Below are 72,089 nucleotides of genomic sequence, written 5' to 3'. Positions count from 1 at the left end.
TTAAACAAGAAATCTTCGAATTACCAGGTTATTTACGATCAGCTAACCTTATTAACAAATTTGGAACACGTTGGTATCTTCAAGAATTGTACCACTTCATTTGATTTGACAGCGTATCACTACAGAAGTTTCCTACTTTTTTTTGAAATGTGAGTATGTGAAGAATGAAGAAAATCTACGACACGCGTATGGATAGTTACTTCGATGGATATATTAAGAAGATGTAAGAAGATTAAAGTCAAGATTGCAAGAACCATGCTCCATCCTTTAGATGTCTAGGATTCGATGCCATGATTGATGTCCAGCATTCGATGCCCGAAGAGGATAAGATTTAAGAAGAAAGAAGATGAAGATAAGAAGAATTTATATGTTAATTAGGGTTGTAGGTTATATGTGGTGAATAGTTCTGTCGTGCTGATTTCATATAGTTTGATTACAGCCAGTATATGGGGCTATAACCATATCTTGGAATTCTTTTCCAGTCTACGGACGCTTTAAGCCTAAATAACTTAAAGCTCATATTTCTCAAACTGAAATCAGTACCCTTCTTGTGCAGTCTAACTTTACTATCTTTGGTTAGCTAGATAGTATTACACCGTTTTTTCTTTTCGCGTATTAGTTACGTTTGATATTGAAGTTATTTTCTGCATTAGAGGAACATATACATATACATATATATAGAGGTCTACATTGGATTATGAAATATTTATTTATTTGATTATGATTTTATTTTATTATACGTATCTAAGTTTTGATAATCTGTGTTAGTGATAATTAAATTTAGTATTATTCCTACCTTTCACTTCCCTTCCCTGAGCACTTAACGGAACTCCAAACTAACACATGTCACTCACAATGATATTATGCAAGCACTAATGTTTATTTTTCTTTTTCTTATTTTCCATCTTCCCAGAGACGCTGTCGCCATATCTTCAGGTCACCTAGTAAACTATATGAACTGTCTCAGGAACGCACACTCAGCATTTTGCAGTTTGTGGTCAAGGATTAATTCAAAACAAACAATATGTTACACAAAGAACTCTCTTACCTTTAACGAACATTTTTTTTTTTGGACTTTCTTCGATATTTTTTTTCTTTCTTTTTGTACTACGGAAAATTAAAATTTTCGTGTATTTTAATTACGAGGAGGGGGTGTGAAGTATCTGTCTATTGGAAATGAAATGACTGTGTATTTGATATAAAGAAGCATGAACTTTTGAAAACTTATAAAAGAAAACTTTGACTACAACTGTACATTCTCAGACACATGTTGTAAATGCACATTTGTTAAATAAACTTCGACTAGCTTCCTTCTTTCCCTTCCGCATACCTTCGAGCACAGCCTGATACTTCCCGATTAAGTCATCATTCTTGAGTTGGACAAAACTAGGAGGAACAGAACAACAAGGGGTATTCAATACACGATTGGGACAGGTGTAGGATCATCGGAGAGAAGCGGATCCCACCATTGGAGGACCACCGACTCCACAAGACAAAGAGTACCATTCTGACGGTTCATCGCCGCAGACACCTTTAAGTTTGTCACCAGAGTAGTAGAATGAAGATGTAGAAGGACGTTATCGTAAAGAAGCATTATCGACGCCCCTTGCAGTTCAACAGGATTAAGATCCAGATGTTGACTGTCTCCGGCTAATCCAGACTTCTCCAGAAAAAGATATTCATCATTCCAGATGACCAGGACGACGCCAGCCCTGTTGGATCTCTCAGGCTAGTGCTCATCCTTTATCTTTTAGTCATAACCTTTTCTCTTTCTCTCACCCTTTTCCCAACTAGTCATTTTCTAAATTAAAAACATTTGAATTTTATTTAAATTCAACCACAATTTTACAGTTAAGTACCGTGTTGTGCATCAGTTCCATCCCCATTTGATTGCATTTATTTGTTTCATATTCTGAGCTATAACTGATGACACAGCACCGGCACAATATTAACAATATTTGAGCATCGAAATTAACCTTACAAGCACATTGTCACATTTCAGTTTATATTTAAAATACCAATTAACTTAGATTCACATTCAAATCAATGAAGTCATTCATGTTATAGGTTAGAGTGGGTATATATTTCCGAGTGATAATTCAACAATAGTGTTCTGAAGTATTTTATTTGTTTGCTGACGGAGTTTCAAAATTAAGCTCTTTAGATCTTTCCCTTTGAATTTGTTCAAATTCCTCAGTTACGCTACATACATCAGGGATGGCCAACGTGTTGACTGTCAAATTCTGACAGATAGTCCGCGGCAGTCACTCTACCGCCACTTATCAAACCTTGATTTCACCCTCACCCTCATGAGAGCCGCCCTTGTGTGGCTGAATACTTATGCTTGCATCGTAGTTCAAGGAACATTTTGAAGTAAAGGCATTGGATACTGTTGATAAATGATGTAAACGTCACTATCGACCGAGATCTCCGTTGTAACAGTTGTTCCATTTTAGGTGTTCCACAATAAGTTATACGATGATATGTTTAGTTTCCTTTCTTTAGGACGTATGTTAAGCGAGGGCGGATCCAGGACGGACTTCTGGTGGGGGTGGTGGGTTGTAATACTGCTACTTAGAGCTACTTTTAAGAGCTCCAAACTCTGGGATGCGTTTTATTTGTATATATAAAATAAAGAAGTTTCCTCTTCTGTGGGGGGGAGCGATCGCCCCGATTCCCCCCTTGATTCCCTCACTGACGATAAGGAAATAATTCAACAAATAGGTTGAATAATTGATGCTCTGATCCTCACGAAGGAGGCCCTCTCGAGGCCTCCTCACCCTCAATTACCCTCGCCCTCATATCATTGCGCGAGGGCGACGAAAAGTTTTGAGCACGTAGGCGAGGGCGAGCGAGGATAATGGACAATTCTTATCGCGAGGGCGAGGGTGCGCGAGGGCGAGGAAAAGCTTCGATGGCGAGGGTGAGGGTGCGCGAGGGCGAGGAAAAGCTTCGACGGCGAGGGCGAGGACAAGTTTCAGCAGCGAGGGCGAGGGTGCGCGAGGACGAGGACAAGCTTCGATGGTGAGGGTGATGGTGCGCGAGGGCGAGGACAAGCTTCGACGGCGAGGGCGAGGACAAGTTTCGACGGCGAGGGTGAGGGCGCGCGAGGGCGATGGACAATACGCTGGTGAAGTAAACGTCATTTCCGCTTCCTGTTCAGCTAGCTGGTTACAAACAAACCAGCTTTGAGCGGGTTATATGAAGAAGTTTGGATGGTACTCGCCTATGAAAATGATTTGTTTCGTTTTCGGATATAACCATAACAGTTTAAGAGGTACATGCAATGTTTTTTTTTTCCAAGAACGAAATTAGAAATATTGTACTATATAACATATTAAAGAAAAACAAAAACAAAGCCACACTGTACAAAAGCGATATAGTGGTTAATTACTTATTGGGCGAACAGATATATCTCAATGTTTTTGAAGAACACTTTCTCTCCTTGCATATTCTGCCAGAAAGAAATTAAAATACACATATTTTTACCAAAGCTCCCTTGCTCTATCTTTTTTTTTTTTTTTTTTTTGTTCGTTTGTTTGCGACATTTCTAGGCTAACTTCGCTGTTTAATATATATTAATATTCAGAACACTGAAAAATCGTTTCTTAGTAAACTGATAATTGAATCACACGTTTAAAGGCATACTATAATCTTCAAACAGTGCCTGCCCCAGCATGGAGTGCGATACTCGCCTGCCTCCGCTCTTTCCGATCCTGACCAGCGTAAGTTCGATAACAATTTTACTTTTGTGATTACATATATGTGTAAAAATTTGAAACTCTTGATACAATTGAGATTTGCAGGCAATGGATGATTTTAAAACTGGTAAATCGGCTTTACACATATATGTAAGACAACCGCATTTAAGTAATCACAACCTAACCTAACCGTACCTTACCGCATATGAATTTTTGTAAGAGTATAATACGGGCAATATAGTAAAGTTTAAACCGGACTTGTTAATTTCCCTCATCCCGTTTGACATAAAATATAACTGCTCCATCCTATCGATCTACGCTAAGTACGCATGAAAAATACGGGATCACTATTTGAAAATTTATGTGTAAAATTTATGTGCTCTACGAAAATACTTCTGTGCAAGAAAATTATTTATGTAGAGGGAGAACATAGAAACAGCGTTAAAAATGTGCCATGGTTACTAAGAAATTGAAATGCAAATCCACTTGTAATGATTACTAGCCCTGGCTAGTGTACGCTTTTCGTACCTGTCTTTCTTTCACACATACCCAACTTCACTGATCCGCCTGCTCCCTACAGATGCATCCTTACATGCGCTCGAGCTTCAAGCTGATCTTAATCATCATAAATGTAGTGTTATGTGAAGTGACCACCCAGCGTAAGTTGGTACGTGTTCTCCTTATGAATTTTAATACATGTATATACTGGCATGTTACAAATCTGTACGTCGTTTGTAATAGACGCAAAGAAAATAATTCAGATAACATTAGGACATTATATAGGATAGTGAGGGAGTTATACCTTTTAAATTATTTAATTATTTCTGGTGACGCATTTCAACTTCACCAGTGCCAAGCAAAGAATGGACACTCGCTAACAAAAGAATGTGGAATAAATTAAGAAATTATTTTCACGAAGATGCTAAATTTCTGAGATTATGCATTCGTAATTGTATGCTTTAAAATATATTGGTTATTCTAGCGCTGTACTCCTTTGTTCCGAATATCTTATCACTAATTTTATAAACAAGTTTCTTCCATATTAAACATTTTCACTGAAGCTAAACAAACAATATGACAGAAGTATATAGCATAACAATTTTCAATAATTTTAATTAAACTCAATCTAAAATTATTATTAAGAGGCGCTCATGTACATGCTTGGTATTCTCACTCACTTGTCCAGCAAGTTATTGGCAATTGAAGGAATTAAAATGTAGAGTAATTTTATTTTATATTATGATAAATATAGCCTTCGTATAAGTATAAAGTAAAAATATTCACTGCTACTCGTGAACATATAGCCTTTTTTTTTTTTTCGTAATTTTAAGTTTGTCTTTCACAAGACTTACAGCTGCCACATACAACGCCATTAAAACTGCCTTAACAACCACCTTAGCAACAGATTGTTTGTAACCAATATGGCTGCGCCCAGTAAAATTCACAGCAGACGACTTCAGCAGCGTATTCCATTCGCGAGGGCGAGGGTGAACGAGGGCTAGGGCCAACTGCTACTGCGAGGGCGAGGGTGAGTGAGGTCGAAGTAAAATGAACATCTATGCTCCAGAGACCATTCCAGCCGTTGAAGCCATCGTTTTGGAAAACCGCCGTGGGACAATAGACGAAATTGCAGCATGTGTACACATGAGTCATGGATCGGCACATCATATTGTGAATGATGTTCTCCAGTTGCATAAGGTGCCTGCAAGATTGGTGCCCCGACAACTGACGCCTGAACTAAAACAGCGACGTGTTAATACAATAAACTCGATATAAATTGCTAATATTATGTTTGTAAGGGAGATATGGCGGTACAATCATTACGTTTGAAGAAGAATTGGGGAAGATATTGCCTTGCCACAAACACCTATTATTATTATTATTATTATTATTATTATTATTATTATTATTATTATTATTATTATTATTATTATTATTATTATTATTATTATTATTATTGTTTTACTTACCACTAATGTTGCCTGCCTTTATTTGCAACGCAATGTGTTACTAAAAAGCAAATCAAATATCACTCCTCGCCATTCAAGCTCCCGAACTTGAAATACATGATTTACAGTTCTATGTGTTAGGGGAAAGCACTTTTATTATATTATTCTTTCAAATGACACGTTTCACAAGTTACTTCACTTTCAATGTGTAATTTCATATCATCACTAACAATCACCTTGTTCGGATAGGAAAATATCCCCCTCCTGCAAAAAAAGAAGCCTGACCGTAGCGAAAGGGCGTGAACCTTCTTTAGGCGATTAATCGGGTCCAATATTTCAATAAAAGAGGATAAGTCCCTGCACACAAATATTTCAGTAAAAAAGGAAAAGTTACTCAAACTTTCTGAATACCCATTTATGGGCGAAATTTTGTTCCCTTGGAACTTTATAAGAGTTTGAAGGGCCGAAATTTTCAACACTTTCATCTGATTATTCTGGTTAATGAACTCATTCAAGAAATTTCAACAATTAATGTTTGTTCCAAGTTTCGTCTCAATCCGCTGAAAATTAGGGTGGTTATGGCATTCACAAATAGCGTTATATATATACAGATAGATAGATAAATAGACACACAGAGGGAGGGAGAAAAAGTGTTTTGCTCCCTTCTCTCTTCTCGCACCTGTGCTGCGTCAGAGCTAAACCGGGCCTCTTTGCAAAGCGTATTGTATTGACCAGCGTAACCTAAACACAAGCCTCCCACTTGCTAACGCAGAAACGTGGTTCAAAGGTGTAAGGCATGTAGAGATTGTGTTTTTAATAACCATTAATTGGGTTCGAACCCCTCCACTTCCATGTTTTATTTTACTTTTTGCAGCTACGTCGGAACGTTCAATTTTTATTCTTTACTAATTGCAAATGGCGTTTACATTCAAAATAAGAGGAATTTTGGTGGCATTTGTTCGGATATTTTTCTCTTTCGAAATGAAGACAAGAATAAAAGCAATACGCAAAGACAAAAAGTATTATCTGTACTAAACATTACCAATAATAATTGCTACGAAAGACTAAATACGACCTCTTTTACCATCTCTCATGTGCTGTATATATCATTAACAAAAGTTTTTTAAAAATGGCCTTGCCGGGGACTCGAACTGGCATCCTTTGCATTTGTAAGCCAGCACCTTTACCATTATACCGAAATCACGGTGTGGTGAACGTTTAGTTGTCGACGTATTTGTTGTATTTGTGTTTTATGTTCCCACTTCGACCATTTTTACTCTTTTTTTTACGTTTAGCAGCTGTTTCTTGCTTTCTTTTTCGGTAGTCGTCCTTTATTTACACTATGCACTATTCGTATTCACAGCTTGTGCCCCTCTGCAATGTCTTATTCAGATTACATTTTTCTTCTTGTCCCTCAGTAAACATTTGATTGATTTAATTCTCATACTCTCCACGGATGAAGCGCAGGAATGCCAGACTCGAGAAATAGGTGTACATTTACTTTCCTGTCAGATAATACAACGTGGTGGTGGAGGAGCACGTTCACACAGCCCCCAATTTTGTTTTCTTAATTTTTCATAATCTATTATGGTTAAACTAAATCTCATTGTGGTACAAACCGCTACTAACCAAGTACTTTTATACGACATACAAAAGTCATGTATACTCGGTGTATTAAGTCGTGATTTGGAGGCCTGCTTGATCTGGGTCCCATTTTGTTTCGTTAATTTTTCATAATCCAGAATGGTACAAACGAAACAAACTACGGTACAATCCGGCACAAACGAAAATCTTTCAAATGAGTCAATTAAATCGATCGTAGGACACTGTGGAGGGCTGCGTGAACTTGGCCCCCCGCTTAGTTTTCTTAATTTCTCATACTGCAGTACAGTACAAACAAATATATTTGCGGTAGAAACCGGTACAAACGAAGTACTTTTTATTGACATGCAGAAATCATTTGTACCGAGAGGTGAGAGGGGGGGGCAGGTTCACAAGAGTGTAAAGTGTCATCCAGCTTCACCTTTGACAACGAATTAAATGTCATAAGGATACGGTTAGAAGTGACAACCAGTGATGCCAACCCGTGGGGAAAATCCCATACTATGGGATTTTTTGACAATATTTTTTTGGAATAGGATAAAGGAAGCTTTTTTTATTTATTTATTTTTTTATTTATTTATTTATTTATTTTTGGTAAAACTTGGCAGGATTTGTAGGATGTTGCATATATCTTTTCACTGACGCCAACAAAATTTCCTCTGGGCGAGTAGACAAATGAACCCATAATAAACGTGAAAGTAATGCTAATTGTCTAAATGTTGTTAGTATAAAATGCACGTTAGTGTTAAAATGATTTATGCAGTCACTTGTGAACCTCAACTAACATATATTTAAAAAAAAAAAAAAAGAGATAAAAGAAAAATGAGTAAATGAATGAACAGAACTGCAAACGGTAAGACGAGAAACATCAACTTTCGAAACGTTCCATACGAAATGACTGAAGAATGAAGTTTATCTCGCTTTATAACTTTCAATGGAAGATCATGGCATAAAAGCATGATGAAAAATACCAAACTTACAATAAAATATACCTACTTATTTTCAACAATATTTTCAATTGTCTCTTTCAATTAAGGAAAAGATTTGTTCATAAGCTCTTTGGTAAACGTATACGATCGGAACTTTTTGCGTTATTCACTCGTATATTGAAAAAAAAAAATGACACTAATTTCACTGTCCATATTTTCTAAGCTTTTAAAATTTTAGTATAGCGTGAGAAATTCAAGAGCAAAATGGGAATTTCTGCTTGTCGAGATGGGATTTTATAACGTTTCAAGTTGGACTGGTGACAACTAAACGGCGTGACAAACATCTTGGCATTTGAAGGCGGCGTTCCAAATTTCCTTTAAATGCTGCTAGCGAATGAGAGGCCAGCGGTATTGCCACGTTTATTTTTTACACATTCACGTCTATCCCCTGTCACCTGTTCGCGCTATAGTTCGTCTGCTTAGCTATAGCCACACCCCGTAGCACTCGGCAACGTCGTGTCAGAGCTTGCGTTATATTTGTTTAGCTGAAATGCCAAGATGTTTGTCACAGGCTTTAGAAGCACAGGAAAATGTTATAAAACTGGACGATGCTGAAAACGAGGGGAGGTGTGTATTGTAGTAACTGCATGGGTAAAAGTGAGAGGTAATGGGGGGGAACGTCGTTCCCCTACTTACAGAAAATATCTGTGGCGTCCGCCAGTTACTAAAAAAATGCAGTGGGTAAAGATAGGCACAGGGGACGGCGTGACCGCGTGACGTCACGTGTCCCCCTAGCTTTTCAGATTCACTCTTACACCTGAGAACTATTAATAGGAGTATTACATTAGAAGAAAAGTGAACAGTATATATCTTTAATTTCAATAAACAGCTACCAGATTAGAATTACATGAAAGGACAAAAACAGCGGAATTTTACAGTGTATTTAAACTTTATATCCCTAAAGACAGATGCCCGGAAGTGTTCCATCAGTTTCTTTAGAAGGATCAAAATTGTGATTGAGTGATTGTAATTAAGTGTAGAATAAGTCTGTTACATGAGAGAATTAAGATGGCCATGGGGACAAGTGTTCCAGTTGGTGCGAATTTTAGAAATAATTAGTAGAGCGCTTATTTGTTGGTGTGATGTGAGCTGTCCCTTGTTCGATCACAGAGTGGACAATATCGTAGCTTTCCTGTTTCCTTCATCATTCTCATTCTATCAATTCTGTTCATATTCATTCATTTTCATTAATCGTCCGGGGAGTAACCGTTGGACGTAAAACCAATGGCGGATCTAACCCCGGGTGGGGGAGGCCTACTCTCCCAGTTTTTTGAGTGAAAAATAATTTATGCTACCGTATTATTTATATATTTTTGAAAAAAAAAAAAGTATAGTAAACGCGTGATATACCTATCATCATCTGGGCTCTGACTGCCACGCACCCCAGTTTTTACCTCCTAGATCCGCCATTGCCTAAAACTAAAAGCTTGTTTACTAATCTCTTTTTTTTTTTTCTTAGTTGGTGCTGATTCGCGGTTTTTCATATTGTATGAAATACAGTTGTAATAGATCAAATTACTTTAATGAGGTTTACCACCAAATCAGATTTCACGGTCAAGTTCCTATCTTGTTATGGACACCAAAAAGACAGAGAAAATAGAAGAAAATTAAAATGAATAATTTTAATAAAAGCATACAAACTTTTATATAACTAAAAATTGCGCCGCGGAAGGTCACGGCAAACAAGTGATTGAGTTATGTGAAAATATTGAATACATAGCGACTACCAATTTAAAGCCATTCCTATTACTCGAAGTATGTAATTAGACAAATAGAAGGCGTCGTTGAAGGTCACAACGACAAGGCCATACTTGCTGTTTAGTTCACTTACTGTAGACTATTTATTTAGTCAAGGATTGAGATAATAGCGGAAGTTACAGTAAACAAACACCTTCTGGAGTAACTACTAAAGATCTGCTTCTCTTCATTAGCATTGACTAGTGTTACCCATGAGGCAAGAAATTTGCCGTCTCGTCTCGAAAGCAAGACGTGAGTCGAGACGAAAAGTACGTTTTCAAATTCGAAGTGAGATGAGAAACTACATGAGCCTCGTGGGTAATGCTAGTTCACCCAGGTTTCAGATATCAAACAATGTTTTAGTGTTTCATTATTTATTCTATAAAAACTGTAACTTAATAAAAATTATTGTATGAACGCAATGAAGACAATTTATCGACATTTTAAGAAAAGTAAATCGTTGCACAATATACTCCAGCAGTGGTGTATTTACGATTTTGTTTCGGGGGGGGGGGCTTTGCCTGGAAATGTGAAAATTCTGCAAGATATTTCATTTACTTTACTATACTAAGTAAGATTTCGGGGGGGGGCTTAAGCCCGGAAGCCACCCCCCTAAATACGCCACTGTAATTCCAGTAATAAATATGGTTTAGTGGTATTATATCACACTCTTTATAGATCTCTCGTAACCTAAGAGGATTCTTATAATTTCTAGATTAAATTAAGATATATCAATCGGGGCATATGTTTTTCTACATAAATTTACAAATTGACACTGTAGAACAATCGAGACAAAACGGGAAAAATTTTCCGAGAATCTGGACGAACGAGAAATAAATCTTCGATAATCAAGACGAGATTACACTTCTACAAAATTTGCGAGACGAGACACGCTCACTTTATTTCTCGTCTCGTGTCTTGGGCGAAACTAGCATTGACTCACTTCTCTGAAACAATATTAATAAATCACAGGCGAAATTTTGCTATTATTGGCAGGTCACTTGCCACGAATTGAGTAGGCTTCCGTAAACTATGATCTTCGAAACAACCTCTTCGTCCCGAAGTATTCACTACCTCGTTTAAAGTCGTCCACCAATTACAGCGTCTTTCTCCCTCCCTCTTTTTTCTTCCACCATGCATTTTAACACATCACTCCCATTTTTCCTTCTGAGCTAATGTTCCAATTAGTTTTTCTTCTTTTCAAGTAGTTACCAGCCAAAACTTCTTATTTTTACTCTATCTGCCATCGTGTCCGTCCGTTCATCCGGGAGACAATAAATCTAGAACTACCTGATGGATCATTATCAGTTTTGGCCATGATATAGAGAATCCAAAGTTAAGAATCGGGTCCCTTGATGGTTTTGCTCCATGCACCGGAAGTGGTAGAAATCAACCACTTCCGGTTTTAACGTTAATCACTATAGAGCATAAACGGTAATAGCAAGAAGCGATCTCCTACAATGAATTAACTGTCCCCAGGTATACATTTAATCTCCATCTTTAACTCTTTATTAAAACCAGAGGTGATAGAAATCCACTAGAGCTTCTGGTTTCGATATTGGTCTATATAGAGCAAGAACGATAACAGATACCGAATTGATTTAGTGTTCCTATAATCGGTTCTATAGTCTCTCTTAATCCTCTATTCAAATCGTAAGTGGCAGAAACAAACCATTTGTGTTTTTTACGTTGATCACCATAAACTAAAAACAGTAATACATGGCGAGAAGCTGTTTGCTGCGATCAATGAAATGTCCTAAGAATCTCTATAATTAAATTAGAAATGATCAGCCAGAGTATTCCATTGTCCCTTTAAATATACTAGACTCTATTGTTTTTATTTCAATGCTCTTTTTTTATATTCTTTCTTTACACCATACGAGTTCAATCGAACTCATCCGATCTGGATCAAACTTGGCATGTTGGTGGACCTTTCATGAATTTGGTACGCATATGTAATGTTATGATGCGCAGGCATTTTGTTCTTGAGTTCTGTGCCATCAAGTTGGGGTTTATACTTAGTCAAATTTTGAATAAATAAATAAATAAATATCTAATTATTTCCATAACCAAAATATATGGGACAAACCCGTTATTAAACGTCAATTTGAAGAATAATAGGGTATATTTGATTTAATAAAAATGAGAGGCAATTTTTTTCCGCAATAGAGAAATATACTAGTACTTTATTTAGCCTCTTTTATTTGATCAGGATGCCTTACATTGCATTAATTGGCGTATGCAGGTGAATATTTGGGTAATGGAGAGATAGTTATTCAGTTTATGGTGATTATTGTATCCCATGAGACGAGACAAGACAAAATTTCCATGTGACGAGATGTAGTGGCTCTTTCAATGTAAACATACATTTTTCATGTAGAGGCAAACGTTTTCGAGACAAAACAGCATCGAATCTCGTCTTGAATATATCCTTAGGGTGGTGATTGGCATTGCAATGTCCAAAATATATCTCTTCCTTTCAGCTACGTAATTTTCATTTTTTTAAAATATTTTTCAGCAAAATAAGAAAGGGAAACTATCCACCTTACTTCCCCCCTGCTCTCCTGTATTAGTTAGCCTTTATAGCCATGCTAGGTAAATGGGTTAAAACCTGATTCAGGCAGAATACTTACTCAGGACAACAACATTTACACAATGACTGAGTTAGTATATGCTTCAGTATTCGGAGAAGTAAGAATGAAACACTTGAAGAGTATATACAGGGTGGCCCAAAAGTAGGTATACATCCCTGCATTGATCAAGTATAGCATTCTAGTTTATGGGTTTATTTGCTTCGGTTCTTCCGAGCTTAAGACATAAGTAAAAACGCATTAAAAACAAACAATAAAAAAAACAATCTGCCTGATGGATAACAATAACAAATGATATTTAATATAAAATGCAATGAACTGATCAATACGGTATACCTACTTTTGGGCCACCCTGTACTTCACTGTATTTTTCATCTCAATAGTCGGTGTGGCTGTTCTGCGGTATCAATTTCTAGGTTTACCGAAAGATTTTTTTCCTCTCGATTTTCTAGGCATGAGGATATATCAGTGTCATCTTATACAACTCATTGTTGTCCTATCGTTTGGTATATACAGATATAACCTATACATATTCTGTATATCATCTTTGGATTTTTTGTAAGCAAATACAAGCAATATTGTCAACTTCCTTATGGAAATCGTTCATATCTATGTGATGAATATAAGTATTTTTAAAATAGAAAAAGTGCTCCATATGACATAAGTTAATAAATTTAATTTACATCGAACAATGGCAAGATTTTTTTTTTTTTATTTTCTTATGTAATCTGTACACTTGATTTACTCTTGTAATTCTGTTTAATAATTGGCTATTGTTTCCAACTGTAAGTACGTAAGTGCCATATAACACATGTCTACTTAAATGCAATCTTATCATCACGTGTAAAAAGCGTGCTAGAACTTTTTATAACTACCACCAGAAAAAGTTTTCTTTTATTTTTAATTTCTTGATTACAATCAATAATTCTATATCTAGGTTATTACAATTCGTGTACTGTTTCATAAGGTATTTAATTAGCTTCATGTGCTACTTTTAACCTGTGCCACCAAAATATGTGTTACTTTGCTGCCTTCCCATTATTTTTGCAAAATTAAAGTGATGTATGAATGAATTATTTATAGTAGTAACCTGGTTTGTAGTAGGTGCACACCTCTTGTCCCGTGATACACTCTTCTAATAGTGTAGATGAAGAAGATGGAGATCTTGTAACGATATGCGCTAATAGCAGTGGTTTTCTGTTCTGCTTCGTAATAATTTTAATAATTTCGGTACAGTATGATTCTTCTTTTCCTCAGATCGAAATTCAGAACTTGAGTGACTAGACCCCTTTCAAGATCAAAGAATTGGAAATAAAACAAGTCATCTTTGGGGATTGAAAATTAACAGGAATCACAAATGTATTAGTATGCATGAGGAATTTCAAAGGCAAACAAAATATCACAGCGTTCACAAGAATTTGTATATAACATTATTACTGCATGAAAATTAACTGTATTTTAATACTATAAAAACGTTTGCTTCATCACGCCATCACCAATAATCAGAACCACTGGCGCAAATCCCGGGGGGAGGGGACATGTCCCCTCCAATCTTGGAACTGGGGGAACTGCTCCCCCCCCCCAATAATCCGATTTGAAATGTGTTTTTTGGAGATAAATGTGATGACTTGTGTCCGATTGTCACAAAGGAAAGTGAGATGAAATTGATGTTCCGACAAGAATAAGCCTCAAATCTGTTCGCCTCCTAATGTTGAAGACAACTCTGCTCCCAGGATCTTCCACAGCATTGTTTTTCAACTTCATAAATATTTCGAACATTGCTTTAAAAAAAAAAATGGCAACAATCTTAACCCCCCCAATGTTGAAGAAAGATTTGTGCCGTCCATCAGAACACAGATGAAACTAGACATTATTATAACACATCATTTAACTGGAAATCAATCCTCGGACAGTTACATAAATATAAAGGCAAATACACATATTCACTTGTATAAACGTAGACGGGATAACATAATAATTTATAAACATAACATTATTTCATACTTTCAGTTACTCATATATTCACTCTTCTATCATCCCTCGTAGTTCAGTTAAATTTTCGTAGAGTTGTCAATAACTATTAATATAGAACAAATAGACCATCATGCATTTAGATATCAAGTACACAAGTGATGTGTCAAATTGCCAGTATGCATGGTAAATATGTATTGAGATCTATGAAATCTTTGAAAATGAAATCTTTGAGTTTTACGTCCCACGGTTATGCCGATTAGGCTAAAGGAGACGGTGATAATGAGAGATGAATGAAATGGTGGAATGAAGAAAGTGGGAGGAAACGGGAGAACCCCGAGAAAACCCACGAGCACGGTGTTTGTCCACCACAAAGTTCACTTGGCGGGGGCTGGGATCGAACCCGGGACCCCAAGCACCAGAGGTGAACGCTCTACCACTGAGCCACCGCGCCCCCGGTATTGAGATCACGTTGCATAAATATCACCGTTAATGACAATATTTGTTATCAATATTCTATTTACAATTTGCAAGACACCAAGTCCTCATAACATTTAGGCTAGAAACGACGGGAATTGTTAGCAGCTTATATTACTCATTGTATTTATCTTAAAGTCTGAAACTTTTTTAAACAGACGACTTCTGGTGTTTACATATATACACACACACACACAACATTTTCAATCATTTGCTAGACTATAGTATGGTTACAAGTACATTATTATTAATGGGCATCTGTTTTCATTACAATAAGTAATTATGTATCTAGCAAATTTTTGTTGAAAAACTTTCCCTAAAGAAAAAGGAAAGCCGTGGATAATAACAACAAAATAGGACAAGTTACATCACTTGAAATCATTAAAAGTCGCCATATTGTAAGTAAACACACACACACACACACACACACATATATATATATATATATATATATATATATATATATATATATATATATATATATATATATATGGACAACATTGTACATAATCATGTAAGAGCGTAGGAAAGTAACAGAAACAAGACTAAACAATAACAACAACACAGAATAATACGAGGAGCATCTAAAAAGTAAGTTGTAGTCAGGGCGGAACGTGCTTGCACAGTAGAGGACGAGAAACACGTACCCATAACTTGTTCGTAACTTATTTGTATGGAGTCAGTAGTGAAAGAACTGTAGTACAGTGAACATGGCTGCATGCATACAGGCTCGCGCCGGGTGTGAGATACGTGCGGTAATCAGTTTTTTCACGCAAAGATGTTGTCGGAGTAGAGATCTACTGGCAGTTGTCTGAAATGTATGGACCGTATGTCATAGTCATAAGTGTAAGAAGAAAGTTCAATAGGACGTACTACTGTCCACGACGATCACTGTAGTTGCCGATCACAGCTGGTTCGGATATCTTTGATCATCTCCCAACCTCGTACCCAGCGACTTCTCTTGTTCCTACACCTGAAGCGATTTCTGACAGGACGACGTTACAACAGTGCAGCTGAGTTAATTCCAGCTCTTAGCAGCAGAATTCCTTGACACAAACGTACAAAATTGATGCCACGTTAGGACAAATGCCTCAACAAGGATGGTGCATATGCTCTAAAGTAGATTATGTATTACTAACTTCACAGTAACAAAAATTATTTTCTTCTGATGTTCATCTTTCATTTTACAGTGCATCTGAACTTACTTTCAGGGTGGCTCAGTGGTAGAGCGTTCACCTCTGGTGCATGGGGTTCTTGGTTCGATCCCAGCTCGTGCAAAGTGAACTTTGTGGTGGACAAACACGTGTACGTGGGTTTTCTCGGGGTTCTCCCGTTTCCTCCCACTTTCTTCTTTTCACCATTTCCTTCATTTCTCATTTCACCGTCTCCTTCAGCTTAGCCGGCATAATCGTGGGACGTAGAACTTCAAAATTTCATTTCATTTTTTGAACTTACTTTCTGAATGTGCCTCGTATATTTAGACAGACATCGGATTAAATTAATACATTTGTGATCCGTAAAATAAAAAAAGAGATTTGTAGCAGCACAATTTTGGGCTGTTATACAGGCTTAATGCGTTTATCCATCTCGAATTCCTTTTTATCCCATATCCCAGAATACAGATTTTTCTTTCAATTTTCTAAACGGGCCCTTTATTATTATTATTATTATTATTATTATTATTATTATTATTATTATTATTATTATTATTATTATTATTATTATTATTATTATTATTATTATTATTATTACCACTCCACCCCCACGTATAAAGTAAATATTTGCAAATTCGCTGCTTATATCTTTCAGCGTGGATGAAAGTGAGACGCAAATATTAACATGTGACAATCCGAATAGGTGAACCACAGAGCAGAAATAGCAATTTCCACTACACAAAATGTACTGCAGGCATTTTGTGAGGTCATACGTCACATGAATTGGGTGGAGAGCTCTTGTAATTAAACTTTATATTAATTTATTCCTTGATGAATTTTGCAAGGTAAATTTCAGAAAAGCAAACATTTGATAAATGTTTTACTAATTAGCTTTATCGAATAAAAACAAGCATGGAGCGGAAGGAAAGAAAATAACTTGCATTTCCCATCAGCCATTAGTACGAAAAGCATAGGTAGGGAAAGTTTCATATTGTAACGTAAAATTGCTCCAAATGATCTATCGACTATGGTCTATTTTTATTAATGCAAACTAAAGCGAACTTCTACGTTGAACATTTCCACTTGACCCCGAGAAGTCCAGAGGATGATCGCTGCAGATACAAAAAATTTCCATTTGATTTTATTCTGTTGTAAGTCAATTCATTATGGTTGTTTTAATCCGTCTCTGTAAGATTCTCTTTACATCATTGTCTCAGCTTTTTTTGGACCACTCAATGTTCTCTTGCACCGAACTTCGCAATTAGGACTCAACGTACCCTGCGAGCTCCTTCGTGGCTAAGCTGTTAGAGTGTGCGCCTTGGGCGTGGGAGACCCGGGTTCAGATTCCCGGCGGGAGCTCATGTAGTTCGTATTCCACGTTAATCAGTAGGTCCCGTCTCATATAGCTTCGCTGCTGAAAGGGAAGTTAAAATCAACTCAACTCCACGTACCCTAGGTGTGTTTTCCCTGTGAGTTCATGTTGAGTTGATTTTGAGTTTAACGTCCCTTTCAGCAGCGAGGATATATGAGACGGGACCTCCTGATTGACGTGGAATCTGAACTACATGAGCTCCTACCGGGAATCGAACTCGGGTCTCCCACACCAAGGTTCGTATGTTAACCACTTAGCCACGAAGGAGCCCCCTTGTGAGTTCATGTCCCCCATATTAGGTATCTTGATTACATTGTCTCCATGATAATCGATAGCCTGCCTACTTGTGTGTCTACTTTCTAGAAAAGTATCCGTTAAATTGAGCGTGTAAGATTTTTCAAATAGACCTTTCTACTTGGGGGTTGGTATTCTTTTTTTTCAAACTTTCCCTAACAGGCCTATCACTTGAATTTGAAATTTATGGCCACTAAATTTATGGGTGCAAGCGGGAGTTAAATTGACACTCAAATTAAAAGTTTGCATACCAGTTTTGAAAGGATGATGGGTCACTTGAGTCACGATTTTCGTCTGGGTCATCTGAGTATGGGCCTCGCTTTCAGACCCGGTCTGACCCTTTGATACGGACAGATGTGGAGATTTGTGTTAAATTACCACCACCATTTTTAATGTATATCTTTTTAAAAAGTTTTACTGGAGGTATATATATATATATATATATACAGTGGCGTATTTACGATTTTGTTTCGGGAGGGGCTTTGCTAACTTTTGGGGGGGGCTTTGCCTGAAAATGTGAAAATTCTGCAAGATATTTCATATACTTGACTATAGTAAGTAAGATTTCGGGTGGGGCTTAAGCCCGGAAGCCCCCCCCCCCTAAATACGCCACTGTATATATATATATATATATATATATATATATATATATATATATATATATATATATATATATATATATATATATATATATATATATAACAGAAATTCACTCGTAGTGTTAATACTTGATCATGGTAATGAGCTGTAATTCTTTAGATTTTAGGATTCTGGTATATACACACACGATTATGACCTTTGACGAAGGGATAGACGAAGGTTTTACTACCAAGGAAAAATATTATTTTTCATAATAATAATGATTACTTATTTATAACAATTGAAACATTCCTGTACTGAAAGATACCAGAAAATTGTATAATCATTATAACTTTAATTGGAAGATTTGGAATGGGGTAATAAACCATTTCAAACAAAACGTGCCGAGAAGAACAAGGTTTAACTTATGATAGTGAGCTGAAGAGAACTTTCATCTGAAAGAATAGTGACGTAACAAAGCTGTTATCTTCCTTATCAAATATTATCTCTAGGAAAAAAAGAATAAATGTTTTTTTGGTAGCGTAGAGTAAATAGCATGTAGTAACGTCCTTTCGACCTTGCCTAGATACTGTACACTGTACTGAACATGATTTTTTTTTTTTTTTTTTCAAATAGTTTTACTCTTTGTGGTACCAGTTTGTAAGATACGCTATGTTATAAAAGGATGCTTTTCTTCTATTGCAAATAAATTGTATTTTATAGTACAATACTTTCTCTATTTATCTTTTAGGATATTTAATATTTGTGGAAAGACTTAGATTGAAGCTTTTTATTGCATTTTATTTCTGTCATGGAACTGGCAGGTAGAGAATTGAAGTTAAAACCAGTTGAGAATGTTCCAAGAACATTGTCAAAACGAACTTTAAAAAATAATAATCTTTTTGAAATGTATATGAAATTGTTTATTTAAATTCAATAGTACGTAATACACTTACATATTTGGAACCTGCATATTAGGGGACCTATTGAATTAGCTATATTGAACTGTCAACTTTTTATCAACGTATATATACTGCAAATGCAGATATAAGTAGTTGCCATCGGTTACTCTTTGGTACGAAAATGTTCACCATCCTCTTACGTATTAATCAATACTAATATGATCTTTCTATGACTTACGGTTCGCTAGATATGGCTCCTTAAATGTCCCTAAATCCGAACTTTTTTGGTCAATATCTCGGGAATGATAAGAGTGACGCAAAAAATTCCATCACTTCTATAGATAGTTTTTGATGCTGTAGCGAATGGAGGGCTCAAAATTGAAAAATTTGCAAATAACAGACAGACACAGACACACACACAGAGAGAGAGAGGGAGAGAGAGAGAGAATTTAATAACAAACTTTTTAAGTTCGTAGAAGTAAAATTTGCGTTGCAGTGGACAAAAGCTAAAAAGATTGTGAATTAAGATAAGTTTTAATTCGTTCATAAAGTTTACCTTACGTAACAAAAACAAAATCACAACATTTTTGAATGTAAGTTTATACATTTTCTTAGGGCAAGTATTCTATGATTTCAAGTTTATGTTAAGAGTAATTATATTGTCTCTATACTCATTGCTTATGACTTGAATACTGCTGAGAACTCTCGAAGCACTTTAGTACATTACTGAAGACGTTGCTTGGACTACACATGCACTCTTTTACTGAAATTGTAGTAATCATTCATAGGCATAACATCTTGTCATACAAATCCTTCTTCATGTTGCTATTTCCACAAGCAGCAGTGTACAGCTCACATAAATATCATATAAGTAGTTTGTACGTTACTGTGTATGTGACTGTTAGGAAAAATCAACAGTGTATTATATTAACAGTGTATATTTTTCATTTACAGTTCATATATAAATAAATAAATAATCTATTCCACATAATAAAAACTAGTCTATTCCAACTCAATAAAAAGTAATCTATTCCAACAGAATAAATACATAATCTATTCATCAGAATAAAAACTAGTCTACACCAATAGAATAAAAACTGATCTATTCCAACAGAATAAATACATAATCTACTCCAACAGAATAAAACTAATCTACTCGAACAGAACAAATACATAATCTATTCGAACAGAATAAATATATAATCTATTTAAACAGAATAAATGCATAATCTATTCAACAGAATAAAAACTATTCTATTCCAACAGAATAAATACATAATCTCTTCCAAAAAAATAAATACATAATCTATTCCAACAGAATAAAAACTAATCTACTCCAACAGAATAAAACTATTCTGTTCCAACAGAATAAATATATAATATATTCCAATAGAATAAAAGCTCATCTATTTCAACAGAATAAATACATAAACTATTCCAAACATAATAAAAACTAATATATTCCAACAGAATAAATGCATAATCTATTCCAACTAAATAAAACATATTTTCCAATAAAATAAAACCAATCTATTCCAACTGAGTAAAAACTAATCTATTCCAACAGAATAAATACGTAAACTATTCCAACATAATAAATACATAATCTATTCCAACAGAATAAATACATAATCTATTCCAACATAATAAAATTAATCTTTTCCAATAAAATAAATACATAACCTACTGCAATAGAATAAAAACTAATCTATTCCAACAGAATAAAAACTAATCTACTCCAACAGAATAAATACATAATCTATTCCAACATAATAAAATTAATCTTTTCCAATAAAATATATACATAACCTACTGTAATAGAATAAAACTAATCTATTTCAACAGAATAAATACATAAACTATTCCATATACCTAGGTAAAATAAAGCTAATCTATTCCAATACAATAAAAACTACAAACTACACCATATTGGAATCAAAGAATTATGTACTATTTAAAGCCATAAAATTTCTTTTTTTCAATTTTCTCAAAAACCATTCACAAGAATTTACTGCAAGCATTTCATTTTTTTCAGCTCGATGTAATCTAACGATTGATGTAAGTCCTAACTGTGTTTAACTATAAAAAAAGTTATAGATAAAGAAATATAAATAAATAAAGTTTAAAAGTTAATCATGATCTTTTACTTCATCTCATTAAGCGATCTTCCTACTATCATAATGAAAAACTTAATGAGGATTTATTCCAAGAACAATTTTTCTGCTTAATAGGTGGTTCAGTTATCACACATCAACTTTTACATTTGAAAAAAAAAAAATCTCGAAAAATATGAATAAGGATTTATTAACATCCACCTCGTATATTATTTTCATTCATGTCGGTAAAGATCTATCGATTGGGATATATATGTATCACAAGGGCCGGCCGGATCCAAGATTGTCTGAGGGGGGTGCACCAATAACTACCAAAATAACCAATCACACTCAAACTCTTCAAAGTGACGTGTGGCAATGTTCTTTACCCCTGACAACACTGATGCATGTAACTGAGGAAAGTATTTTAAAGTGGGTCGGAAGTGTTATGCAGGAAAAATGTTCTCTTCTCCTGTCTTCTGTTTCCTTCCCTACTTGAAAAATATATTGTTTTGCTTGGTGAATCCTTTTCCTTCAATCTTTTGAAAATCAACTTAAATTATTGCTTTTGCAAAGCACTGCTTTCTTTTAAGCCCCAAACGGAAACATGATGGCAAGAAAGTTTCGGAAAGTGTTGGTATTTTCACTGCTAGCTTCTCATTTTAGATCGTGTATAGTTACAAGGAACGGGGTGCACTTGCACCTTTGCACCCCCCTAAATCCGGCCCTGTATATCACATCTTCGGACAATTTTCCCCCCGTTTGAACATTAAAAACATTATATAATACAATTTCTTTCATTTCCTCGTCAAGTTATATCGATTTATTGGTGTTATCTCCACTTCAGCATTTAATTCATTTATTAAAAGTCTAATAATATTCTATCTCTTGTTCTTGTTCCCCTCACAAGACTCACTCGTAAAACAAAGTGCTCTCTTGTGCTTAAGTACTCTCTTCCTCATTAATGCTTTTTAATTCGATGTTGAATTTTCAATAGCTCACATGCTTGTCTCCCCATCAACTCGTTACAATGTTACAAGTGCATGTTACAAAGAGCATTGACACTACAACAAGCTTTCAGATATATATTCATTCAGTATATATATTTTTCAATATGTTTTTAAGCGATGTTTAAAATATAAGTTGAAAAACTATGCTGTGGAGGATCAGGGGAACAGAGTTGTCTTCAATATTGAGAGCCGGCCAGATTTGAGGCTTATTCTTTGGGGGGAAGGGGGAGATGATATGAGACTCATATTACTGTAGGTGATTTCTGAGACGAACCTTTGTATATTATGTATATATCAAACAATGTAGATGAAGTGGCAGTTGGACACAAATCATCACATTTCTCCCCAAAAAACACATTTTAAATTGGACTATTGGGAGAACAGTCCCCCCCGTTCCAAGATTGGGGGATATGTCCCCCTCATCTTCCCGGGATTTGCGCCAGTGGTCCATCCTTATATATATATATATATATATATATATATATATATATATATATATATATATATATATATATATATATATATACCCTGTGTGTGCATGTTCCGATTAATTTTGTATCTTAAACTGGTGTAGAAGGGTATTTATAATGTATCAATTAAAATGGATACTTCTGGATGTGAGGGTAGTTACAGCAATTCTTCTCGAGCATATGATTGTTGTTGTTTGGTGCATTCAGTAGAGATTTAATGTTCCGTTCATTAGCGAGGCTATATGAGACGTGGACCTACAGCTTAACGTGGAATCCATACCACATGAGCTACCATCAGAATCAAACCCGGCTCTCCAGCGTTTAAGACTAGTACGCCAACCATATACCCATTAAGGAGTAACCCAAGGCTATCAATAAGCCTATAGTGTTTGTGAAAGATTTGTATACAAAATTCGAGTTCTAGTTTGTAGAATATTCGGGATTTTCTTCTTCTTGAAAATATCCCTTTCAGTTTAACGGACCACGATTATGCCCTCTTGCTAAGGGAAGGGAGACCATGGTTAAAGTAAATGAATGATACTGAAACAATTGGTAGAATGAGAAAGTGGGAGAAAACGGGAGTACTCCGAGAAAATCAACGGACACGATGTTGTCCACCACAAACTTACTTTACCGGAGATCGAATCAGGGATCCCAAGCAAAAGAGTTATTTTCCTTCTTGAGATTTCTCTGTATGTAATTCTAGTTTCCGGAACTCCACATCAGCCTGTCAATTTTCAATAATAATCGTACAGTACCGGTGTCTCTTTCTCCACATGAATCGTACAGAGAAACGGAATATCGTATGGTGGCACATTGGTATAGCACTCATCTCTAGTGTGAGGGGTTCCTGGTTCGAATCCAAGCTAAGTCTGCGATTGGCAACATCATATCCGTGGATTTTCCGGGTCTCTCCAGTTTTCTCCTACATTCTTATTATTATTATGTATTCTGCTTTCCGGCAGGTCCTGGGATTAATGAGGATTTTTTTTTCAATTTTAGATTTGGGCCTGGAAATGTTTCTTCCACTTTTGTCGATCTTCAGCTTCCTCTTGTAACTCCCAATATTTTCTTCTGTTTCTCAAATTATCAATCAGTTGTGTTCTTCTTCTTCCTGGTCCTCGCTTTCCTTCCATCTTTCCTTCTATGGCGGTGTGAAGAAGAATTTCTTCTCAAGATGTGTCCAACCCAATTGGCCTTTCTACGAAGAATGATGGCTAGAAATGTCCTCTTCTCTCCTATCCGTTTTAAAACATCTTCGTTTGTTGCTCACCAATTATTTTCATAATCATTCTTTCATCATACATATAACTTAAAGATGAATCAAGTTGCGAGTAACAAAACTGCAATACTATGGGTTCATAATCAACTATCATGTTACGAGTAATTGAAAAAATGTGAATTATTTATGTAACTGTCAAAGGCCACTGTTACTATGGATAAGCACACGAAACAGTATTTAATAACGATCAAACTAACAGTGCAAAACAATAATATTGACAAAGTAAATCTCTTATAGTTTAAGTAGTACTTTGGAGAAAATTTAGTTCGTTAAAAAACAGAGCATATCTATAAAAGTTATCTTTGACGTTGTGAACAAACTTTTAGAATTCTCCCTAAAATGCTTCTGTTTGCGGAGAATTAATATCGTTGTTCGCGCAGCCTTTTGTCATTTCAGGAAGACTGAAAACTGAACTTTGACTGATAACTCTGTCAAGAGCATACACAAGTAGATAAAACACAGAACGGAAGATAATAAGGTTAATTTTAGAGCCTTTAACAAGCAATGGTATTCTGCTTTATCACTGTCAAGAAATGTCCTCGATATTGATTTATTTGTAACAATGTTATATAATTGTTTATAATGTTTATACATAAAGAATGGCCTACAAAGACGTTCTGTACAACTTCTATGTATATCTATATATATTAATTTTCAATGTATTTAAATATATTACATACAAAGTGCGACCGAAAAATCTTGTGACAACTGTAATAAAACAGATAAATTCTGATATGGATATAATTTATTTTTATTATTCAAAATACATTTCTCTTCGATCGATGCACTCCAACTTCCTCATGACCTGTAGACAAGCAGTTTATGAGACATTGCGAAGCTCCTTTGTTACGGCGAGCCAACAGTATTGAGATGACTTGTTTTAAAAGGTTATGATGTCTAATATCTAGTGGCTGACACCCCTACTACGTAGCCCAATGCTTTGTGTAGCACGTGATTAGGGTTCAACCAGGGGTAAAAGTGTAGGGGGACGCGGGAGACGCCATACCCCGCTTCCAGGAAATATCCGTTGCGTCTCCCCACTTTTTGACAAAATTACAATGGGCAACGATAGGCACGAGGGACGGAGTGACGTAATGCGTCCCCCTACCTTTTCAGATTCACTATTACCCCTGGTTTCAGCCGTTTCTGTTTATTAGCCTACACGGAGAAAAATGCATAATCCAGTCGGCATGTAAATGCTGTTTTTACCAGGTTACGCGCGTCACCACATTAAGCAATGTTGTTTCATCCTTAGTACGATCCACACCACCGTCCAGCGAAAATTTTGTATTGTGGGACCACCATTTTAAATCTAGAATTAACGCCATACCCATTCCGATGGTGGTAACTTACGTATATAATGTTGTTACCACCTTCCTACGACTGTCCCCTCTTGGTTCTTTCTAAATCTGTGACTCCCTACCTTACGAGAGTAATAGTTTTTAACACGAAATCAATCATGTGAATAAAATTATCCAATCACAGCGAGTCTAGTTCGACACCGAACTCCAGACTTGGCATGGTGTTCCCACCTGCTGTACTTTTATACATGAAATTACATTACTTAAGGAGCACACCCGCGTAAATACGATGTATCCACACAGAAATCCTAGTCCTTTTTTTCTCAGTGTACGAACACCATCATAGTTTGCAAGTGAAGAGTTTTCTATTCGGCTTTCTCATCACCGCCATGGATGAACAGAGTGGCAATCAAATCTTGTATTAAAGCGGGCAAAAGTGCAGTGAAAAATCCGTATTTCTACCTTTATCTTTTAGATGAATACTTAAGAGAATTAGACGAGTGAGAACGGTTAAGTTTTAGGCGGATTATTTTCCCTTCCAGAAATTTGAAATTTGCCTTAAAAGGAGACGGTTTTCAATTCGTGGAAGACACTCAAATCATCATGAGAAAGAAGCTTTGCAACACCACAAAAATTGCTTTTCAATGGACCATGAAGAAGTAAGAGGAACGTTAAAGAATTGCATCTATCAAGACGGAATGCATTTTGAGTAATAATAATAAATTATGTTCAAATCGAAATTTACGTGCAATTAATTACAGTTGTCTCAAAACTTTTGATCGCACCTTGTATGTATAGTAATGATATAGTTCAACAAGAATGAGCACAGTTTTCCGCCATCACACGCTGAGGCTTTTGAGTATGGGGATAGTGAATGTCCTTGTTTATGATGTGAAACCTACTAATGCAGTTCAATCCGTGCTGGTCGTTGTGGAGAACGCGATCCAACGAATCTATGTATGCATCAAGAACTGTGATGATCAGATTGAAGACATGTGACGCCATTCATTTGATTGTTCTTTTGTTTCTAAATCATACAAATAGATCAATGTTTTAGCCTCCGAGACCAAACGTGCAACAACGTTAGTGGTATCATGTTCGAAGCCCCTCTGGCAGCAAGCAGTCGTGGTCTGCATATAAACATTTGGGCACTTATTGGCGGAAAGTTTCTTATGTCAAGATTGTCAAGAACAATGACATTAATGCGTTCACGGAAGATGCCTAGATCTTGCTATCTTTTTAGCACAAATGCGTCGCTCTGAGAGAATCAATCCATGTACTTTGTTTTATTGTTTCGGGCACAATCACTATGGAGGGTCTCTCTGGGCGGGGTTCATCTGCAGTGCCAAAATGTCCTGTTCTAAACTTGACAACCCAGCTCTTAACAGTAGCCTGGCTAATTTGGAATTATAGCTAAATACAAGGGGGTGCTGGGGAGTCTCTAGCTTTGCCCTTTCCCATTGTTTGATTTCAATAAATATTTTATTATTATTATTATTATTATTATTATTATTATTATTATTATTATTATTATTAGACCCCTATTATTATTATTATTATTATTATTATTATTATTATTATTATTATTATTATTTGAAAACTATATGTTTCTGTATGTTTGTGACCCAAAATCAAAGCACTACTGCTAATAAACCTATTTTTGTTGCAGGTGTGGAGTGAAGATATCAGGTCCAAAGCGGAATTCTATGAAGTAGAAACCAGAGTAGTCAAGTTGCTCTTCCTCCAGAGAAAGTTTGCAAAGACCATCCATGATAATATGCTACAAATAATGGGGCTTCATGTCCCGTGCTATGCTACTGTTGTCCAGAAGAAAGGTAGTAAGGGTCCAGAAGAAACTAATTTTAAAAGCATAATAAAGCATAATTTTAGAAAATAAAGCATAAAGTATAATTTATAATATATAGCACAATTCATGGAAAATTCTGTTTAACTGCAAGTTTAACATCCTGTATTAGTATTTTTGTAAACCAATATTCACAATGGAATATCATTGAGAACATAACAATGCAACAATGAAAAGCTTATTTTATTTCTGTAAACTTATCGGTGTAATCTTTATGTGGAGAAAAAAGGAAAAAGAAGAAGAAAACTTTCTGCCAACAATGAATAGTACACAAGAACCCCACACTATATTGTTATGTGTATATTTTGAACTTGAGCACTTTCTGTACTTTTTGGTGGCATCTTTTACTTTCCCTTTCTGTATATATATATGCACCTCTAAGGCGCACACCAGGGTTGATATGTTTAAAACAAAATGTTTAAAACAATTGTTTAAAACATGTTTAAAACGGGGGCTGTTGTTTTATTCAGTGTTTTAAACGTTTTAAACAAAATGTTTTAAACGTGTTTTTTATCGATGGTGGTTGAACATGTTTAAAACAACTAAAATATCAGATTGAGTAAGTTAATTTAATTTTCTAACAAACAACCCATCCTCCGCAGGATTTGTGCATGGAGTAAATTACAAGCAGAGTTATATTCTTATTATAACAGCAATTACTGAACGAAATTCTGCACATCAATGTGCGTATAACTAAACCAACAGAAATTCAAATGAAGTATTTCAACATTTCTTAATTTCCAAGAATAACGGAGGTTAAACACACTATACACTATTCTAAGATCCAAATTCACAAATTCAAAACTTGGGTATTTTTTGATCACTATAATTTCCATAATAATCACTATTTCCATATTAATCATAATATAATCACTATTTCCATAATAATGAAGAGTTCTCACATCATAAGCTAGAAGAAATGCTCTGACAAATACAATACAACTCATAGAAAAGAGCAGTAACAAGCCTACAAGGAGCAAAGACATATTTTAACTAAACAGTTTCCAAGATACATCTCTATCTGCAACATGGGTAGCTAATAATGATTAATGTCTACGGCATAACAACACAATTAACTCTAGACGCCCGCCAGTGATTTTAACAAAATGGTAGACTCTCACGTTCAGGGCTCTGGTGACTCTAATTATCACAGAGTCATGAGTTATACACAATTGGAAAACTTATAGACCACAAATTCCAATGAGGTAACATTCGTGAAATTCCCGCCGTATTCGTAGAAAAAGAAGAGACATAAAAAATCATTAAAAATATGAAAATATAGACTTTGCGGGGCCCTGGCAACCCTTGCAGCCACCCTACGCTGACAAAATGATGAATGTGTAGGCCACATACTTGTGATAATAATGTAAGAAATGGTAGCCATTGCTGCCATTGCGTAATGAATTCGTTTTATGTAGGAAATATTTTCAAAAAAAAAATAAATATATGCGCAGAAAACATTCATTGAATTAGACATTCTCTCCCCTCCCCCACTAGTACCACGTCCATGTGCAAATCAGTTTTGCTGCACACATCATGTATACGAACAAGAATTATGCTTCTAGACCACTTCAGTGAAATATATCTTGTGTTATATGGGACCGCCCCGAAAATAAATGTAAATTAATCAAATTTGACCCCCTCTTCCTCTATAAACAACAAGTACACATACAGGTTACTATCATGTAGGGAACTACCTCATTGCTTCACATACCAATTTTTATGGATGTATCACAAAGGGGGGAGGAATACCCGCCAAAACCTGATGAAAAAAAATTGATGAAAAATTAAAAAACGAACTTCATCCTCCCTTTCTCGGCCGTACGTACGTACCCCCTATATACATAAAATGCAACTGACGGAAAGCTTCATCCCTCAAAAATACTTTGGTACCAATTCATCTTTCTAGCTTAATTAGAGGCTGAGCTATTGATGTTTGTTGTAAAAATAAATGTAATTTACGTCAAAAAACTTAAACTCCAAAAAATGGCTAACTTTTCCCCCTCCCTTCTCCCCCATATAAGCAAGAAGTGCAAATACACGATATTACCATGTAGTGGCCTACTTCATTGCTTCACGTAACAATTTTTATGAATCTATCCCCCAAGAGAGGGAATGGCCCCCAAAAAACTGTTGAAAAAAAAAACAAAAAACACGATATTTACCCTCCTCCCATATACATAAAATGCACATCAGCAAAGCTGCATCTTTCAGGAATAAATTGGTACCAAAACCATCTTCCAGCCTTAATTTGAGGTTTAAGACTGAGCCATTGAGGTTTAAAGCCCTAACACAGCAGTTGCGTTAATGGGCGTTTAAAGATGAAGAATGCAGACGACCAGTAGAAGGTAACACAAAGAAACTAAACTACATATTCCGTGAACGGAGATCGGGAAAAGCCCGATTTCTTTCTCCGGAATTGAACATTTGGGCGGATCGAAATTAGGGAAGTTCCCGAAATTTGATCTAGTGGTTGAATATAGATGGCAAGCAATACTTAAGAGTGTAAAAATGTAATATAGGCCTATATGCGTATTTAGATTATTGCTTTAAACAAAATAAACATTTTAAACATGTTTTTTTTTTTTTTTTTGTTTAAAACAAAGTACTTTGTTTTAAACGTTTAAAAGGTTTTAAACAAAAAAAAACATGTTTTAAACATAAAAAACGTTTCTTTTTTTAAAAAAACGTTTTTTTTTCAACCCTGGCGCACACAAGTGATAGAGAAAACTGACTCGAGTAAAGTATATCTCTTTACAGTGCATAAAGCAGAAATTTAATTAAATATGAAAAAAACTGGTTGCATAAAATATTAATAAAGAGATCAAGATATTTAGAATATTTAATGTATAGTAAATATTATACGTTATACACGATTAATGTAAAACAATAATTGAAATTAACAATAAAGCATAATTTGGAAAAAATAAAGCATAATTAAACAAAAAAATAAAGCATAATGTGGGTTGCTCTATCAATAACCATTTTCTAGTTCTAAAAACAGAATCTAGGAACATCTGGCATATTCAAATTTGGCTCAATATAAATGAGTCAAACTCTAGGTTATATTGAATTACATTACAAGCTGTACGGATGGCGTTGTCAGGAGCCCCGAAGGGAGCTCATAGCCTCGCTGCTAAAAGGGCCGCTAAACCCAAATCAAATCAACCTATTATGACTATGTGTGTCACCCTTAGGAGAATACAGACGACAATAGACGCAATCCGCTCATCGAAAAATGTATTTACATATATATATAAAGTACATAAAGAATAAACAATTTCAACAGATAAGAGACTATTAATTTATTGGCAACGAATTGCATACTTTTTAGACATAAAAATATTCGTTTCCCTCGATTTTATTGAAAAACTACGTACGAGAACGTATTCCCTCAATTTTTATTATTTTTTTTTATCTCACCGTAGTCTATTGGTTGGTTTAGATAATACAGGGTGTTTGGAAAAGAACTCCCTAGTTTTAAGTATAAATTTAATTGGGAAATGAATGAAAACTTACATCAATGAGTACATATCATGAAAGAGAATTCCTTCAAGTTTTGTTTAATGTTGGTAGATTTCAACGTGGGATCTATTTGTGGTCCTGAACACGTCGAGACGATATTCCACTTGAAAAACTTCTTTCCTTGAAAGACTTTAGCCAATGACGGATAGTTTTTGCTGTAGGTGGTTCACCACCATACTGACGTCTAAAATTACGTTGCACTGTTATAACTGACTCAGTTTTCACAAGCCAAATAACACACTGTGCTTTCTGTTGCGGAGTACACATTGTTGCTGAGTTGCTCTGCACTGCATCACTGCCTGGACTGAACTGAGGAAACAGAGGCAGTGTTGCCAACAACCTGTGAAGAAAATAGGCTAGATAACCTTCAGAAATAAGCTTTTTTAAGCCAAAAATGGCTAGATTTTGAACTGCCAACCTATATAACCTACATTGTAGATTTTAAATCCCTTTTTTATGTCTAGAATTATAAGTGAGTTATAGCAAAATTTGATATGTTGGATTTTATTCGCTGAAGACTAACAAGTAACATACATGACTTTAAATTACAATAAAATTCATCAATAACTCATCTGATTTGCGAAAACTACAACCATATTATCAGTTGAATTGAAATAAGTCATCATCGATGACGTCGCAGCTAGCCGTGGCACTGGAACTGGATGCACCATCATTAGATTGTGGATTAGTTGTGTTTGTGTACACTGCCATTGTTCGAATTCTCAGCTCATGAATCATCATGGTTACATTGAGAGTTTTCAGGCTAATAATCATATTTGTTTCCTTTAATAAACAAAAACAATCTCGTAAATCTGTGGGCGGGGACAGAAAAGAAGAATGAAAAACAAGTGTTTCTTGCGTACTGCCTAGAGAAATCAATTAATATGACAATATATAATAATAAATAGGCTATTCTTTTAAAAAATACACTTTATTTTCAAAGAAAAATCATTTTAGAATTAATTTAACGGCTAAATAAAAAAAATACACAAATGGCAAAAGTGTTTCATAAAATAAGCTATATTTAAGGCTATAAGCATTTCGTATATTTGTATGGCTAAATGCCTCTCCAAATAGGCTAGATTTAGCCAAAAAAAAAAAAAAAAAAAGCTAAATTGGCATCACTGAACAGAGGGAAAAACAGCACTGATGCCGTTTCAAGGTCAAGCAGACCTGCCAACTGCAGGGAAGCCAAACTTGGAGAGTTGATGAATCAAACACCACAAACTAGAATAGTGTATGTCACTTTGTACAGATTCTAGGACACATTAAAACTAGGGAGTTCTTTTTCAAACACACTGTACAGTGTGTTCACAAAAACACTCCTCAATTTTAATTGGTTATAAAATGAAAACCTTGGGAAATATTGTATTTATTTTTGGGGTAGACGTGAAACAACTGATAAAGTTTTATGTGATATATGTTCATTACAGGCACTCAATGTGTGCCCCACCTGTCACACGGCAAACATCTAGGTGATAATCGAGCTCATTCCATACTCTGGAAAGCATATCTGGCGTAATCCTAGATTCTGTGAGATTCTGTCCTGCAGAATTTTCATGGATGCAGTCAGTGTTCGAAGTGGAAAGAAAGCAGAGGAGGTGTATTTTAGTATGATTTTGACTCAACATACTGGCTATTTAAATAGTGTGTTTATCACTGAAAACCAGAAGCGGTATGGCATACCACCGCATACCGTCTCACTTCGACCACTGGATGCAGGAAGTACGTATACTATATCTTGTTAGAAGGTGGTTTGACATCAAATTTGTGCCTGAACGCACGTTGAACAGACACAACACTCTTCGTTGTGTGAAATTCTAACACACATCAGCTGCGTTGCTGTTTGGAGAGCGCCATCTTGAAGTTTACTGCCCTCTAGTGGAAAAATGGGTAAATGTTACGACCTGTAAGGAAGAAACAAAAATATTTTGAGTTGCTATACCTTCTGACACCTTTCAAATATATTGCAAAATATTTTCATTGTACGATCAGTTCAAATCAGGGAGTGTTTTTATGGACACGGTGTATTGTAGTTAAATAAACATTAAAGTTCAATTGTTAATAAGAATTTCGAGCTCTATTTGTTGTCGTCTTGCAAAGGTAGTAATAAAAAGTGTCACACGAGAGTGAACTTCAGTATTAGCTTCACGGTAATCGTACAGCATCGTATTGTTTAGGTTATTATTATTATTATTATCAATTCTTGACTATAAATGTATATCGAGTTAAATTGGCTCTCTGTACCTTTCTGGTTATTTAAAAGACAAAGGGGGGGGGGGGGTTGGAGTTGCTCTTTTCAGGAAATTAATGTAGGCATGAAAATAGAAAACGGGAAGAGAAACAAATTTCCGGCGAATGGAGTTCTCATTACTGACAGAAGAGCTCGTAAATGTCATTCACCATTTCAATTGGTTTTAATGAAACAGATGAAACAGTACGACTCAAATAGTTTTCTTTTGTGTTCTATTATTATTTTCTTTTATATATATATATATATATATATATATATATATATATATATATATATATATATATATATATATATATATTTCCTTTTTTGTATCATATTATATTTGTTTTTTGTTTTCTTTTGACCTTTAAGTATTATTTGTTTACTGATAGAAAAAAGACTACTTTCTGTGTGGAATTCATCTCAGCTTTTTGTTTGTTTGTTCATAGAGTTAATATATATATTTTTGTTGTTGTTTTATTTTATTTACAGAGGAGAAAGTTTAACAACAATAATAAACTCTGTTGTATTTATTGACCAACTACAAAACTTTTTTCTTTGTTTTTCAAGTGGAGAAGGAAACTTTTCAATGAGCAATAAATGGATACAATATTGGTAGCAACAAAGTGTATTCAAGTTCCGCACTTCTTTTTTTGTGAAAATATAACTGGTACTTCAAAAATTAATGACCCTTATACATGTGTGGACACATTACATAGTGTTTTAACTAGTGCTATTGAGTATATACAACAATTTTATGTTATGTATTGTTCATCTATATTAGTGGTTCCCAACCTTATTTACCTGGCGGCCCCCCTTCGTAAACCCTGGATAAAGGGAGGATCAGAAACTAAGGTTACAAGGCCGATATTCGTCTGTTAGAGAGAAATGAGAAATGTGCGATAATTTTGATACACGGAGTTGGCAACTGTGCAGAATTTCAGAAACATAAATGGCGACTCGCTTGGAAAACTAGAGCTCATTCGTGGCTAAGCGGTTAGTATGCGCGCCTTTGGCGCGGGAGACCCGGGTTCGATTCCCGGCGGGAGCTCATGTGGTTCGGATTCCACGTTAATCAGTAGGTCCACGTCTCATATAGCCTCGCTGCTGAACGGGACGTAAAAAATAAATAAATAAATCGCTTGGAAAACTGGTCTCATGAAGAAGTACACTCAGGTATTTGGTATCTGTGGGCGAAACATGTAACCGTGGCTGAAATTCACTGGTAGAGGTTTGCGGAAAGATTGCAATGTCTCGTTAGCATGTCTCAGAATGGTGTTGAAAGTTTGCAGCTGGTAAAGAAAACATCACCGACGAGGAGCGCGTTGAAGCCAGTAATGCTAGTTTCAGGGAAATTTCCTGCGGCATAGGGACATTTAGCAAAGAACATTTTAAGGAGGGAAAAGGGAAGATTTTACGATAAAATGTAGGGAAATTTAGCTTTTCAAGAAATATTATGTTACTAAGCTCTGAGGCTGTACGACTAAAGACGGTGGCATTCTTTCCAGAATCCCACAAAGTGACAAACTTTTTTTTTTTTTCAAAAGCCTTCCGCGGCCTGGCTTGAGGATGTTATTATTCAAGATAACATTGAAGTAATAACAGAAGATCAAAAGCAGAAATGTATGTTGTGGAGACACGACATAATCCATAGATACGCAATAATGTTATCTTTAAGCAATGATATATATATATAGTAAACTAAAATTAGGGAAATTTTATCTTAAAAAGGAAATTTTTGACCATTTCTGAGGGAAATTTTAACTTAAGGACCTAGCATCACTGGTTGAAGCAGTTTCTCTGCGACATCATCGACCACCTTTCCTACAGACCGGACCTTACTCCAAGCGACTTGCATTTGTTCCCGCGCTTGAAGGTGCACCTAGGAGGCCGTTGCTTCGCTTCGCTTCAGACGAGGAGGTGAAACACTTCGTGACAACGTGGCTGAACACGCAAGGACAAGATATTTACCAGGAGAGAATCTTCAAACTCATTCCATGATGCAAGAAGTGCCTCTCAACCGATATGAAGACTATATCGAAAAGTAATCTATCTATTGGCTGCATTGGTTGTATGAAATAACATATACACGTTTCACTACAGACTTTGTAACCTCATTTTCTGATCACTCATACGTACTTCATGATTCCCTTGATATTCGCTTCCCAGGTCGAATTGCATGGTAACCTCGCTCCCCAGACTTGCCGCCTATGGATTTCTTCCTGTGGGGTTTTGTTAATGATCGAGTGTATGTTCCACTCCTACCAGACAACCTTGCAGACCTGAGAAATACCATCTACGCTGCCGTTGCAGAACTTACGCCCGATAATAAGATGGAACAAGCGTGGGGAGAAATTGAATTCCGGTGAGATGTTTGTCGCATCACAAACGACAGTCAACATCGAACCAAAATGAGACTTTAATGTTGAAGTGTTTTGGTACAAATGGACACCTCTCTCGTTCCTGTAAGTAATCTCAATAAATGTCTATACAGGGGCGGATCCAGGGAGGCGATCGCTCCCCAGAAGAGAAGACTTTCTTATTTTATATACAGGGTTTGTCCGGGAAGTAATAGGATGATTTTATTCCGCCATGACTGTACTTCGGAGCGTGCGCGCACCGACTGGATCTGGTAGAGGGCGTTCCTAGCTAACGAACGAGAGGCTGGTCAGTTGTCTCCGAGCACACGGAGAGTCAGGACAGGCTTTTTCGCGCGACGTGTTTCTGTGCGTGGTGCAAGCCGAAAATGCAGCGTTCGTTAGAGCAGAGGTACGCGATTAAATTCTGTGTTAAACTCGGTAAATCTGCGACAGAGACGTTTCATATGATCAAGCAGGCTTACCCAGATGATGCTTTAGCAAGAAGTGGTGTGTTTCGGTGGCACAAGGGCCGGGAAGAGGTCGCCGATGAAGACCGTGCTGGAAGACCTTCGACTTCGACAAACACCGACAATGTGACTCGTGTGCGCGAAGTTTTGAACTCAGACCGTCGACTAAGTATTCGTTTAATTGCCCAGATGTTAAATTTACCAAAAACTGTGGTTCATGAAATTGTGACGGACCATTTGAAAATGCGCAAGGTGTGCGCGAAGATTGTCCCAAAAGTGCTCACTGACGACCAGAAATTGCGGCGAATGGAATTGTGCCAAGAAAATTTGAACATGTGTGAAAGTGACCCCCAATTTTTGAATAATGTAATCACAGGTGACGAATCATGCATCTTTGAGTATGATTCCGAGACAAAGAGGCAATCTTCCGAGTGGCACACCGGGCGTCTCCTCGCCCAAAAAAGGGAAGAATGAGCAAATCCAAAGTGAAAACGATGCTCATTGTCTTTTTTGACATCAAAGGCATCGTCCACCATGAATTTGTTCCTCCTGAACAAACCGTCAACGCCAAGTTTTACGTGGAAGTGCTCAAGAGACTCAAACGAAGGGTCAATCGGGTCCGACCAGACATCGGAGCCGACTGGAAGCTGCACCACGACAACGCCCCGGCTCACGCCGCCTTTCTTGTGAACAGCTACCTGACCAAGGCCGGCATCCCAACGCTACCGCAGCCGCCCTACAGCCCAGATGTACCCCCCCCCGGACTTCTTTTTGTTTCCTCGCCTGAAACGCCCGATGAAAGGCAAGCATTTTGAGACGACAGAGGGGATCCAAGCAGCTTTCACTGCGGCTCTCAAGGCTATTCCGGAGAATGACTTCCGTGACGCCTTCAATGCTTGGAAATCGCGCTGGCAGCGCTGCATCGACGCAGAAGGAGCCTATTTTGAAAGTTTTTAAAGAAGTGTAACGATTGGCTCAATATTTTTTTTAAATCGACTCAGTCCTATTACTTTCCGAACAAACTCTGTATAAATAAAAACCATCCCAGAGTTTGAAGCTCTTATAAGTAGCTCTAAGTAGCAATATTACAACCCACCACCCCCTCCCCAAGAAAGTCCTGGATCCGCCCCTGTGAATATATACTTTCAAAGTTTTAATGTCCTTTTTGATTCACCCTGTATAAAACAGTTTTAGCTTTATAGCAACCCGAGATACTTGTACCTTTAATAAATTAATTAATTAAATAATGTAATTTGTGTTCATGAACTTAGTTCTACAATTTCAATTTCATTGGAATGATTATTGACTTCGTTACAGCAAATAAATTGAACTAACATGGAGCCCTACAGTAGCCACTAAAAAAAATTAAATGAAAAGTTTCAATTTCTGTCAAAGATAAAATCTCTTTAGTTCCCTTTCAACCCACTGCAATTACTCGTTCCTGGAATCAGCTATGTAGATAGAAATGTCAATTAATGTCACAACCTACATGATGTAATTATGCTCACTTTTCCTTATTAGATCGCTTCTGTACACATACAGTGGGGTAACACTCATAAATGCTTCTGTAGATGTATGATATGATTGTAACTGTCAATAAGCACTTACAGTGTATTAAAATCTAAATGAAACCGTAACGGGATATTCATATTTGGTAATGGTTGTTTGCATTTACCCCTGTAACAAAGAAGGGCGATACATTCCTACATTCGTATGGGAGTGAATGTAAGCAAGGTTTTAGCCTAGTTTTTTTTGACAATAAGTACTGCTTTACTGTGCACACAGTTAATATGTTCAATCCCCCAATCGAATGTAGTTGTATGCCATCTTAGGCAAAAATAATGGTTTATGTTCCCCATAGCCTCAATGCTGGAAGCAGGTGTTGATAAACGCATATCATCAAAAGGAAAAAATAGTGTCGCTAGATGTAGATAAATTGTTACTGGTCTAAATCAACTGAAAATTCGACTCAGCCAACTGCTTCATAAATGCTATTATTTCTCTGTTCATTTTTTTTTAAATTCTGTTTACGATGAATGTGACGTCCCTCTGGAATAAGAAACATTGTTTGCACTTTCAGTGGCTTTTGTATTAATATCTCGGTAACATTTGAATGAATGTCTAGTTACAAATTATTTTATGATGTTAATTGTTACGTGCAGTGTTATTTGAATGATTTTAAACACCACAATGTAGTAAAAATTAATTCAAACGTGAAGCATCTCATAGATATTAACCCTACAATGCATAGTGGGACAGATATGGGTCATACTAGTAAATACTATTTTCTTTGCTACGTAACGGCGTGTAGTTGCTAATGCATGTTGAACCAGATTGAGAATATTCGAAGATAATTGTAATTCCGCAATTTCCGCATAGTTGGCACTGTTAAGCGTACAGATTACTCATTTGTTTTCTCTTACAAAACTATTTTTTTCATAGAAAATAAAAAAATCATGCATTGTAGGTTTAACGTTAATTAAAGTCTCTACTAAATGAAGATGTGAAATAAACTTACAAATAGGCGTTTGCAAGGTGGGAGAGTAGGGGCTTTTACTCCTGAGACTTCTGGGTACTTTACTTTTTAGTTATAAAATTTATTACGTTATGTATTCATAAGATAAACTTAATGACTTTTACAATAAAGCCTATTTTCAATTTGAAGACAATTCTACTTTACTTAATGCATAAAAAATAATCGTAAAGAGTGTGGTACTGAAATATTTTTAGATCAAAAGATCCAACATATTTCAATCAAAAATTTCCTGGCAGGCAAGGGCGCCCATATTGTGGTTTCCAAGCGGGGGCAAGTATACGAGACTTTTCAAATATAGGTTCAAATTTTGCTGTAACTAATGTAAAAATTCAATTGGGTTTTCGATATTCCGAAGTACAATTTCCTCTAGGGGGGCGAGCGCTCCACCTTGCCCACCACTGATGGGCGCCCTTGCTGGTAGGCTTTATATATGGTGAACTACATATAGTGTAGTCAAATCCAAACTATCACTAAGCTCAGTACGATGTGCTTATTTCGTAGAAAATACGAAAACTCGATTTAAGGGCCGTTCAAAAATTTTGTGGACCCTGGTCCAAAAACTAATTATTGGCCATCCTTTTTATGATCATTCCTAAAATTCTTGTTACTTTCTTGTTTTTCCAGACCGAGTCTCTTCGAACTGGATGGATAAATAAGAAAATAGTATTAAATTCTGGCTTTTTTTTTTCAAGGTAGCTTATGAATACCCAGAAATGAGTGTAAACAATTTTGGAAATTCCAATATAAGATCCGTATGCGAAAGATGTTAATTTATTCATTATCCGATAGAACTGCGCATCGTCAGCTCATGTAACGCAAACCTCCCATGAGGAATGTCTAGGGCTCACAAACTTCTTCGTTCATCCTGATAGTTTTACATCCTCTATCCTGCCAGAAACTGTTTGAAACTTCAAATCTTGCGATTTCGATATTTTTCGTATTTTTTTTAATTCCCGCCTTTCTTAGTCATCGATTGCCAACTGATAGGAATAATCTAATCTGTCACTTGTTTTGGTGACTGTCAATTACTTCTGATATTTCAGCAAGACACCAGTGCATTCAAAAAAGAAAGAATCATGATTACACGAGCATAATAGAGAACAAAGCATTGGCCTCTCAAGTAAAATAAATCGGTAAAAATAAAATTTCTGTCGTCATAAACCAAGGGAACAAAACTCACTAAACGTACCCATTCTTCTGCACAAGAATTAATACAGTAGACAAATTATCCTCTCCCAGCCTTAGCAACAAAATTTCAATTGAGCTCCTTCATGGCTAAACGGTCAGCGTACGCCTTTAGCGTGGAAGTTCCGGGTTCGATACCCGGATGGAACTCCTGTGGTTTGGATTACACATTAATCAGTAGATCTTCTCTCATATAGCCTCACTGCTGAAAGGGACGTTAAAATCATCTCAGCTCAACAAAATGTCAATTTCCAGCGATGTGACTTCCCTCAAAATCGCCACTGGGACAAATAGAAACAAATAATCATGCTTCATATGAAACTGAACATTGTAAGCCTTTATTGACATAACTAAGTACAGAGTGAGTGCACTTATCCTGTTTGAAGTTGTTCCTCCGATATCTCTCTATTGTCCATTCAACGTAAATAATGTCCTTGGAGCGCAGAACAAACAAGCATTCAAATGATTAAAATTCATTTGTGAAAAGACCGAAAATATACTTTAACAAGACCTTGAATCATGCTGTCCACAATGACTCTCATGCTTTTAATACAATTGAGATTAGCTCTATCTATGAATGGCAGTACATGGACAACAGTTAATAATTTAGTAGTAGATGAATAGAGGGAGAGGGAAACACGAGATTTGTATAGACAAGCTTATCCTGCATTTGATTAAATACAAATCATGCCTCTAATTTTGATACATTTTTTTAAAAATATATTTTACATGCATCTGAAAATGGTACTGTTTGTTAAGGAGTTCAGTTTACCGAAATTCCTTTGTAGACTATATTTGCCATTTCTGTCCGTGTGTCCGTCCGTCCGGGACACAAAAAAACCTCAAAAACTGTCGGATAATCACCATCCACTTTGATCAGGATGTAGAGGGTTAAAAGTTATGAATAGAGCTGATAATTAAACCGGAAGTAGTAGAAATAACCAACTTCCGGTTTAGTCTTGCTTACTAGCAAAAACGGTAATAGATAGCGATTTTTATCTATTTAACGTTCTAAGAATAAGTATCATCTTCTCTCTTACCCATCTATTCAAACCAGAAATGGAAAAAATCAATCACTTCCGGTTTTAACTTTGATCATTATAGAGTAAAAATGGCGATAGACAGCATGCAACGGTTTTCTTCGATCAATTATGCGTCCCAAGAATGTCTTCCATCCCCACTCAAGTCTCTCTACTAAAACCGGAAGTGATAGAAATCTCTCTATCACTTCCGGTTTCAATATAAATTGAGGAAATATCACGCCATATAAACCAAACTTCTTTACGTGGTACACATATGATACTGGTTTTTGTTTCTAAATGTGTATGTTTATTAACATGGTATAAAGCAGCAATTGGTATAGTGAAGCACCCCCTTTATCCTAGAGATTCCAATTTATATGGACATATTCCTTTTCATTCAACTTAGTTACATATCTTTACCCAACTAGTATTGCTAAAATAGTTCAAACATTGTTTACTTGTTTAAGGAGCTTAAAGTTATTAGATATTTCCAAGCCTCTCTATTTTGAAAACAATTTTCAGACAAACTCTGCATATTTGGATATATGAATGTAACAATTACAAATAGTGAAGTATCTTAATAAAATACGGGCTCGTCCGCGATTTGAACCCGGGACCTCTCGCACCCAAAGCGAGAATCATACCCCTAGACCAACGAGCCGATCTATCTTCCTAGCCTATTGTTCGTTTCTTTATTCGCACAAATATATTGCCAAAGGTGGAGAAAGTTCTGTTTCACATACATTTTTTTTTCTTATTCTAATATCCTTGTCGATTATAATGGTTTTCAATAGACAGGTTTGGAAATATCTGGTAACATTTTGCTCCTTTTTAGAGAAAGACTCTTCCTGCCTTATGCGGAGTCGTTTTGACGTGTGATTAGCATCATACTAAAGATCTGACTACTGCAGAAAATATGTTAATCAAAATTGCTAGTATGGCACTAATCATGCGTCATTACGACTCTGCATAAGACTGTTCATGTTTAGATATAAGATCTTAATTACAAATAGTGAAATATCTTAATAAAAGAAATGGGCTCGTCCGGGATTTGAACCCGGGACCTCTCGCACCCAAAGCGAGAATCATACCCCTAGACCAACGAGCCAACCTGTCTTTCTAGCTCATCATTCGTTTCTTTCTTGGTAGAATATATTGCCACAAATGGAGAAAGTTCTATTCCACCTCCAAATTTTCTTATTCTAATTTCGTTGCAGTAATATTTATGCAGACATTTATTTGGTTTTTAAAGTATTCAAGTAATTTAGGATGTTTTGCTTTTACTCTGCAATCTGCGATGCAAAACAATCCTCAACACTGGTTGCACTGTTGGATTATCAGGAAAGGTTTTTTCTTCCTAACAAGTGATCGAGATCCCGGAAAGGTGGTAGTAGTCAGCGGTAGAGATACCGGAGGAATATGGTGGCTGAGGAAGGGTTTCATACTGCAACTCATAGGAACCTTCACCGTCCTTTGAGCGATGTGTGGGCGAACATAATGGCACTATGTGTCTCTTGACAATTACGGAATGCTTGTGGACAAGTTTGCCGTGCATTTCATGGAGTTGAGCACTGTAACAATCTGCATTTATTGGTTTCACCTCGCCTAAGAAAGACATGTTAGATCAAAGACCACCATTCCAGCAAGAGCACTTTCTGTGAGTGGACAAATGATTTAGAAAATCGTCCTAGCGTTAATCACAATTTAATCATTTCCTGGCCATTTATAATTGTCATACCGTAGTAGTTTTATTTTTCATCTGATGCAGGCCGGTAGCCAGCCCAAAAATGTAGGGGGTGGCGGCTGAAGTTAGAGGGGTCCGAACCAACCATATTATCGTTCATTTGCAATCCTACTGTGAAAATGTTAGGGGGCAGCAAAAATTTAGGGGGGCCCGGCCCCCTTAGACCCCCTGGATACGGGCCTGATCTGAAGTGAGAATCCAATGTAGGAAACCTTTCCGGGTATTCCTTACGCTCAGAGAACTACACGCCTCCAGATGGCTGTTCTTGTTAGCCGGTATCCATTCATATTACTCCCATTCAGTTACGCTTCTTCACCTACCATTTGCACGGAGCCGCGGAACGACTGTGGTATAATGTATGCGTAACGTCTCTGCAATGGCATGAATATTTTTCTGAATGTCCACTTCGACGGTATTTGTGTGAGAACTCTTTCCAACATACTGGTTGGTGCCCACGGGACTCATTTTGCAATGCTGTGTCATCACAACGAAATTTGATAAGCAACGGATATTGGTGTATTCATTCGCTATTCCCAATTCAAATTTATTGCTAATGTTTTTTTTTTTTTTTTTTTTTTGGTAGCTTGCTGTGTAGAATGTCCCAGTCTGAATTCGTACAGGAATAAAAAAGAAAGAAAGGAAAAATCCAGTGTACTTTCACACGACTCTGTTGAACAATGTACTATCTTGTGACTGTCTGTGTGAGTCCAGCACGTTTGGTTGACGTGTACAGAGTTGTGACCTTAGTCCATCGCTGTGTTGTGTTGCTGAGGTGAGTTTGCCTACCAAACGTCAAAGTTGACATTTCATGCGCACTAACCTAATAGGTACAACAACAACAACAACAACAACAACAACTACTACTACTACTACTACTACTACTACTACTACTACTAATAATAATAATAATAATAATAATAATAATAATAATAATAATAATAATAATAATAATAATAATAATAATAATAATAATAATAATAATAACTGGGTTTTTTGAAAGTTTTGTCTTTTGTCAAGTTTTGTCTCCAGTGAAAAATGTTCTAGTGAAGACAAGAAAAACGATGTTTCTTTTAAACCAGCTGTCGTCTATCCCATAATGCATAAGAGAAATGCGATAGTGAAGAGTCTACAGTCATATAGCACTATTTTTTATCAAATGTTAATTAGGACTTCACGTCGACGTCCATAACAGATACTACACAAAAGATTTAATAAGTTTATTTTTAAAATAAATTCAGCGGAACTCACGCTTAAACTAAAAAAAAAACGTTATCTAAGATCTCGCTCAAATTTGTAATTTACAAAGAAACTAAGCTGAATTCACACGCACACACATACGAACACAAATATATTATGCTTGAAATTCTATTAAGGTCACTTACTTATATGTATATACCTTGATACAGTATCAGACCCGCAAGCAGTCACAGAGGTTTGGGGGGGCATAGATATGTTAGGGGGAGACAAGTCATTAAACATTCTCTTACCAATAACTATTTTTTTTTTGTATTAATAATAGCAATTTGTGATAAGGTTTGTAGGGGCCACGAAAGTTTAGGGGGTATCAGGACTCTTAGCACCCCCCCCCCTCTGGTTGCAGGCCTGTACAGTATCATATTTCATGTCTGAAAAGAGGACACGGTGGCTCGGTAGTAGAGCGCTTAAATTCGGTGTGTGGGGTCCCTGGTTCGATCCCCGATCAAGTAAGTTTGTGATAGATAACATTGTGTCCACAGGTTTTGTCGGAATTCGTTTCCGTTTCCTTCCGCCTTCTCATTCCACTAATTCTTCCATCATCATTCAGATGGTTTAATCATCGTCTCCCTTAGCCTAAAGGGTATAATCGTGGAACGTTAAACTGAAATATTTCATTTACATGTCTGAAAATTCTTTTCATAACTTTAAATACGAAGCATGGCCCTGAGCTCTGAGTATGGACATAAAACCAAGTACTCAGGTAATGACAGAAAACAAATAAACGTAGACAGAAACAATTAATCAAAGGACATCCCACAAGTTTTTTTTTTCTTTTCTTTCTTTCTTTCTTTTTTTTTAAATTTACTCTTGTGTTATTTAATCATCGCCGGCTACGTATTTAATAAATGATGAATATTAATTGACATACGATTGACCAGGCGTGTATATATAATGAAACTGTTATTAAACACAACTTTATACGATATACTTATGTGTATTCCTAATCCTCATTATTAGCCTATCCGCCTACTCCAGTACTGTTTCAGTTTCTCACAGCCTTTTTTTAAAAAATAAGCTAAAGAAAATAGTCACACTAGCCCTGCTTTGCTGTCTTAGTGTCCCCAGCTAGCTACACCAAAGTAAATGGGCTAGAGCCATCCTTCGGGCAGAGAATTAACGAAAGAAAAATCATGGACTCAGCTTGTGTGTCTGTTTTTTACAAGCTATGATCCTTCTATTTTTTAAAAGATATACTGCTAAGACTGCATGCAATGTATTATGATTTTTTTCCCTTCTTTCTTTACTGAAATGTTCAATTAAACATTTTAAGGTCAATTTAATATTTTATAGACCTAGACAGTGATATTGAGTGATTACTCATTCAATTGCTGGGAAAGAAGGAATAAAATCCTTCAAAACAAGTGAATACAAGTAAGTGTGAAGATAAATGTGATTTTTACGTTTATAACCCGACGTATTGTGAATGAAACTCGTCTAACGTTCAATTTTCATAAAGGTCATAAACTAATAAAGAAACTCCTCTATGTACGGTACTTGATACAACGTATAACTGCCAGTAGCGTGTGGGTTTCAGGTTTTAAACCCTTTTGAGCAAGATATTGTGGGGAAATTACACACACATATGTCAAGGGCACAAGTCAGTGGCGTATTTAGGATTTTGTTTCGGGGGGGAGGGCTATGCACAACGCATGAATAAACTACTTATATTTTTCCTTTGGGTGTCAACAAATTTTAATGAAATTGTGCACATAACAAATTTATTTCGGAGGGCTTGAGCCCGATAGTCACCCCCTAAATACGCCAGTGGCGCACAGCCATGGGGATCCATCGGCTACTGACCCCCCTAAAATTCGTAACTGGACATATATTTATACGTTTGCTTAATAGAACTATACCTGTTTAGCAGATAAATTATTGTTGTAGCACAAAGATTTAATCTTATCCCCCATCTTGACTCTTCATCTAGTAAAAAGTCTAGTTCCAGGCCCCTAGCCAACTCAAAAATGTAGAGGGGGCCCGGCTGAAGTTAGGGAGGCCCGATCCAACCATATGATAGTTCCTCACCATATTATAGTTCTTTTGCAAGCCTACTGTAAAACTTTTAGGGGGCAGCAAAAATTTAGGGGGCCTAGACCCCCCTGGATACGGGCCTGTCTAGTTCTACTATTTTTTCTGAGAATATAGTTGGCAGTGTTTAGCAATTACACCAGTTCAATACTACACAGATGTGGTGTCTTGTAGTATTGGACCCTACTCAAATTGTGGACCCCTCAAAACAAAAAAAAATTCTGCGTGTGCGCCTGATACAAATCATCCTTATTCTGGAAGTACAATTCCTTATCCTTATCCTGTAAGATTGAAATTATCCCCTTTTTGATAAAATTCTGCGTACTCCACTTGTTCCTAAATGCAATTGATTACTAGCGGCACACTTGGAACACCCTGTGTGTGCTAATTGTCGGCAAAGTTAGGCATTTATAATTACAAAACTGCCATCAATTTATCCACTAGTGTAGACCTTGTACTTTGTGCTCACAATGTTTACTTCTATCGCAAGAATTACGTTGGCAGTTGAGTTGGTTGACTGGCAAGTGGTCGGCAAAGAGCCCAATTACAACGTAGGGCCAACATTGGCTAACTATATTGTTAGATTTACTAGTATTCTCTTGAAAATGGTTTCAGAGGTATATATATATACATAACTATGATTGAGAAGTAGTTTAATGGTCTGATTACTCTGCAAGTTAACTAGTTAGTACACTTGCTCATAGATGTCATCACCGTAGTGAAAGTAATACTGGAAAAGAAAAAAAGTAACGCTAACCTACACCGTATTTCAAACATGAACTTTCTCCACCTCTGGCAATATATTCTACCATAAAATACACGAACGATGAATTAGAGAACCAGATTGGCTCGTTGGTCTAGGGGTATGATTCTCGCTTTGGGTGCGAGAGGTCCCGGGTTCAAATCCCGGACGAGCCCATTTTTATAGATATTTCGCTATTTGTAATTACGTAGTAGTTCTGTTTTGTTTTCATTATTTGACTAAATATAATAGGTATATTATTATATATAGGCCTATATATGTTTGTTTTCTTTCTCTGTCTTCTAATATGCTTCTCCGACTTACTATAGTATATTACTTTTGAAGCCTCGTAAGAAACAATTACAAAATTAAGAAAATACCGAAACTAGGTTTTTTGAGGAGCCCACTGAGCCTACTATCCGTCTTTCTAGATAGATAGATAAATAGATAAAGTGTATGTGTACGGCCGGCTCCAGTTGATACATCGCCTTACCATTAGGGAGATTCTGGGTTCAAGATTGAAGCCCAGCCGTAACCTTGACTGAAGGTTTCCTAACTAATATATGGCTTTAGTTCATTTAAACAAAGCGGAAATTCTTTTGAACAGAAAGGAAAGAATAAATAGATAGTTTTATAACAAATATTAAACTCCAGACTCGTTAGCTTTTTTTTTTTTTTTTTTTTTTTTCAACTCAAAGGTTGATAGCTTTAGGGATTATCTGTAGTTGTTATTTCATTAAATATAGTTTTGAATATTTGATAGCACAAAGTACATATATATCGACTATACTACATTTTTCAATAGTTTAGTTTGTGTAAAAATATGGCAACTACTAAGAAGGAAGAGGCCCTTGGGGGAGGGTAAGTAATGCTTTTTAAGTAATGAGGCTTGGCTATCATTGCTTCGCCACTGAATCAATTCGTTTTTGTTTTTGTTTTTTTTTTAATATGCAAAATGAACAGCACCAGAAGCAGGGGCGCCTGAAGAAAATTTTCTATGGGAGCATCTACATGTTTGCTATATTACGTCTGGTATTTAATATACATGGTTTGCTATATTACGTACACATTTTTGTGAGTCAGGGCCCCACCCTGCTCCTACCTTCGGGCGCCCATGACCAGAAGTAAATAATTTTGATCTTTTTTTTTTTTTTTTTTGCTAGAACTTTCATTTGTCCTTCTATGATTGATAAAGAACTTTACAAAATTTGTAATTCGTTACTTCTGACAGTCACGAAGTCACAATATTCACAAAAAACATCGCTAAGTTCTGTATGTAAGAACAATGTTCTTCTTCTTTTAGGCCTTTTTCCCATTTGGCTAGGATCTTCCTTTTGGATCGCTGTCCTCTACCTGCTTCCATCTTGTGTCATATCCACTGTGACATTACAATGTAGGCCTATTTAGCATATCGTTCTTAACACAATCCCTCCATTTCTTCTTTGGCCGGCCTCACATTCTTTTCCCATTTAGTTCTATAGCATCCACGTCGTGAGCTACGTATTCCGAAGGTCTTCTTCTTATATGCCCAAGCCATATCAGTCTACTTTCTTGTAGCTTTCTACTACTAATTTTACCTTAAACTGATCTAAGAATCACTTTATTCCTAATTCTGCTCTTTCTTGTCACTCCACACTTCCAACGCAGCATCTCCATCTCCGCAACATTCAACTTCTATTCCTCTCTCTTCGTCGTCCAACATTTTGCTCCGTATAATATGACACGTTTCAACTACCGTTATTGGTCTTTACGGGCACAAAATACTTCTTCAACTTCTCTCCATTTTGTCCAATCGCTGCTAAACCTGCTGTTCACATCTTCTATTCTTGCATTTTCTGGTAGTATTGATCACAAGTATTTCTAAATTTCCTCGTCATTACCACTTCTTCTTCATCAAGTCGTATTTCTGTGTTGTCGATTACCTTTTTCCTGAAAGGGCAATGTAAATATAGTCAGTCTTGGTTTTACTCATTCTAAGCCCTTTCCTTTCCGATGCTTCATTCTAGGTATGTAATATTTCTTGTGCTGCCTTAGCCCATGGCTAATCATAAGCTTTCGCCAAGCGTTTTTATTACTCATGCGTACGCTTGGAATACGCTGACCATGTATTTAAATTAGGGATGGGCAAAACCGGTTTTTATAAAAACCGAAAACCGGTTTCTATAAAAACCGAAACCCGAAAACCGACATTTCGGTTTTTCTTCAAAACCGGTTCGGTTTTTCACCGAAACCGGTTTCGGTTTTCTCAAAACCGGTTCGGTTTTTCACCGAAACCGCTTTCGGTTTTCTCCAAAACCGGTTCGGTTTTTACCGAAACTGGTTTCGGTGAAAACTTTTGGTAAACACATAAAACTATTTCTGTGCAAATGGATTCGGTTTCCGGAGAACAACGAAACACCATTCTGGTCAAAAATAGAACAAATTTTGGAAAAAACCGGAATCGGTTTTGAAGAAAACCGAAACCGGACCAGGTGAAAAACCGAACCGGTTTCGGTAAAAAACCGAAACCGGTTTTTTGAAAATTTTTGAAAACCGGTTTCGGTTTTCCTAAAAACCGAAAACCGAAAAACCGGTTTTTGTGCCCACCATTAATTTAAATGTGGATGGCTAATCACAAATGCGAAAGCAATAAAAACGCGGAGAAAACGTCAGCTCGAGCGTATTTGGTGAGTTTTGGAACAATAGACCGCCTGCTGTTCAAAAGATGTCTAAAGGAAGGGGGAAAAAAGGAAAGCCGTGTTGCCAGTCAAGGGGATTTCAGCAAGAAACAGCTGCTTGGAAGATGCTTTGTGCAGGGTATTGGAACTCTGCTATTATAGACCTGGACATGCAAAAACGACCTGGAAACCCTGACTGTTTCGCATTATGATTTATAGCTCTGGAGAAAGTAAAATTATCGAATAGGCACCTTGGTTGCGTTCGCTACGGCGGGTAACGCTTCGAAAACGCATTCTCAAATAGCCTAACCCTTAGTCGCACTCCCAGCACGATATCGTCCGCAAACAACGGCACCGACTTTCCAAAATTTATGTGGGTGCATATCAATGGGGGGTTATATGTTTTCAGAGGAGTCTCGATATTTTTTTATTGATTTCCTTTTATTTAAGATATTTTATGAACACTGTTACACAGGGCCGTGTTCGATTCTATTCACAATATAGTTCCATTTTTTTATTGTGAGGACTGCCTTTGACTAGACCAGAGACAAGGAAGAAAGGGGGAGTGTGTTGCTTGGTTGCCTTTGAAGAAACACATTTGAAACAATATGTCTTAGAAGTTAGAAATTTTAACCTCCATCACAAAGTTTTAATTGCTTTCTTTTCTAATGACAAGTGAGAGATATTTATTTTATTTTATTTCTATCAAACTAAACATCTTGTGGGTGCTGGAGCCCCGGAACATCCACGTAGTCCGCGGTGCGCATGTCCGCAAATACCATATTCCAAGGTGCCAATTCTTGGATATCCTTTGTAAGATTTTCCATCACAACTGCAAAAGGGTGTGATCTAAGAGTGAGTAGATCATTGATAAAGTCACACTTTTAACTGTGAACTCTACTGTTATTCCACACACTCCAACTTCTGCGAAAAAGTGTTGGACATGAAAGATGTTTTTCTTAGTCACGTGATCTTTAGTGATGAAACGTCATTTCGTCATAGTGGAACAGTGGATTCACTTAATATGCGGAATTCGTCAAAAGTGAGTGTCTTTTATGCAAATATCCAAGGAAAAAGTATATGGATGGATCTGTCTTCTTTGGACAGTACTATCACTGGTATTGCATATTTGGACATAGTCCAGTAATTAATTGTTCTACCCTCAACTGGATCATGAAGTACGGAATCGGCTGAGTGTTTTGTCCACCCCCATCCCATACCCACGAGAATCAGTGGTCATAGTAAGAATGGCAAGGCTCTTCTGCAATGACCCACTCACTGAATTGCGACACAGAATTATTGCAGTAATGGAGACTGTTGCACTACCCCCACAAACCTTGGGGCCCTCCCAAGGAAAATTTTGGGTGCGTGCCTATTACACCAGACATGCCAGCCAGGCCCGTATCCAGGGGGGTCTAGGGAGGCTGCCCCCCTAAATTTTGCTGCCCCCCTAAAATTTTCATGGTAGGCTTACAAATGAACTATAATATGGTGATGAACTATAACATGATTGTATCGGGACCCCTCTAACTTCAGCCGCCACCCCCTACATTTTTGGGCTGGCTACCTGCCTGATGCCAGCTTCAATGTTAGAAATTGATTACAGACTAAAGGTATGCCGTGTCACAAGGTGATAACACAATGGACGTTTGAACCTTCTGACAGAAAGAAAAAGAACTGCTCAGGTTGCAGTTCCTTTTAAGGTATGATTCATTTCTGTATCGTATATCTGAGTATGATAGAAGTTACACTTAATTAAAACCCCTATATTCATTTAGGAACGCCCTGTATATTGATGTCTTTCAGCACCGAGGCTAAGACAGATGTACTGTTTAAAAAGATGGGTTCCAAACACTATTGGGGGGTTTGCATCCGAGACAAGTATTCCCCACCGTGTTTCGAAACTAGTGACTGTGTGCGTTGGACACTCGCAGGATGGAGAGAGAGAGAGAAAAAAAAAGAAAGAAAGAAAGAAAGAAAGAAAGAAAGACATGTTAACATTGTTATTTTTACTTATTGTTATTCAACTTCGTTATAGTTGCCTTCACACAAACGAAGGAACAAATCTATTTTTAACGTTAAACAGAAAAAAGAACAAAAAAAGAAATTAAAACATTTAGTTTTTTTTTTTTTTTCGTGGATTACACAACCTCAAAAAATGTATATGTTAGTGGTTCAGAGGAGAGGTGGAATGGAATGTTGTTTTTTTTTAAAAAAAAAAAAAAAGTTGGACGATATCCAATCCCAAAGCAACTGAGTCGAGAGAGTTGCTGACACGAAAATACATATAACACCCGCATCATCACATCACATCTGGTTAAAAACCAAACATTTGAAATTGCTGAAATTAGGAAATGTTCCATCAGCTGGAGAAAAGATTCAACATGGGGGAATTCAAAATGATTATTCACCGAAAAGATTCAAGTGGAAAGAAGCAAATCATTTCGCAATATTCAAGCTGATCTTTACAAAGAAATTAAAAAAAAAAAAAAAATCTGTTAAATACTATTATCGTGTAATGAAAAAAAATCCAAAAATGACACATATAGCGAACAATTGATCTCACTGAACTGAACCAAATGGTAGGACTAAGTAAATCATCATGCGTAGTTTTCGAGAAAAATGGAGGGATCGTAAACCTAAAAAACGATGTTATACTATAACCAGACTATTTATTTGAGAAGAAACTGATCGTAAAGTAGCGCGGTCCCGGATTCGATTCACGGTAGGGGCACTCGGTCGAAAAAGTGTAAAAAGCTTTTTTAGGCTCGGCATCCTGAATGAGGTTTTCCTCATTCAGACCAGGCAAATGCCGGGGTGGTACCTAACTTATAGGTTCCAGGCCGCTTCCTTCCTTCCCTTTCCCCGGATAGTGTGCTCGAGGAGGGACGTTATCCTTCATACGTGACGGCTAAATGGCCATAGACGCCGAAAGCCCAGAAATCTAAATCTTTCTGATCATAAAGTGTATATTATATTTATAGTTGTCTTATGTACGTTAAAGAAAATGAGAGCAGTTTAGGTTATCGTAATAATATCCATTCATATAATACTAGACATAAAGATGACTTAAATACGCCTTATATTAGGCTAAGTATAACACAAAGAAGTTATAAATATACAGGAATGAAATTATATAATACATTGCCAGTGCATATACGAATGATGTGTGACAATGATTTCAAAAAATATTGTAAATCTTTTCTTGTAAGTAATTCTATTTATAGTATCAACGAATTAGAAGACAAGTGTAAATTGTAACTTTTTTTCTTTTCTTTCTTTGTATATATTCATTTATATGCTGACAATGTCTATTGCAACAAATGTTGTTTAATGACAATAAATATTCTATTCTATTCTATTCTATATATTACCCTCATCAAGCCATTCAACATGAGCAAGATGACAGTGCTTAATGAAAAATGAAATCTGTAAATTTTACGTCCCACTATTATACCGACTAGGCTAAAGCAGACAGTAATGATAAGGAATGAATGAAATGGTCGAATGGAGAAAGTGGGAGGAAACGGAAGAATCCCGAGAAGACTCACACACATGGTGTTCGTCCACCACTGACCTAACTTGCCGCGAGCTAGGATCGAACAAAGGACCCCAGAGGTGAACGTTTTATCACTTAGCCATCGCGGGCCCCAGACAGTGCTTAATATGGTTATAAAATCCCAACTATTGAACTTCATGATAGAACGTACAACGTCGTTCCGGAAGGACGTAACGTCCTAAAAGTCCTACCATGCTTATATATATATTAGAATACTTTGTGTATTTCAGCAGCACAGAAGGTTCTCCTGATGGAAAGAACATGAACACTAGTTGTAGTGCAGAAAGAATTATGTTGGTTCGACTTCCAGGACGGCGGCTCTGTACAAAAGCCTTTCCGAAAGAAGCTTCCGGAAGGTCGTAGGCGCGTACGTTCTATCATCAAAATGTTTGTTTTAATCTAATTTGTGCAAAGACGAAACATGAATATGAATCGATAGACGACATCGAGATGAACAAAATGACACACCCTATGACGGAAATTTCTATGCGTAGTTTTCGAAAAAAAAAACGAAATTTTTGGGGGTATAATATATATATATATATATATATATATATATATATATATATATATATATATATATATATATATATCTTTCGTTGGCTATAGTAATTGATAATGATTATTCTGCTGGAATATAGTTTTAGTTCTATTCGCTTTTAAATATCCAATGCAGTGGCGGATCTTGCTCGGGAGAGGGGGGGGGGCTTGGGCTCTCCCAGTTTTTTGAGTGACAAAACAATTGAAGCTATTATTTATATATTTTTGAAAATTTATAGTAAACTCATGATATACCTGTCATAATCTGGATTCCGACTGCCTCCCCCCTCCAGTTTTTACCTTCTAGATCCGCCACTGATCAAATAGTATGTATTGTTGTTTATGTTGTTCTAAACAATGAGGCATATGGTATTTGTAAAGTGAGTATATGGCTTTGTTTGTGGAATAAAGTAACTACTTGCCTACTTCTTTATTCTCTCTGGTTTAATTACCATGGAATAATGAGAAACGTCCTCACAGTGACATTTCAATTCTCAATTTGTGTACATCAAATTATACATATTACCCTACTATATTACCATGATGCAAACAAACACGACATCTAAAAAAAGAAAGTACGTAGAAACCATTCGTATACGCTATACATAGTCTAAATAAATCTGTGAAACTTTTCCGCTATTTACATTCTTGTTAAGATTTTCCCAAACGCTTTAAGTAGGTGTACTTTTCCGTTACCAATAAATCAAGTGTGGTATCTAAGTGAACTCTAGTTTGCATAGTTTGGAAATTGTAATTGCTCGGAATGACTATAAATATTATTTAGATCAGGACTATACAATTCCACTTTTTGATAATACTACACAGTGAAAAACCAAAAAGCTAAAATACTCAGACACGGTGAATTTCCTTTCTTTACAACGAATAAACTCTTTATTCTGAAACAGCCAGGTGCCCAATATAGCCACGTGTCCCTAATCATCTGATATCGCAGAAAAAATAATTGAAAAAACAAAAATAATGACGTTCTTTTTCAATTCAGAGCACAAGTGTGTAAATCGGAGGACTATTGATAACTACGGGCCTCGGTAGCTCAGTGGTAGAGCGTTCATTTCTTGTACCTGGGATCCTTGATTCGATCTCAGCTCGCAAAAAGTGAGCTTTGTGGTGAACAAACATCGTGTGCGTGGGTTTTCTCGGTGTTCTTGCATTTCCTCCCACTTTCTTCATTTCACCATTCCATTCATTTTTATCATCACCAGCTCCTTTAGCTTAGCCGGCATAAACGTGGGACGTAAAACTTAAATATCTCATTTCACTTCATATGATGATAACTAATCCAGAATTGCGATATGCATTCTCATTTTCTGAATTGTTTTTCTTACACTAACAATACATGAACATTCAGTTAATTCATTATATTATTTATGCAACTTGGTTGGAAATTATGGTAGCAAGACCATGAGAACCAGTCTCCAACATCCATCTTAACCAAGGCAAGGTATCTGATGAATTCAGTGTTACAATGACTGACTGCAACAGAATAACAAATAAGTGGAATTTTACATATTAATACATCTGAATTTTTATTTGCAGTTGGAAACATTTATATTTAAAAAAAATACTGCCACTGTTCGAGACTTTCCCGTGTAGCAAAACAAAGTAACAACTCAACTCTTGAGACGAGAACCACAGGAAACCACGGGCAGAACATATCAAGATCCCAAGAGATCAGATTTGTTGCATTCTTCTCTTTTATTATGTAAAATTACGTGGATTGTGTCAATACCACCTAGATTACACCAATAATCTAGGTGATGTTGACTGTGTAATCCTTAATGACAAATTGCAATTCTGCTCGCTTCAATTATTATACGATTAAGTGAACGATTCTATAGGGCTATTATATGATAGTGAAATACAATACTAAGTGCCCCCCCCCCCAAAAAAAAATACCATCATTGGATAAATGTTTGCAATGACATGAGTGAAATTAAACTTTTCTTCTTCTTCTTTCTTCAGTTCCATTACAAAATGGAGTAATTGCTGGCGCAGTTCTTCTAGCCGCATGGCCTAATTGCATTTTATGAAGTTATTTTCAGGCTGCTTTTCCTTTACTGAGGAGTTATCTGTATCTCTGCTCACCATTTGATAACATTTTTAACTTTATGCTTATTTGGAATATACATCCAACCTTTTTTTCCTATCCATTGTGGAAAAGTGTTAGTGATGAAATGTTGGTGTGTGTGAGGGAATGAAAAAAGGGCATATCATAAATAAAGTTCAATATACTTTATTTTATTAGCTATTAATACGGTCCCGTGTTTTATGTTTCGTTTTCTTTCAATGGAGAACACTCCAATTAATGAAATGAAAGCTTAGAGCTTATCATCCCAGGTTTATACCTGTTAGGCTAAGGGAGACGATGATAATGAAAGCAAGTGAATGACGGAAGAATTGGTGGAATGAAAAGTGGGAGGAAACAGGAGTACCCGGAGAGAACCCACAAGCATGTTATTGTCCACTACAAACTTGCTTGCTCGGTGATCGAACCAGGGACCCCACATACCAAAGGTAAGCGCTCTACCACTGAGCCACCGTAACCCCCACCCCCAGCACTCCAATTAACACGCATATTCACAAGTAATGGTATTTTTTCTTGTACTTTTTTTTGTGATTGTAAATGTTTCGACGTATGGATTTCAATGTGTTTCATATTAAGAGATTAAATATATTCGAGAGAAAAGAACCTTAATCTCTCTCTATATTGAAAATTACGTATTTTATGTTTCAGGAAGTTTAATATTAAAACTACGAGCACTCAGGTTATATTTCACTGAATAATTCGCTAGCAGCGGCTCCAGGGAGATACAATCGTACGCCCAAACCCCCTGTTGTTCTACGAACATTGGAGCGACATAAAGGCGGAACACAAGTGGAAATGTCAGTATATGCAGACATGTTTCGGATTGCATTGATAGATCCAAATTGTACGGCTCTCATTGGCTTCTTACGTTAACTCACCGGACAACCTTGCTATCATTTACGATGCACAAATATATTTGCGACGGCTATATTTACAATTAGGAATGTCATCTTTCAGCAGGACGATGCTCCTTGTCATAAGGCCAACGTTGCACTGCAGTGGTGAATTTCAATTGCTTCAATAACATCCGAAACTCACCCGATCTTAACCCAATCAAACGCATTTTCGATGTCATTGAACGTCAAATCCGAGTTCATAGATCAATTCCGCAGAATTTACGTAACTTCTGTGTGCAAATGTGGTGCGCCATGTCTCTAGCCAGCTACGAAGGTCTCATTGCTTCCATGCCAAACCACATTTGCTGCTGTTCTGCTAGTCAAAGTTGAACACATTAGATAGATGTTGTGGTTAGTCAGTGTAAAATTGCTAGAAAAATAGTATAATACATTATTTACTAGAAGAGAAAGCCACTCCATTAAATATATAAACTATCAGGAATTAACAGAAAATCAGAAAATTTTACACTTGTTGAAATTCAATGTGAAAAAAAAAAAAAATAGGTTTGCTCTTGCACTTGCTTTGTTTTTGTACTCAATTGTATGTACACTAATCACGTCATTTGGTAAAAGTATTGTGATATATAAAAGATCGATCTGAAACTGTGTAGTCGATTTTCATTCTGTATAAACATATGGGGGGGGGGAGGCGCTGTTTTGCTTATCCTACCCCTTGTCCACAAATCCTAAAACAACCAGTACCATTCACTAGAGTAGATAATGGATGTCTTTGGTTGGACACGAACCAGAAACCTTACTTGTAGTATGGACAATAAATTATAAAACTTACATAATTCATACACACACCCTTGTTTACAGGTAGCATGTATGTCATTTGTTATGATATGTGTATACCCATTAGAACCAACCAATCATAGGTGCCGATACGACTAAGAAAACAGTGAGATGATCAGGGTTGCCGAGCTGAGGAGATGAGATATCTTCCAATAGAACAGATAAGGTTTCTAAGACTAGAATTCCAGAGGCGGATCTAGGTCAATCTCGGGGGGGGGGGGGGAAGGAGCCAGAAGCCAGACTATGATAGGCATATCATGATTTTCTATAAACTTTCAAAAATGTATAAATAAGAGATTAAATTTGTTTTGTCACTTAAAACCTGGAAGGCCTAGGTCCCCCCTCCCGGCCCTGGGCTAGATCCGCCACTGGAGAATTCACTTCTTTTATTAGGACACTCTTCCGAGACGAGATAGTGTCAATTCTTATTTTATAGATGTTGATGGAATAAAATTATCTATCAAAGTGCTTTAGATATAGCAGCTATTTTGGAGTATCTATTAATTATTTCGACAATTTGATTGGTTAATCGTTTGTTTTAGCGTTCTTCATTGGCCATTTCTGTCAGGATCATTGGTGGAGAATGGGTTAGGATTAACCGTATAACTTCCATGTACTCTGTATGAAGTTACTATGAGTACTAGCGGGACTAGTTAACATTTAACGTCTTATTTGCTTCAAGGTCATGAGACAACTGTGTATAATATGTCTGTGATAAATGTATTCATGTATACCAATTTTGCTGACACGAACATGCAACGTTGTATCTTTAAGAACATGCAATCTTGTTATGTTTATTTCCCTCAAGGTCCCTAACTTAGTATGTTTGTTTTGATTTTACTTCCGTTTATTACGTTTGGTATTTTACCCTGTAAGATACCGTATGTTACAATTGTTTCACTTGATTGGCATTTCTTGACAAAAGTAAAATAAAAAAAGGACCAAAATAAACAATTTTTAGTTTATAATTACAGTTATAGTAATAATTCAAAATATATGAACTGTCTGCTTCTGTGTTATTTCTGTTTATAAACAGGTGTTAGGTAATCCTTTTGTTCGTTGAAGTTAAAATACAAACGCTATTATTTCTAAACAAATTAACAGGTGTTGAAATAGTTAATTACGTTCACATCGTTTGGTTTATTGTAAGAAGGGAAGATAATAACACACTCGATCGTTATTCCCATAGATAGTTTAGTTTTCCCCATCACACTACGCAGTGGCGGATCCAAGGGGGACGATCGCCTCCCCCCCCAATCGAAAAGGAAACTTTTTTTTATTATAGGCCTACATATAAATAAAACTCATCCCAGAGTTTGGAGCTCTTAAAAGTAGCTCTAAGTAGCAGTATTACAACCCCCCCTGAAGTCCGTCCTAAATCCGCCCCTGACACTGCGTCACTGAGCCACATTCACAAGACAGCGTAGCCTACGTATATTTGACTGAGTCTACACATTAGCTTCGAATTCCTTTCTGATTTTTGCTTAAATTTACGAAAAAAAAACCTTCAAAAAATAAACAGATAAAGGTGAATCAGCGTATTACACGAAAATAAATGTTAATTACATATTGATGCATGTTTTCTTTGTCTAGCAGACAATGTTTAGAACTTTGCAGTTCAACATTATATCTATCACTGGTAATAACTCTAAAGTGTGACAATACTACGAGATATTACAATATGTAAATTTGGGGGATTGTGCCCAAGCACTTGGAGGGGAACGCTGCTTAGAACCCAGTGGGGAGGGAGGATGAAAGCTTAAGTCCTCCTTAAACCTTTTTTTTTTTTTTTTTTTTTTTTAATATCCGAAGACTTCTTTGAGCCCCCTTATATTACATGGCATGACGTATGGCTAGAAAGGTGAGAGAAAGTTTTGCTAGGGGATGCCATGGCACCTTATTTTTGGAAAGTGGAAGAACATTTCAACTTATGATCTAACGGATTCTACAGGGGCATGGCTTCAGTGTTGTTTGTTACATGGTTTCATTGTAAGATGATCTAGCATCTGAAACTTTGTTGAATAAATAAAGTCTGTGTCTTCAAAGGGATGTTAAACCCAAACTCAGAAACGTCATTACACATAGGATCAGGCTTTCTTCTAGAAGGGGGAAGCAGCTGCACTGGAATACAATATTCTAAATGGTGTGTTCTGCACAGAGGTACTGATTTCTGTATAATTTTCGGAAGCCCGTTCCACTTTGTGTTTCGGGTTTCCTAAAGCGCCTGGAGGCAGACCCTTAAGATCGAAGCCAATAGCTCTGAACAAGTTACATGTAAACGCAATTTAATTTATCTTAGCTTCTGTAAAAGGAACACTGCCCTATCATCCATGCAGAGAAAATAAATTTCGAGAGAGATTGAGTTCATATATTCCCGGTAAGCACCTATAATTTGATCTGCATGTGAGCTGAAAATTGTCCTCTGTTTTAGTTTTAAATAATAATAATAATAATAATAATAATAATAATAATAATAATAATAATAATAATAATAATAAAACTATTTTGAATCCAGCGCCTGCTGGGTCCTTTAAAAAGCTAGTGAGTTCAGCGGATGGTGGTTGTATGTCTTGAACGTCTTGGTTGTTCATGTGGTATCTTGCAGGCAGCTTGACTTCCAAGGTTCCATGACGTTTTGAAAACATCTGCGACGCTGTCAATGAACCGTTCAACTATCAATGTTTACAGTTGTTTTCTATTTTGTAGAGTTATAAATTTTAACTCTCAAATGCTGTAATAGATGGACTGTGGCAAACCGTATATATGGTTGGCACATGATCAAATGAGTGGTGTGTGGTCAGCGCATTAGCTTTCAATATGGCTTTCTATAGCAGAGTTCTCTGTTCCACGTTGCTGTCAACACCAAGAATTTTGTGCCCCATGTGAACTGAATACGGAAACTTGCTAACCATACTATAACTTAATTGTCATATTAAATGGAACTTGTAATTAAAATAAATTAAAAATAAAGACAAATTTAGCAACGAACTACTACTTCTCAGTCCTGCAGCCAGAATACTTAAGACAGGGATAAACTTGAGCTTATCTTACATTATTTATTAACATATTGTTCTAAACCACCGATTCTTAAACTGTAGTTCGCGAACCCCTTGGGGTCCTTGAGTGCACAGCTCAGAATCCACAAGCCAAACTGAATTTTATTTTTCAGTATGGAAAAAATACGAGTATAATAATAATAAACATGGTGTGCAATACAATATTGTCATAATACTTTATATTATTATTATTATTATTATTATTATTATTATTATTATTATTATTATTATTATTAATAATAATAATAATAATAAAGCTGGCTTTTAGCAATGTAAGTTATGTAAGTACTTAGCAGACTTGAGACTGTAAACAATCTGAATAATGAAAAATAAATAGAACATACCGAATATTATCGTATACTTGAAAATATTCTCTGACATCTTTTAAAGAAATGGTAAAGGGGCCGGCAAAATGCAGATCATATCAAAGGGGTATTCGAAATCACACAGTCTAGACAAACACGAACTTTCAGAGAGACCTTAAGGTGGTTGTAGGAGGATTGAACCCCTAGTCCCCCTCTATCTAGACGACTGTTACTGTTTATGATCAATATACTCCAAACCATTACATATAAAAAAAATCAACCACACAAAGAAAAAAATAGGTGCTTGATGGTTGAAGTAACCTACATCCTGATTTAACCACAAAATAATTTCAGTAAATTTGTTTTGAAATAACATTTATCATGAAAGCGACATTACGAAACGGAATTAGAACATTAATAAAAAAAAATATTATAATGTCAGTAACTCGAAACATAAATTTTCCAAGTAAAGAATGGTTATAGCATTCTCAGGGCTCAATTCTCGGTGTGAAGCATAATATAACGTTAATTCTGCATCGGTAAACAATTCTTCTATTGATAGTAGAGGGTTTAATGCCACTATCAGAAGCGAGGCTGTCCCAATTATGACGTTGGCCACTGGCCAAGCCAAAATGCAAAATTATAATTAGAAAATAAAGAAAAAAGAAATACTGACACGCTGGAAGCCGATACAATAACCAATGCTGTTTTTAAATTTGAGACGAGTCTAAAATTAAATTAAATGTTGCAGGTTAGGATAAAGAATGGTGAAGGTGGAATGAAAAGTGAGAGCAACCGGGAGTACTCCGTTCTCCACCACAAACTTACTTACCCGGGAATCGAAACGGACCCCAGGCACAAGAGATAAACGCTCTACCACTGAGCCACCGTGCCCATAATTCTAGTCTTGTTTCCAAGACAAGACATTGCACGAGTTCCGTGACCAACAGTAGTTCTTCAAATCGTAATCTCAAACACTGCTTTCGTGTTACATGATTAATACGTAGTAAAAAAAAAAAAAAAAAAAAACTATCAATAGATAAAGTTATTGTACGAATATAATAAAGAGCATTTAAAAGTTTGTAGAAACGAGGTTACATTAAACGGCTACAAAATTTACGATGAGACGACTTTGCGTCTCGTCTCGTCGGCAAAACTAACAAGCCCTGTCTGGAATACATACAAATTTGACGCACACGTGCAGTTCTTAATACAAAACTACTATTATTAACGACGTGTCAACTACTGTAAATATACTATTTAATTAATATGTTAAATACTATATTGTGTGAATAAGCAAATCAATTTTAACATGCATTTCCGCAGAACTGAATCCCCCTTTGAAATCCTCCCCTCCTTTGCCCCAACCTGTAGACGCCAATGATCGTCTTGAAAAGTTTTAAACTACAATGCTCGCAATAAAGTCGTCCTTCAAGCGCCTTCTTCGACCACTACACATGATATTTAAATACCAAGCCCTTATCGCGAAAAAAAAAAAAAAAGCTACAGATTTGTCTGTCAGAGGCGGGTGTAGAAGGAAAAAACTAGGGGGCCAGCCAAAACCCAGACTATATTAGGTATATCATGGGTTTACTATAAACTTAAAAATATATGTATAAATAATAGGTTAAATTATTTTTCTAACTCAAAAAACTGGGGGGGGGCTAGGTCCCTCCGACCCGAACTAAATCCGCTACTGGTATATATACACTTCCGCTGGAATGACAAGATTAAATGTTACGTAAAAACAAAATAAGTTTTACGAAACTCATTGAAAAAAAAAATCACATGTGAAATGAAACGTTTCGAAGATATTTTTAAAAAAATATTTATGGATTACTAGAAGCACTTATAGTATATGAATAAAATGGAATTAAATTGTATTTCATCACTGAATGCACTTATAAACACAAATCGGGCCATTAACACTTCATAATTTACATCCCGTTATATGAGTAAGGCAAGTAATAATATATAATAAAAATGGAACACTTATTAATCACATGTAAAAAAAAGTTTCACTTTTAATATTGCAGTCTTGTATTTTTTGTTGTTGTTGTTTATGTTTTTAATATCACTGTTTATTTAACCATTTTCTTTTTTGGGACGTAGTATTTTGTAGGGACAAAGGGCATTTTGGCAACACGAGCATCCACAAATTTCTTTCTCACATTTAGTTGTAATTGAGTTTGCAATGCGCTATTTTCAATGGACACATAACCCATGGCAACATTGCAACCGAGGGATGGGGCGGGGCTACCACTGGTCACGTAACCTACTTGTTGTCCTTCTTCATTATGAATTGCTGTCTCCGCCCTGGCTGGGGCACCGTAGGACACAAGACCCACGCGCTTTCTGCGTGGCTTCTCCCTCAGCTGTTGAATAATGACGTCAGCACCCGGGAAGTCGGCTGTTTCACGCCGTCGTTTCCCGATCGTCCAGGTCAGACTGGCTTCCACGGGGGATGTGGATTCGTCGATGTCACGACCGTACAAGCATAATCCAGCTTCGAGGCGGAGAGAATCTCGGGCGCCGAGACCAGCTGGCTTGACATTGCCTTCTTTAGAAGCGATTAATTCTTCCATGATAGTTGCTGCACGATCGGCATGTAGAGAAATTTCGAACCCATCTTCTCCAGTATACCCACATCTTGTCACACGACACGCTGGATAACCACACACAGTAGTAAGAGTACTGTTCATAAAATATAAATGTCTAAGATCAACATCCACTAAAGGTTGTAATACTTTCGCTGCTTCCGGTCCTTGTAACGCTAACAAAGCACGTTCATCCAAAAATTTTAGCCCTACATCTTTGTTTTTGGCACGGAATTCACCCAATCGTGTTGTTAGAATATCACGCACTTTAGCACGACATCCTGCATTTGACACTAAATACAAATACCCCAAGGCCGTTTTCGTAACAATAAGATCATCAATAATACCACCGTGCTCGTTGGTCATCACAGTAAGAGTGCTTTGATTGTTGCCTAATTCTTGCAAATCTGACACTACTAGTCCTTCTAAAAATTCAACTTTATCCTTACCACGGATTTCAGTTTGCATCATATGGGAAACATCAAAAACGCTGCAATGTGTTCTTGTATGCCGATGCGAATCAGCAATTCCTTCAGTCCCATATTGAACAGGAAGAAGATAACCTGCAAATTCCACCATCCGCCCACCATGAGCTTCATGCACATCATATAAACAAGTCTTCATGGCCACAGCAGCTTGTGTTTGGGTAGCAAATAATCTTGCACATAATGCACGTTTGCAAACAGCACGAACACTTCCAGAAATGGACCACATTGTTTCGTTTTTGTGTTATTTTTTTTTTTTTTTTGGCACAAGTCTTATTTATTATTTTTTTTTTAGTTCAAAAAACACTAAAACATCACTCGCTAAATTAATTGTTGTAATAATGTTCACTGCACATTTGCAGCTACGTAATCAAACTAAAGGAACATTCCAGAGGACTCGTTCGTTCCCCGGACCGCTTTCGCACGCGTCCACAACACGATCACAACTCAACTGGTGGCTTGGAGCGTGATTTTCAGCTGATAGCTATACTGGATACCCCCATGCGTTCGTTCGCTTCAAGCATCCACCCAACAGGATAGCTAAATAGATGACGTATCGTCGGGTCACACAAGTGTATCTTTTCTCTACGCCCCCTTCTGAAAGCTGCTGGGGAGGGGACGAGGACTCTGATTGGTATACGAAGCCATATCCGAGTGCGAGGTCGAACTTCAAGGTCTTTTTCACTGTGCTTATACGTGTGTATCTGTGTGTGACTGCGTGTGAATGAGTCAAAAGAAACACACACAACTTCTTTTCTTTAAAGCTTCCCACTAGATAACACTTTTTAATATTTCTGTTACTTTTTTTATTGTTGTAAATTTGGCATGTTGTTATCTGGCTTTGTGCCAACATTGTTTGTTGGAAGTAAATGAACACCACCTTGCTTTTTTTTTTTTTAATGGGTTTTCTATCACTGAGAGCGGAACTGCAACTTTTAACTAGGAAGTCAGTGTGTGAGAAGAGCAGATAGCTACTCTGTAACATTGGTTAAACAATTTCTTCGCTTTCTTTCCTATCATGCTCTCATGCGTCAGTCACATGGCAGACCTCCTTTATAGCACAACGCTTTTCTTTGTTTTCACTTAAGCACTTCGTTCACTTCCTGTAACAACGTTTTGAGATATTGTTAACATTGATCTTCACAGTACGTCAAATAATGTCAATGAACAAAAGCCAACTTCTGTACTCTACCGCGTGTTGTTATTTCTACGTAACATTGACCAGAGGCGCAACTACAATCTTGGTCACTTTGACAAAATAAAATTTTGCTCATGTTCCCTACCATGAATTAGGGATGTAGGTTTTTATCTTGGTCAATTAGAGCTGGATGTCTCTTTCTAGCAGTGAAAGACTGTGGCGGATCTAGCCTGGGGCGGGGGCCTAGCCCCCCAGTTTTTTGAGTGGCAAGAATAATTTTATGCTATTATTTATATATTCTTCAAAGTTTATAGTGGACTCATGATATATCTATCATAGTCCGGGCTCTGGCTACCCCTCCCCAGTTTTTACTTTCTAGATCCGCCACTGGTGAAGGAGTAAGAGAAGGGACTTTAATGGTTAAAGTGGAATCGAATCTGGGATACCACACAAGACACTTTGCCACCATAGGGTGCTATAATTAGGAGTGTAGGCTGTGGTTAAGAGTTTTATTAAGTTCTGACTAGCGTCCTTTCTTTACAATCGATGAGTCTTGGACTGGAATTCGATAAGCCAGTCCTCCTGACTGTTCTATCAGGTGAATGCTGAGATCCTACCTTAAAATATATGTCTGACCAACCTCCTTTTTCATAGGTATTGTCATTATTGATTCCAGAATATGCTCCATCATTATCATAACCAATCATTGTCAATCCATTGCTGGTTGAAGATCTCTCCAACTCTGTGACAATACATGATTCAACAGAGAAGTAGTTACTTCAATTACAACTTAAAAAAACTGGAAACAAATATTTGAGTTGAGTTTAACGTCCCGTTCCGCAGCGAGGCTATGTAAGACGTGGACCTACTGATTAACGTGGAATCCGAACCACATGAGCTCTCACCGGGAATCGAACGCGGGTCTCCCACGCCAAATGCGCGTACGCTAACCGCTTAGCCACGAAGGAGCTCAACAAAAATTTGAAAGAAGCAAAACAATATATTTACATTTCTAGTTACCACCGTTTGTAAATAAGAGTGCAGGGCTTTCTTAAAGCGAAGTGGGTGACCAGAATTTATTTTTAATTTTCACAAGAAGTGATGATTTCAGAACATTTGCCCACAGCGGGAGGCCATTGAACGAATGAACTGAAAATAGTAATGCGAAAATGCTGGTAATCGAGGTTGAATTCGATTAAAGTAATCCTCCGGTGCAATTTCCTCAATAACTATAGCCTGAAATCATTTACTCGGTGGCAGGGGTAAAAGTGGATCTGAAAAGGTGGAGGGACGGTAGGTAGCGGCATGTCGTCACCTCACGCCGTACCCCCTGTCTATCTTTGCCCATTGTAAATTTTTAGAAATGGGGGGACGCCGTACATATTTTTTCGAGCTGGGGGACCGCGTCCCCCGCGTTGCCCCACACTTTTACGCCTGCTCGGTGGTGAAGTACTCGTCCCACGTGTCATAGCCTCGCTGCCGAAAGGGACACTAAAACCCTAATCAAATCAAAATCTTATGAGAACGAATCAAATCGAAATCTTCAATCCCACAACATGTAACTTTTTAAACTATAGGTGTATCATGTCCTTGGGTTTTCTGGATTGGTTGGTTGATATGAAATAAATATTGCAGATTTACGTCCCACGCTTACGCCTTGTAGGCTAAAGGAGACAGTGATGATGAGAAATGAATGAAATAGTGGAGTGAAGAAAGTAGGAGGAAATGAAAGAACCCCGAGAAAACCCACGTACACGGCGTTTGTCCACCACAAAGCCCACTTGACGCGAGCTGGGATCGAATCAGAGACCACACACACACAAGAGGTTAACTAGTTGATTTGAGTAGTGTCCCTTCCCGTAGCGAGAGTAAATGAAACATGGACTTATAGTTCAACGTGGAATCCGAACCACATGAGCTCTCAGCGGGTATCGAACCCAGGTCTCCCGTGCCAAAGGCACGTACGCTAACCATGTAGCCACGAGAGGGCTCTTTAAATTTTGTTTCTGTTTTTAGTTCTGTAATTCTTCTGTCATCATGTATTTTGTTTATGACGCATCCTTCTTAGTAGTCTACAATCATTGATAATACCTAAATTTTTCACAATCATCCTGTAACAATACAAATGCTCCAGTGCAGACAAAGCAACCATTTTAAAAATAACTTGACAACAAAGAATGGTTCAAGCTCAAATAAAGTTATGTTAAAACATTTAAAACGATAACCATAAATAACGAATGTAATGTCACCTTAAATGACGCACCTTTGCTCTGTTGGCCTGTGCGTGTAAGTCAGCTGATACATTGCTCTCTACCGCGACAACGGAAAACATAGTTGCTAATCGCGCAGAAAAGTCTCTGAACGTTAGAACAATATTGAAATTCAATTATCCAGCATTTTACTTCAGAGCAGCAAGTACCCAGCAGCGGCAATAAGCTCATTGATATGCATACATTAATTAGTAAGTAGTGTATTAATGCAAATCACTAGTTTAGTTGGTTAATCATCTTATGTAGGAGAAATTATAGTGACTCAAAGAGAAAGCATACTAAATTTAGATAACTGTTTGCTTTCTTACGATCAGTACGTTCTAAAGCGCTTGGTGCTGTCTTTTGAGGGGTTAATCATTTACAATACTGCTTTCCTTCATCTTTTTCCTTCCATCATACTTTCCCTCCATTACTTGTCAAAAATCCAACATTTCCTCAAAATATTTAATTAGCTTTAAAACTATTTAATTACGGAATCAAGCATTAAATCATTTAAATGATTGCTTAGTTGTCCGGCACAACACAAACTTTAAATATTAATAATAATAATAAAAAAACAATGTTATTAAGTCTGCAATGTGAAGCTTTCTCTACAGAATTTTAGTACCTTGCGTATATATAAGTCTTCTTTCCCTTTCTTTTTTGTCAGTATATGATCGAACTAATTTGTGGGGTAATTTTTCTGATGTTTCAATTTCTTCATCAAATCACAAGAATCACTTGAACATTATACAATAACGGAACATATCGCAGATTGGACTACGCTTATTGACTTGAACTGCTTTTATATTCTGGTAATCATGTAAAATAATGCACAAACTACATGTCTCCCATCTCAACACCACTCGGTCGAAAAAGTGTACAAGCTTCTTCAGGCGCTGGCGCAAATCTTGGGGATGACGGGGGCATGTCCCCGCAACCTAGGAACTGGGAGACTGTCCCCCCAATAATCGGATTTGAAATGTGTTTTTTCAGGAGAAGTGCGATGATTTGTGCCCAATCGTCACAAAGGAAAGTGAGATGAAATTGTTGTTCCACCAGTATAAGCCTCAAATCTGCCCGTTTCCCAATGTTGAAGACACTCTGCTCTCTTGATCCTTCACAGCATTGTTTTTCAACTCCATAAATATTTTGAACATCGCTTATATATATCCGCTTTTATATATATAGGATACAGGATTTTTTTTAACAGCTCACTTAGGGGAGAGCCAAAAACGAACGCTAATCTTTGGCTGGTGACCGTTAGCTGTGACTCCTATATAAGAGCAGGAGAATCATAGGTGGGGGAGGATTTCAACTCGACCGTCTAAAGAGGTAGATGGTTAGGGTTCTGTCCAAGAGGAGACAGAATCTTTTTTCTGGAATTCTTATTATTTTTCTCGGTCGAAGAGGGGGCTGGAGAGTGACACGGTGCAGCAAGAGGGCTGTATCGCCGAGATGCAACAAATATAGTTGTGACATATTTTCAGACCGGACTAAGGAGATTGTTGGTCTGTAAACTGTACCACACAGCAAGAGGGTTGTGTGAAGGGGGATGCGAATTAAGTCGCTGAACAGTTTTTTAACTGTTTTTTTTGGAGGGGCCACGTCACTCCTTTAGAGGGAGGAGAGGTTAGGGGTTCAAGTTCTGATTGACGCCTCACCAAGAAGGCGAAATTAGACTAATCTGATGCTTTCGTTAAAATCGCGATTCTTTAGTATTCTTCTGTCAATTTTTGGGGAGATATGCGCGATAAATGATTCTCTCCTATAAAGGGCTGGATTCTTTACTTCCAGATAAACGATTCGAGATTATTTTCTTTTCCTGTTAGTATGAATAAAGATTTACTATAGGTTAACCCTTGCTCATTTTCTTTTTTATCTTCCCATGAAGGTTATTAGAACTTTTTTGTTGTTGCTTTTGGTGTGTTTGAAGCTTCGTTTAAATCCGTTGCATCTAAACCAATCTCAGTACATTGCTTAGAGAGAGATACTTTGGTGGATCGTTTTATTTATTTTAAGTTTATTCAGTTATGCTATTCCTCCTGGGTGCACACAGATGCTAAATGAGCCTGTTTTACTCTGTGGGCGAGACCGGGGCTAAGTTAAAGTAAGAAAAATATTCACTACGTATTTACCATGCGCAATAGCGCCATCTATTCAGTTTTCAATTTGTTGTTCGTGTACAAGGTTCGTGTTTTTATTGTTCTCAATCTATTGCCGCAATTGTGTTTACAGCAAATAAGATGCCAAATATAAATTAGTGCATATTTTTACTGAAGTGTTTATATGTGTGTAAGGCAATGTTTGTATACTTATAGGACACCATTTCGCCGCCTTTGTCCATCACGTCTGAGAGGGGGCACTCTCTTATTCACAAAGACAAACAGCGGCTCTTTTTGAGCGAATCGAAGTTTGAAGGAAGCATGAGATAGGAATTTTGTGTTCAAACAATTATATCACGAGATAATGTGTAGAAGCTTCGGAGAAAACAATTTGTGGCAAGTGCTTGTGAAGTGAATATTGTTTAGCAACTTTTAAACTCTCTAATTTCATTACTTTAGTAGTATGGCGATTTTGGTTTTTAACTTACTAAATTAATTTGGATAAGATTCTCTTTTCTAAAATAATTATTCTCATTCAGTTTTCATTCAGTAAATTCGCATGAAACAGGGAGATACAATGGCTGAGTGGTAGAGCACTTACCTCTGATGCACGGGGTCCCTGGTTCTATCTCCGGCCAAATAAGTTTGTGGTGGACAACATCGTGTCCGACGGGTTTTCTCGGGGTACTTTCGTTTCCTCCCACTTTCTCATTCTGCCAATTCTACTATAATCATTCACTTATCTTAATCATAATCTCATAAAGGGCACAATCGGAGGATGTTAAACTGAAATATTTGAAACGAAATAAAATCTTGAAGTTTTACGTTCCACTATTATGCCACTATTATGTCAGGGGACTTCTGGGATACCCTGTGTGTGTGTGTGTTTGTGTCATCAGCTTTTCGTATAGAAACTAGTCACTCAGAAGCACAACATTTTAAACACAGATAAGTCCTCACCAGATTTAATAACGTCCTTAAAGAAGAAGAAGAAGAAGAAGAAGAAGAAGCTCGACGGACATTCGTGAAAGGTCAAAATATATGCACGTTTCTTGGTTTCTTTTTAGAAAAGAACGCCTTGCATGTATGTAACCAACTGTACATATTTCTTATGCGGATTTACATAACAGAAGAGGATAAATGTGTTGCTCTTCATTTTTTTTTTTTTTTTTAACTTTCAGACATTTTCCGTAAGCCTTACCGTCCCCGTACGAAGAACGGACTTTCAAATTTAAATTTATATACTGTTCAAATTTAGTATGATAGATAATATTTTAAATATTTATGAGATTGAATAAATTACCAATAAAAGATAACTATTAGTTACTTCATAGCATATACAAAGTAACAACGTATAACAATATCAATATTACAAATATTAAGGACAATTACGTGATTTTACATAATTTAGCAGTGTACTGTAAATCTGAGAGTCGAGTGTAGAAACGTTTATTTTTTTCTTTGAATATGTAATTGTCAGGGAAGCCGTTACGGTTTTGAAACCTTCAGCAGGTGACAATAGTCCAGTTTAATTGGTCAGCTGTCAATCGATATCAGCTTAAATCAAGAGCAATCACAAGTCTATTGGATTAACATGTATATGCACGTGTTCTACGATAAACTACATAGTAGACACAAGTGCTTTGGCTGGAGAACGCGTCCTTCAGTAAATTTAAAAAAAATCCATTTTTTCCATTTCGATGCAAACTATAGCTTCCCTAGCCTAGACAGAACAGCAGACATTGCTTCCCACCCAGACGTTTTTTTTTTTCTTTACCTTCATCTTCAGAAAATATTCCACCCCAGCTCCAACCTTCTAACCTTCAGCCCCTCTCTCATCACACTACTTTCATAAGTGGGTCGCGTTCACTTCTTATCCAGATGCTTTGGAGATAGAACAAAGAGTAAAAGTGAAACCGTATTTTTTTTAAAAAAAAAAAAGAAAGAAAGAAAAAGAAATATTATTGGAATATATTGCGTTTTGCATCATTTTTCATTATTTTTTAATCCTTGAGACAAAATCTTGGATTGTTGTTTTGCCATTAAGTTGGAAACGAATTGTCCATAGTTTTTGATACTGAACATACTGAACATGAACTGAAATCTTTTCCAACTGAATACTGTGTTATATTTGATTTGATATTGGTAAAAGGCAGTGCGACAAGTAAACACGAAAGCGTAGAGAATGCTTTTACAAGCGTGCTATGACTACGCGTACACTTGCGTACCTGCCAACCAGGGCCGGATTAACCCATCAGTAGACCTGGGGCTGGAAAAAATATGTGGCCCCTGCTAACTTCGCCTAATACATTTCAGTGAAAGTACAGTAGAAAAGTTAAAGGAATACACGTAGTTCTATGATATCAACAATGTCATGCATTAGATTATATTATACCTATTGGAACTTCCCAAATGATTTTTTTTTTTTTAAAGTTACCCTACTATATAAATGTAACAAATAAACTAATGAGTACCTCAAAAGTTTCTTATAAACAGACGGCACTTATGGATACTGTATAAAAGCAACATAACCTATTGTGTATATACATCTACGCAGTGACTTAATTTTTCTACCGGATTGCGATTGGGTATTCTATAATTACATAAGACTGCAGAACACTTCTATTCAACGAGAAAATATGAATGACGGTTCTCATGCATTATATTCGCTTAAAAAAAAAAAAAACTCATTTATGTTAATTTATTAAGACGGTAGGCCTATATGTAACAGACGAAAAAGACAAAGGTTAATATCTTTAGTCATATTTTTTCTTACGATGATTGTATTTTGAATAATTCTTTTTAGACAGCCCGTTAAGATTTTGATCAGAGGAGACTCCCGTCCACCTCGAGGTGTGAGTCTACAGCCCCTCCCCCAAGCCCCTTCTTTAATCCGCCCCTGCTGCCAACACTTGCTCTCCTACATCGACGCCATATTTTCCATTCTTCATTTCTTAGTGGGTGGGAATCAGCTACTTCTTTAAAAAAAATAACAGAAAAGATTAGATCCTATATTACCTGACTGACATTACAGAACAACTTTTATGGGGTCAGGCATAGTTATTTGGGATGCTCGCACCCCTGACTCATTCTAGCGTCGTCACTGGTCCTTACCCTGGTGAATGAAATCTTCTGATGCACATCATTCCTTAGTCATATTGCTATA

At 36.7% G+C, this 72,089-nt stretch overlaps 1 protein-coding gene and 3 non-coding genes across 4 annotated transcripts; 1 reads left to right on the top strand and 3 right to left on the bottom strand.

Moving 5' to 3' along the window:
* Nucleotides 1–41,255: 41,255 nt before the first annotated feature.
* Nucleotides 41,256–41,327, bottom strand: TRNAP-UGG (transfer RNA proline (anticodon UGG)). The gene has a single exon. It is a non-coding gene; the product is annotated as a tRNA-Pro (tRNA).
* Nucleotides 41,328–41,702: 375 nt separating this feature from the next.
* On the bottom strand, nucleotides 41,703–41,774 carry TRNAP-UGG (transfer RNA proline (anticodon UGG)). Its single transcript has one exon. It is a non-coding gene; the product is annotated as a tRNA-Pro (tRNA).
* Nucleotides 41,775–46,541: 4,767 nt separating this feature from the next.
* TRNAP-UGG (transfer RNA proline (anticodon UGG)) lies at nucleotides 46,542–46,613 on the top strand. The gene has a single exon. It is a non-coding gene; the product is annotated as a tRNA-Pro (tRNA).
* A 15,548-nt stretch (nucleotides 46,614–62,161) lies between these two features.
* Nucleotides 62,162–64,066, bottom strand: LOC145671081 (aminomethyltransferase, mitochondrial). The gene has a single exon (XM_081739824.1). The coding sequence runs from the start codon at nucleotides 63,658–63,660 to the stop codon at nucleotides 62,431–62,433; it is 1,230 nt and encodes a 409-aa protein (XP_081595950.1). The 5' UTR covers nucleotides 63,661–64,066; the 3' UTR covers nucleotides 62,162–62,430.
* Between the last annotated feature and the right edge of the window lie 8,023 nt (nucleotides 64,067–72,089).

This window comes from Thermobia domestica, chromosome 15 (genome assembly GCF_964235325.1).
Source record: "Thermobia domestica chromosome 15, izTheDome1.hap1.1, whole genome shotgun sequence".
NCBI lineage: Eukaryota > Metazoa > Arthropoda > Insecta > Zygentoma > Lepismatidae > Thermobia > Thermobia domestica.
The sequence above is the reverse complement of the archived record's forward strand: the minus strand, read 5'-3'. Positions and strand labels throughout refer to the sequence as shown.

Coding starts and splice junctions, on each gene's coding strand:
- LOC145671081 (XM_081739824.1), bottom strand. CDS start 63,660: ATGTGGTCCATTTCTGGAAGTGTTCGTGCTGTTTGCAAACGTGCATTA.